Source organism: Rhinopithecus roxellana, chromosome 8, assembly GCF_007565055.1.
Source record: "Rhinopithecus roxellana isolate Shanxi Qingling chromosome 8, ASM756505v1, whole genome shotgun sequence".
NCBI classification, from domain to species: Eukaryota; Metazoa; Chordata; class Mammalia; order Primates; family Cercopithecidae; genus Rhinopithecus; species Rhinopithecus roxellana.
In genome coordinates, this window is record NC_044556.1 from 137,597,717 (window position 1) to 137,669,805 (window position 72,089).

The 72,089-nt window shown below is 36.2% G+C and overlaps 1 long non-coding RNA gene across 1 annotated transcript; it reads left to right on the forward strand.

The window, feature by feature from the left end:
- The first annotated feature begins 25,298 nt into the window (after window positions 1-25,298).
- Window positions 25,299-58,871, forward strand: LOC115899030. Its single transcript, XR_004058635.1, has 3 exons — window positions 25,299-25,397; window positions 51,621-51,741; window positions 58,670-58,871. It is a non-coding gene; the product is annotated as an uncharacterized LOC115899030 (long non-coding RNA).
- Window positions 58,872-72,089: the final 13,218 nt, after the last annotated feature.

Here is a 72,089-nt window from a genome sequence, read left to right on the forward strand (position 1 = left end):
TCAACAGCATTTCTCTTCTCCCCACCTCCCCCAACCTGTTTTGTCAGGATACAAGCTCCCATTCTTTCTCCAATCTCAGGATGGCATATAAACTTTTATACCTCATTAGGGAGTTGTGTCTTCATTCTGGAGTTTTCCATGTATACATGTTACATATATTTGTAGACTTTTCTCCAGTTAATCAGACTTTTTACAAGTTAATATTTAAGTGAACTTTGGGAGCCAAGGGCCTGGTTCCTAAAATGGCAAGGAATATTTACATTCAGATTATCTTTTGAAATTATAGCATACCTGTTATCAAATAAAAATTTCACCAAATAAATTAAACAGGCAAGGAAGACTTTATTCAAAACTATTGCAATAGGGAAAAAAGATTGAACTTAATTTCACTGAAACAAAAGGTGAGAGAATTTTTAAGCCCTGGAATGAGCTAGTGGAAAAGTACTGGAGGGTGTTATAGGGAGAGGTTGGTCAATGTGGCTAGGTCATCTGTATTTGCTAATTCAACTCCTGTCCTTCACTACAGTCTGGGGAACAGGGACACTATCTCCTTTGATGGTTACATTTCAAAAGGATGGCTCCCAATTCCTTGAGAAAGATATTCCTAAGTTGTAAAATTAGCAATTGTCTGGGAGAAGATTTATCAACATTTCAAGGGGGCAGAGAAAAAATTAACAAATTACAAGTTTTATAAAGTGAATATTCTAAGGAAAAGAAGAACAGGAGGCTATAATCAAGCAAAAACTTGCTTGAGGTTTAGTTAAGCTGAAGGGAAAGTTTTGGCCATCTTGGCCACAGTCACGGTAAGAGCACAGACTTGTCCTAAAACTGCCCAGATTGAATTCCGGCTCCTCTATTTGGTAACCTGTGACCTTAGAACAGTTGCTTAACATCTTTGTATCTTAATTTTCTCATCTGTAAAATGGGGATGATGAAGTGCCCAATCCATAGGATTATGCAGGAATTAAAATAGCATGAATGTACAGGTGTCATAACAATTGCTGGCACATAATAAATATTAACTAATTATTCTTAAAGTGAAGACAACAGATTCTCCTGAGTAGTCAGAGATCAAGTATAAGAGAAAAAGAAGAATTAAGGATAACTTCAAGGTTTTGGCTCTGAGCTACTGAAAAAATTGAGCTGTCATTTACTGAGTCAGGGAATGTTATAGATACAGGGTTTTATTATATTAGGAAATGGTAAATTCAATGAGAGTTCAAGTTTATGAGAGTTCAGAAAAAGGATTAAATTAGGTAGTGTAATTTATCTTTCTTCCTTACTAAAATATATATTATATTTTTAAAGTTCTTAATAGAGTGTTAGGAGACTTTAATATTTATTTTTTCCTTTAACATGTTCCAAACTAACCATTAGTAAGTATAGGCAGAGGGATTAGATAATAAATCAGTCAAGGATATTAGTTATTGTAAGCCTTCATTACGAGGAACAAAATGCTGTGAGAAACTATTAGAAAAACGTTTGATTGCTAACCCTAACATAAATTTATTTGTGCCATTATGTAATTACTCTTCAGAAAGCAAACCATTTTCTTTGAATAAAGAAAGGTAGAATGTTTTACCTACAAAAGCTGTGCCTTGTTTACTACCATATCCTTAGCTCTCAGAGCAATCCCTGCAACACAGAGAATACTCAACAAATATTTATGGAATGAATGAAACCACAGGATGGCACTTTATGTTTAGAGGAGTTGTGTACAAATGAATATGCCTTTGTAATACAGTGCATTATTTGATTTGAAGCATGTGCAATTTAGTTAACCTGCAATTTGCCAACTGATAGATCAATATATTAAAATCCTCAATTTGAGGTTTGCATTAGCATTTTTAGGTAAGGACATGGTCAGCAGCGTAAATTTCATCCAAACCTTTAATAGAATTACAACACAGTAATTGTACATTAATGAATGCATTAAGAACAACTGCAAAATAACAATGGGGTATTAGTTCATTTAGATCAAATAGTTTGCATGATATAAATGTGGCATGGTTTTCTGTTGGCTAAGGATTAAATAATATGCTTCTGAATAAGACTTTCTTTCCCTAGTAGTAAGCTAATCTTATCAGATTTATCTTTTTTTCTCTCTCTCCTCTCTCTTTCTTCCTTTTTTTTCTTTTCTTCATTTTCTTTTTGTCAAAAGAGAGAGGTTCGAGACCAGCCCAGCCAATATGGAAAAACCCCATCTCTACTAAAAATACAAAAATTAGCTGGGTGTGGTGGTGCATGTGTGTAGTCCTAGTTACTTGGGAGTGCTAGTTACTTGGGAGGCTGAGGCAGGAGAATCTATTGAAACCAGAAGGTGGAGGTTGCAGTATACTGAGATCGCGCCACTGTACTCCAGTCTGGGTGACAGAGCGAGACTCTATCTCAAAAAAACAAAAGAGAGAGAGAAACATTTTGATCTCTGAAATGGGAACAAAAGATATAAAGTTGGAATAGAAAAAGGTTTTTAAAGATTCATAAAGTCAGAATTTTATTGTGAATAATAACATGCTTATTTTCTTATCACCTGGATTCATAAATTCTTGGAAGAAACATTGTTAAAATATTGTTAAAATATTTCTTTGTAAAAGGAAAAGCGTGTCTATGAGTATGTTACACATGTGTTATTTATCTGAAGAATTATTGCATAGTTGCATTATGGTGGAATTATTTAATCATTTGGGATTTTGTTAAACCAACAGTTATTCTGCACTTCTTTTTTTTTTTTTTTTTTTTTTTTTTTTTTGAGACCGAATCCCACCCTGTCGCCCAGATTGAAATGAAATGTCACAGTCTCAGCTCTCTGCAACCTCTGCCTCCCAGGTTCAAGTGATTCTCCTGCCTCGGCCTCCTGAGTAGCTGGGATTACAGGCGTGTGCCACCATGCCCGGCTAATTTTTTGTATCTTTAGTAGAGACAGGATTTCTCCATGTTGGCAAGGTTAATCTTGAACTCCTGACCTTGTGATCCACCTGCCTCGGCCTCCCAAAGTGCTGGGATTACAGATGTGAGTCACCACACCCGGCCTATTCTGCACTTCTTTTAAGACAAGAAATCATAATGGAGGAGAAAAACAAGAACAAACACAAACAAAATAGAAGTCCTGCTGGGATCTAAATGTTTGTGTCCCTGCCCACTCCCTAAATTTACTTATTGAACTTCTCTTTCCGAAGGTGATAATATAAGGAGGTGGAACCTTTGGAAGGTGAATTGGGTGGGGGCAGAGCCCTCTTAGATAGTATTAGTGTCCTTAGAAAAGAAGCCAGAGAAGGATAGACTTCTTATCCCTTTTACCACATGAGGTTTCAATTAGAAGAAGGATGTCTACGAGGAAGAGAGTGCTCACCAGACACCCATTGTGCCAGCCTCTAGGTCTTCTACTTCTTCACCTCTAGAACTGTGAGAAATAAATTTCTGTTGCTTATAAGTTGCCCAGTCTTTGGTATTTTGTTATAGCAGCCCACACAGAAAACAAACAAACAAACAAACAAAACACTACAAACAATTACAATTCTGTTAGCATTTTGCTTGCTTAATAGATGTTATAAAAGTTTAATTAAAACACTATATTTCATGATTGGGAGAAGAGATTTTTTAAAGAAACAAAAATCAGATTTAATATTTTTTCTTTAATATTGGTATAATTTACTTTGTGTTTGCTTCTTATAATAGTCTGTTCTCACACTGCTGTGAAGAAATACTCAAGACTAGGTAATTTATAAAGAAAAGAGGTTTAATTGACTCACCGTTCCTCATGGCTGGTGGGGAGGCCTCAGGAAACTTACAGTCTACCAGAAGGCACTTTTTCACAGGGCAGCAGGAGAGAGAATGAGTGCTGGCAGGGAAAATGCCCAACACTTATAAAATCATCATATCTCATGAGAAGTCACACATATGAGTACGGCGTGACTTTCTATCATGAGAACAGCATGAAGGAAACCACACCCATGATTCAATTACTTCCCACCAGGTCCCTCCCGTGATACATGGGTATTATGGATTACAATTCAAGACAAGATTTGGGTGGGGACACAGCCAAACCATATCACTTCTCAACAAATTCTGTACAAATTGAAGTTTTGTGCTCTAAATTTTATTTTTTATGAGTATACTAGAGCTATTTTGGATTCATTTCTGATTTTTCTTTAGAAATAATGTATATTCAGTGTTAAGTCCAGCAGTCCTTCAGCTTCTTTACTAAGTGGTTAATGATTTGTAAACAGACTTTAAAAGTGAATTAAGGAAACCCAAAAGCCTTGTGAAAAATTATTTTCTAGTCTGTTCCAATGTTTTGAAAATTTAATCTAGGTAGGGGCCTAGGATTCATATTTTATTCTACAAGCATTTGCATAACATCTTCCAAGACAAAAACCTTAAAATTTCAGAAATATCGTATTCAATTGGGTTCTGTGGGCCTGATTAACAAGGTCTATTCCAAGTCAAAACCTGTGATTTGTGGTCAGGGAGAGCTATGATACAATTTTCTTTATATCATATACTTTAAATATAGTTTAAAGTACAAATTTCAGTTGAAGTCTGATATTGATCACCTAAGGAAAAAAATTGGAATCAATTATGTATTTCTGTTTCTTATGTGATATTAAAATATTATATAATTTTACTCATATTTGAGGTTTGATAATAAAATATTAATAATATTTATGATGTGTAAGAAAAGAATTTCTTTTTAATGCATTTGGGCTTATACAAAAGATATATTAGAAGAAACATAAGAAATCTACATATTTTTTTTTTCTGTCTCCTACTATGCTCCATTGATTATTTCTTTGTCTACCCAAAAACTGTGTGCTTTGTGAAGGTGAGGATTATGCTTATCCATCATTCCAAATTAACAATTATGTTATTTATCTTAATTCTCTAGTTAATCTTTTTGACATCTCAATGCAACCCAGGTATGGGTTAAAATATTTAGTAATTCAATTTCTATTATTTTTATAGTTGCAATCAGTTTGATTGACATTAATATTCAACATTCCTTCTTTCTCTATTATTTGTTGCATATTCTCTGATATGCAAACAGTTACAGAATTTACATTAGGCTTTACTGTATTCTCAAACAATTTGGTGAGTTGTTTGGGAATTCTCATGGGTCAACAAGGTTGTTCCAATAGTATCACTCAGCACTTAAACACTCATGAGTTGATGAGCTGTTATGGTAGTAAATACTCCACTCCCATTACTGTTCTAATTAATTTCCACGAGGATATTTAGGTGGCAGTTGGGTGGTATAGGGTTGGGAAATCCATACTCTTTATTTTATTACCTTTTTCTTTTTTAGTTATATTCAGTTGCTTTAAAACGTTACAGATTTTCTAAGCCTTTTAAAATCAAATTTGCAAAGTGGGAAATGATCCATCTCTGTAAAAACTATATCTAAATGTTTAACTGATTAATACATCATTAAGACACTTTTCAGAGTAAAATATTGTACTGTTAATGCTGTAGACATGCATTAGAGAACAAAGCAAAATGAAAATGTCTTGCCACGCAAATTTAGTTGTTTACACCTAGTGTAGTGTGTTAAGACACAAGTAATGTATTGACTTCCACGGGTATTTAGGCACCAGGGCCAAGTTTTAGCCAGTATCTTTATGTTTTCATTAAAACATGTTTCTCTTGCAAAAAAAGTGTTTTTTTAAGAGGACAATAAAACAGAAATTTAGTGACCAGACTGGTTAAAGGCCCAGGGGATTATATATGTCAGTAGCATTCATGTATTTCAGTAGCATTGATTCTGAAGAAAGAAGTGTTTTACATTCAAAATGTAGAAATATTTGTTTTAATTAATTGGTTTTTCTTTTTAATTCAACACATTCCTCCTTTAATTTATTCAACGAGGGAATGGGATTGTATTAATTAGCATACTTTATATGAAATTTGCAAATGATGTAATACAAGCTTTTCTCAATATTATTTGATTAATATGCAAGTAATCTGAAAATGGATGCATGGTCATACCTAGCTTCTCAGAATAGGAAAATCAATTAACTAAACAACCAACCAACCAGTCAATGAACCAAAAGTATTTTTAAAACTTTGGAAAGTATTTTTTTAAATTACTGATTTTAACTTGATTTATGGGGATCAATTGAAATAAAGGCAATATGAGTTTAGGTAGAGTATGTACAATAGATTATTTCAACTTTAAATCACTTATATTCCTTTTGTGGCTGAAATCTTTTGGCTACTATCTTGGATGACTAAATCTAGACACAGTGCTTTTAATAAAGCTATCAATCTAACTGGAATATAAACATGAACATTACTGATTTTCAGAGTATGCACAATAGACCTTTTGTGTCAATGGCAACTTTAATCATAACATGTTGACATGACACGTTGTCACCATATATTAAAATGGTGCAAAAGTCATGGCAAAAACCGCAGTCACTTTTGCACCAACCTAATATTTATATTTCTTCATGTGTAACTAATATTTCAGATAAGGAAAGCATAAATAAAATAGTGTGTCAGATGTGGCAAGGGTGAGAAAATACATCCCCAAAAATGTTAAATCAATTGATGACTAGTTTTCAGTAAATGGAAGGGTTACTTTTACTCTCATTAGACATAAGAAATGAACAAAAGCAATTCTTTTTTCTTTAAATCACATTTTAGAGAGGTAGAAATTAAAGGTGTGATACTGAAGAGAAAGTTTAAGTCAAATTATGTTTCTAAAAGATTATAAGAACATGAAAGTCATGATTTAAGAACATCAATGTGACGAAAATTCTTTCTACTAAGGAGTATGTTAACAACAGCAGTGTAACTCTGACAATACATGCTATAAATCCTGAGGACCCAGTGTTGGCAGCATAAATACAATGTGTTATGAAGCTTTGCATGTTATGTGTGTGTGTGTGTGTGTGTGTGTGTGTGTGTGTGTGTGTGTGTAGGGAAGGGTAATTGTGCCTATCACTCAAAAGAGTAAAAACTCATTTTTTTCATTTCAAAATCAAAGTAAAATATATGGAGATTGTTCTATACTTCACTGGTTAAAAACTGCCTGAAACTAATAACCCAGTTCAAAAATTTTTACTGAAAAGTGTTTCTACTTTTATATCTCAGTACTGACAAATATAACTGATCAGTTAACTACTGAAAAGTGCATATACACACATAAGCATACAACATGTTTATAGATGGTATTAATTCAGTGTTTTATCTTTGTTAAAGACTCCTTTTCTATTACTGAATCATTCTCTATATTTTCATACCTATTTTTCTTTATGAATGAAATTTTTGTGTGCAGTTTTTCAAGTCTGTAATAAAATTCTTGTTAAATAGAGTTCATTTTAACTTGCCTAAGGCTTGTATAGAAGGAATTATAGGTATCTATATATACCAATCCAGATATGTATGTATGTTTCATAAAATATGTTTTGGAGGCAGACATAGAACTGGGCATTATCTTTAAAACCACACTGAAAAGGATACATAGAAGGATATAGTGGCTATCAAACTCACTTTAATGCCCATTCTTTTTTTTTTTTTTTTTTTTTTTTTTGAGTCAGTGTCTCACTCTATTGCCCAGGTTGGAGTACAGTGTCATGATCTTGGATCACTGTGAACTCCCCCTCCTGGATTCAAGGGATTCTCGTGCCTCAGCCTCCCAAGTAGATAGAATTACAGGCGTGTACCACCACACCTGGCTAATTCTTGTGTTTTTAGTATAAAGAGGGTTTCACCATATTGGCCAGGCTGGCTTTGAACTCCTGACCTCAAGTGATCAGCTCTCCTTGGCCTCCCAAAGTGCTGGGATTATAAGGGTGAGCCACTGCACCAAGTTTAGTGCCCATTCTTATAAGGAAGTTTTGTTTCGGGAGATTGACTCTTAGAAGTAGCCAATAATTTCTGTGATATAATTTAGTACACAGATAGATATGATCATAGTTAGGTGTAATCTTTTTCTAACTTCAGGTTTAGTTTTCCACTGTTGATTTTTGATGGTTTATTCAAGGTTAATTTGACCGTGGAGAACAATACAATATTACTTATTCTGAAGATCAATACATTTTACATAAAATAGCAGATTTTTAGGATCTGTATTTTTGTTTCTTATGTGTGAAACTTTTGTTTCTTAAGTAACTCCCTCAGTATGTGGTGTAGATGATAGCCATCAGAAAATTAAGGCTAATTTCTATGAAAATAAGTAAAGTACTAGGAGTCCCTGGACTCTATTCCTAAGAAATCTAACCCCAAACCTCCAAACCTTTCCCTATAGGTTTGAATTATTTACTTTGCAATAATAAGATGAAGAGTTGTATGGGTTCTGACTGTCTAACTTTAGGGGATAAAATGAATTAAATAATAAGAAGTGTCAACAAGTCTATCTTGAAAGATACATTCTTAAGATTAGCCATTGCAGGAGACAATATGAAGATAAGATTCATTCATTTACATTTATTCCGCTTGAAATGCCATCTGCTTTTCTTCATTTGCTTTTCAGAATGAACATTCCTTTCACATCAGTGTACTGTCTGACCATAGTTTAAAAAGCCAAAGTGAAAACTACACTGTATTTCTGTTGAAAATGTTTTTATTGATTAGGTAGTTTGGGAATAGTGTTGACTTATAGAAAGTGTCTGCATTGTCAAGCCCAAGCTTTAATTACATGGTAACCACTTTGAAGACTAGAATAGTTTTTAATTTTCCCCAATTTCTGAAAGTTAAATTGTCCATCCCAAGAAACATAATGTGTAGTGGGTTTAAACTTTTCTTACCACAAGATTTTACTTCTGTTATTTATGAACTATTACAATTATAAACTATATCATCAATCTGGACCTTTTAATGCAGAATTAATCCTGAATTTCCTAGTAACTAGGAATTTATTAGGTTTGAAGGTCATTTTAGAGTGGATTAAGGTTATCTATGTGATTCTAACTCAGATATAGGAGGCCCCTGCTGGGCCATTAATGGAATAAGTTAAATCTTTGCTTTCTACTCAGAGTCTATGTAAACACAGAACAAACATAAGAACTAACCCCAGGCAATGACCTGATACTGTTTTAAGAAAGCATTCTTCCTTATTTTCTAGAACTCAGAAGTGATTCTCTACTGAAATGATACAGTGTGCCCCAAAGACATTGCACAAGAACAACGGTAATGGCAGGACTCTAGGCCGTTGATTTCAGAATGCTTTCTCTAGGAATGAACTATATGTGTCTTTTTTATTGAAAATGTTAGACTAGCTACGTTGAGATGCCTTTCTGTTATTTTTTTGCCATTAGTCAATTATATTAGTTTTATGCTTTTGCTTTATTTCATAAGAGAGTTTCACATTAAAGTAGGTAGAAAAAATAGTAATTGTCATTGAATTTGATCCCCTATTTAGTAATTTCCAATTTGCTTTCCCACAAAAAACCTGGCTTATTATTTTTTCAGAAATAAACTGATTATCCATAACTAATTTTTATAAAACTAGTCATGATTAGAAATTCAAAATTGGGTATAATATAGTAATTATGTCAAAAATAAAAAACTCTGTTTTTTATTCCCTCATTCAAAGAACACTTCTGACACTAAGTATTTGGGTTTTTTCTACACCAACCAGCTCCTCAACCTTTCAGACACTCACAGGATGTTTTACCAGTCCAATTCTGGCACTAACTACCTGGTGTTAGTGCAGACCCCACAGCTTAAGGTCTCAGCCCCACCAGACTGCCGCCTACTTCAGACATTGCAAATAGTGAGTTTCCATATTTCTGCCTGAGTTGGCAACAAATAGGGGATTCCTATGACTCCTTCCTCAGGTTCAGTAATTTGCTCTGATAGCTCACAGAACACAGGGAAAATTTAAATTTGGCTGCTTTATTATAAATGATGTGGATACAGATGAACAGCCAAATGAAGAGGTACATAAGCAAGGTCTGGAAGGGTCCCAAGCACAGGAGCTTCTGTCCCTATGGAGTTGAGGTGTGATATGAATTAGCTGTGTCCCCACCCAAATCTCATCTTAAATTGTAGTTCCCATAATCCTGACGTGTTGTGGGAGGGACCTGGCAGAGGTAACTGAATCATGGGGGTAGGTTTTTCCCATGCTACTCTTGTGATAGCGAATAAGTCTCACCAGATCTGACGGTTTTATAAAGGGCAGTTCTTCTGCAGACACTCTCTTGCCTGCCACCATGTAAGATGTGCCTTTGCTCTTCCTTCACTTTCCACCACGATTGTGAGGCCTCCACAGCCATGTGATACCGTGAGCCCATTAAACCTCTTTCCTTTATAAAGTACTCAGTCTTGGGTATTTCCTTAATAGCAGAGTGAGAACAGACTAACACTGGGTGTGCCACCCTCCTGGCACATGTATGTGCTAGCCAACCCAGAGTTTCTTGAAAATCCATACTTTAAGGATGTTTATGGAGGCTTCATCACATAGGAATAGTATATTATCAACTCAATCTTCAATTCTTCCTTTCATGAAGGATGGAGAGTGGTGCTGAGATTTCCAAGCTTCTAACCACGATGTGGTCTTTCAGGTGACCAGACCCCATCCTGAAGCTATCCAGAAGTTCATCTATAGTCATCTCACTAGAAAAGACACTCCTATCACCTATAAAATTACAAAATATTTAGAATTTTTGTGCCAGGATCCAAAACCAAAATACTTGAAAAAAAAGGATGCTCCCAGCATGCCTATCACATAGGAAATTATAAGAGTTTTAGGAACTTTGAGCCAGGAAACAAGGATAAAGACCAAATACATATTTCTTATATCACAACTTGTAATACAAAACAAGCTATGTTTTATTATTTGGCTTACTTTTAAGTGTGAGTAAAGCAAAGCCACATATATATGCATGTATGTGGTAGACAGCAACTGAGAAGGGTGTTATTTATTCTTCTGAAGATAATTAAATACACTGGAGAAAACATATTGACTTTCTTGAAATAAAGTGTGGTAGGAGAAATAACAGCTGCCTCCCAAATGCCCACACCTGTGAATATATGACCTTCGTGGCAAAAGGAATTTTGCAGGTGTAATTGTAGCTGAACAGTCTAGCCTGGAAACGCATTTTACAATTGTTTTTTCCTTTTTCTCTTTTTTCCATAGTCTCAAGATATAACCTTGGAATTTACTGCAGAAACATTATTTTCTTCTCCTTAGTCTTAAAATATAGCCTTGAAATGTACTTTCCTTGAAACACCACATCCCTCTCCTTCTCACCTCCCTTACACCATGCACATTTTTCTAACTCTGTGTTGGTATCTAATTATGTTCTTACTTAGAAGTTCCAGAGGCTAATCTTAAGACAAACCAAGCATAGAGAACCAACTCCAAAATCCCAGAGATTATCTTAAGGCAGCTCGTCAACATCCCGGCTATTGTTGAGGTGATACCAGCCAATGCTCTTGGTGGACCACAGCTTGATATAGCCACTAGAACAAGACACGCAGACCTTGTACTTGCCAGCCCTTTCTAATGTCTTCCATTTCACGTTTTCCTTTTAAAGTCCCTCATTCCAGCGTAAGGCTTGAAGTGGTTACTTTGGATGTGAATTTGGTCACTTCCTCGTTACTAGTTTTGGTAAATAATGCCCCTTTCTTTCTACGACACCTCACTCCTGTTATTGGGTTGAGTTGTGATTGAGTATGGACCTTCAAATAGGAAAATTATTCTGGATTATACTGGTGGATCCCATCTAATCATGTGAATCCTTAAAAGCAGAGAACCTTTCCAGTTTGGGTCAGATAGAAAGATGTGAAGATGAAAGAAGAATTAGAGAGATGCAGCATTGCAGCTTTTGAAGGGGAAAGAAAAGGGCCACAAACCAAGGAATGTGGGTGGCCTCTAAAAGCTGGTAGAAGCAAGGAAACCAATTCTTGTTTAGAGCCCTGCTGACACCCTGATTTTAGCCCTAGGAGACCCACATACGACTTCCAACATACAGAACTGTAAATGACACATTTTGTTTAGATCGTTAACTGTAAGATAATACATTTGTGTTTAGACCATTAAAGGTGTGGTGATTTGTTACAGCAGCAATGGAATATGGATGCAAAAGTATTGTTTTATTAAAAAAATGCTGCCTTTCTGATTTCTCTCCTAGTTTGGTTGAATTCTTTTATTATCAAAAGGGATTAATTTAATCAAGTTGTGCTATACTGATGTGTGTTGCAGAAAGCTTATGATATTCTAAGTAAAAAGGTGTTTTTGTGTATTTCATAAATCCTTCAAAACTTAGAGAGATATAATAACCTCTCTTTTTTCAGTAGTATCTACATTTTCTTTACTAACAGCCTTGTTCTTTTCATTAAGTGAAGAATATTATATTATCAGTGTCAGAGTCACACATCCTTTAGGTTTTCCCAGCAGTTATAAAACTCTTCTACCCATCATCTCAGACTGCTGATTCCAACCTTTTCCTTAAGCGTTATTGGTGAATACTTGAGGCTTTTTTTCCTCAATATGAGATGGACAAATAAAGGCTACCTAGCAAATTCAGTACCAATTTTTCATTTCTTCTTCTTTTTTATTTTTTCTTTCTATAATTTCCTCTACTATTTCATTTCTAGTTAGTAGAAGTAATCTATTTAGAGAGACAAAATTGATGCTGCCAGTATCCAGGACCTTCCACTCCATAGCAATACAGGAAGGAGCAGTGTAGGCACATAGCAGTGTCTAATATTCTTTAAAGAACATTCTTATGGCATCCTTAGCCACTGTCAGTTCCACTTGGATCAGTAATGAAGGCTGAGAAGCACCTCAACCCTCTCCCAGATGCAGACAGTGTTTCGTAAATGCCTAGGAATCTTTTTCTTGCCTACTTAACACTAATCTACCAAAGTCTCTAAAATGGTTTCATTTTATTTCAAATGTATAACACGAAAAAGGTGAGAATATTGTCTGAAATCCATTTTATTGCACCGAATAACACATTCATTTTTGTGTGGCTTATTCAAGCCTGTAACCTTGGACTTGTCAATGTAGGGATACCCTTTCTTCCAAAATGAATGTTAGATTTTGGTTTACTCTCTCCAGATAATTCTTTTTAAACAATTATTTCTGATCTTAGTTCTGAAATGACTATCTATGCAGATAAATAAAAATACCAGAACTTATATTTTGAATGTAGTTCAAATAATTGATCTAGTAGTGAAACATGCAAATAGTAAGAATCAATGCATGTCAAAAATTTGTGTCTAATTTCTACAAGTCTGCTGTAAAATGTTCTTATCAGAGTAGTAAAAGCTCTACTATAAAAACAAAATAAACCTAAAAGCATCATGAGTTATGAAATTGACACACATAAACACACACACACACTACACACACACACACACACACACACACAAGGTTAAAGGGGAAATGTTTCCAATTCCTTCACAAAGTAAATGTTGTATTAACAAGACTGTTCCATATGTTAAATTACTGTCATCTGTAATTATTATGTTATGAGCAACAAGGTAGCTTTTACATCACGTAGAGGATTATGCTAAAAAAAAAAAACCTAAATAAACTTACAACAATTTTTGTAGTGAGCAGAGATGTACATTGAATACAGATAGCACATTTTACAACATTTTGCTGAGATATTAGCTTAATTTTTCCTTTAGCTTTTTCCAGAATGTGTGTATTTTATCCAGAAAATAATGCATGTTTTTAATTTTGGTGACATGCTTTATTGATACAATGTTACATGATTAAGCATTTATTACTGTTATGTGCTGCAACACTTTAGGTGGTGCATAAAAGGAGCCAACTAGCTTCCAAAATCCACTGCTTCCTAATTTAGATTCCTGACATGATGCTCTGTTGCAAAATGCAAAACATATTGCACTGTCTTGTGAATTATTTTTTCTTTGTTAACAAGGTCACTCAAATGTAGTGTTTACAAATTGTGAATTGTGCTTAATATATTAAATAATGACTAAAGGCTGAGAAGTCAAAAGGTTGCTCTTTACATTAATCTACCTGCTAAAAAATTTGTGTTATTTTATTGTCATTACTTTCTATCCAACCAGGAAAATCCTGCTATATTTTTATTTTTGTTTTTATTTTCATTTTAAAGTGCTATTGCTATAAAAACAATGATAATACCACTAGTATCTTCAATAATAATAGTCATAGTTCATACATCCATGGCACTTTTTATGGTTGAGGAACTGTTCTAAGCACTTCACATATGTTAATTCAACTTTCATAAGTACTTTAAGGTCATTACTATTATTATCCCCATTTCGTAGGTGAGTCTGATATACAGAAAATAGAAAAATTTGTTTAGTTTCTGATTAATGGAGCTTGCATTTGAATCCTAGTATTCTGGATTCAGAGTCTATGCTTTTAACCCCTATAGTAAACCTGTTAAAAATAATTTATGTAAATTTTTTCATATGAAAAAGAGTGACAAAAATGCTAATAAATTTTGAAATGTTTTGGATATGTTCTAATGATTGGTTGACAATTTCCATAATAAATAGTAAATAGAATTTATGTGAAATTTTGTGAAAATATACAGAATCACCTATTCTCCTCTTATTCAATACCTATTTTTATAGACCTCTAGTATTTTTTTTTCTGCGGATGGTACTTCCTGCTACAGACTACATGTTGCTTTCCGAGGAAGGTTATGTTTGCTGAAATGTTAAATAATCTTAAGCCATAACAAAGTTTATATAAATTTCCCATGAAGCAAAATGCATTTGTCCTCTGGAGTCCCAATGTTGGATGAGAGTCACATCGACATTTGTAAGTTTTCTAAAACTCTTTCAGAACTCTAGGATGGACATCATCTAGGTTCGTTGACTCACTGTCCATAACTTCTTTACCCTATGAGAAAGATTTTAAATGAGTAAAAATAAATTGGGAAAACTGTCATAATGCAGACAGGTTTGACTCCTTTACTCAGTTTTCAGTCTAACTTAACAAACTCTGTGGTGGGCTCTTGTGTACTGTGACTTTACTGGAGTATGTTGGGGTATTGGTACCATTGAATCAGCTGTGGAACAAGAAGAGAACTGGGCCAAATGGTAACCTCCCTGGGCCAAGGAACAGGAGCTGGGATCAAACAACAGTGTTGCAAGCCCTGATCTCACCAAATGCAGCCAAGAAGTCTAATGTTCAATACAAATATTATTGAGCTTAGACATGACTTAGATATGTATCAATACTGCGAGGGCCACCCTAGTTAATGGAACACAGTGACAGAGAATCTGAACACAGACAATATTACAGGCAATTATAGGCCTGTGACTGTAGTATATACTTACAAAGCTAAAAAAAAAAAAAAAGGACATAGAAAAAGCTGAGCATAATATCAATGACCAATTAAATTTTCTGCTCCTCAGGACTAGGGTGTTGAGTGAAACATCCTGTAGGATTATCAATCAGAAATTAGAAGGGGGTGAAGCAGACAAGGTCACTCTAATGGGAAAAAAGGTAGAGGAGGGCACCTGCCCTGTTCAGATGTCTATTTACTCTGACCACCCAAATACCCTATCTTTACCTGTAATATTATCATCCTCCTAAATTCTAATATTCATAATATAAAACTCAGGAAAACAAAATTATAAAATCAAAAGAGGTCTTCCATAAATAACATCTAAAGCAATAGAACCTATTTTCACTATTAATAAGGGTCACAGGATTATATTTTCAAGCCTTTTTAAAAGATTAGTTCTCAATTGATGAAATAGCATTGTTAACATTTTTGGTCCTTAATATATTATTTTGCTAAAAATAAATAAAGCATATTTGACTTAAGATTAGATACGGGCTCAAGAAAAATGCTAAGAAATTTTTATGAATATAAAATGTATCTTTTTCCCACTGAAAATAGATTCTAGGGTATCGATTCATTTTTAGTGGGGCAATCTTGCTGGAGATTGTAGAGAAAAGGTGAGTTTTCTGCCAAATTACTTTCATTATGTTGTCCAAGAAGGTAAAAGACAGGTTAATTTAAAATTGCAATTACGTCTTTGCACCAAATATATCTGGATTAGAAATTACAAGTTTTTTTAAGTTAAAATTTTGCACAAGTGAAATTAAGGTAAATGTCTTTAAGGCTGTCTTTTATTTTAAGTAAGTATCCAATAAGAGCTTGTTTATCTGAAATTAAAATGTAATACTTTTGAAATAGCTGTAATTATAAATAACTGATTTTAATGGCAAATTACAAATTCAGTAAGAATATTTTGATTTGTATTTTTATTATGTAGATTTATTTCATGAAACATATTATTTTTTGTTAGGCAGACAATTACATTTACAATGGAAGCAATATTCTTGTTGATTACTCAGTAGAAGTTTGCATTTTATTTTACTAAATAATTTGCCTTTAAATACATTTTTCCATGATATTCCATATTAGGTCATTTTCTCCATACTAATAATAGATTTTCATGGAGAGGAGAATATTTGTGGGTTGTATTATATACTGATACCTTATATATGTGTTGTCTCAGTTATCAGAATAGAAACAGAAGTTCAGGGAAGTTTAATTTACTCAAATCACAAAAATAGTAAATGGAATTCTCAGAAAGACTTATAATTAGATCTGTCAGACTCTATATGTGCGCTCTTGGCCCCATGCCGTTCGGAGACGTTTTCTCCCAGGTCACTCCTGCTGTCCTGGGTAGCCAGGAATTCCTGTGTGCTGGCTTCGCTACTGCCTGGGCAAGGTTCTCAGCCTGTCAGAGAAGTTCCAACAAGGCTGTCACCCAGCACTTCTTCTGAAGCTAGTAAGGATGCATGAAATCCCTCTAGCCAGAAGCAGAATAGCTTGGTCTGCACTGTGGTGCACTGTTCAGTGAAGCAGTTTACTAATTTTACAACCAAGATTATCTACCTGACTACCGGGGATGGAAACCTCACCTTTCTGTGTGTGATAGCAGGACTTTGCCATTTTACCATCTTCATTAGCATCACTCACTTTACTTTTGAGGGACCCTCCTGCCCAGAAAAATGATTTGTTCATTACAGAAACTTCTCAAAGACCCATCTACCCCTCAATAGAAAGTATCACTAGACATCAAAGCATCAGAGGTCAGTTTTCTGTAAAATTACTTTTGTTACATTGTCCCTGAAAAAAAAAAAAATTACCATTTCGGTTTGAGCCCTAAAATTATTTGAATGCCTCCACCAATTTCCAAATGGTTGTATCTTAATTCTTACCTAATCTTAATCAAGCCCCCTTTTGGAAAGACCTGCCTTAAATCAAATTTCCAATTTTCAAATTTGTGACCTTGCTGTCTCTTTTTTGATACACTGGCAATGCTTTGCTTTTCTTTCTGCAATAAGCAGTAAATTCAGCTTTGCCTTTTTCAGTTAGTTGTTGGTGATATCTGGGGAGTCAGCTTTTGACAATTTCAAACACACAACCCTTTTCTTACAGGTGTATTCACATATTGCCATCTGAGAAGAGTTCTATCTCTTCTGACTTGCTGCTCATAGACCCAAGTAGAGTTGTTTGTCTCCATTGCAGAGCCAACATCTGGAAGGCTCATGTTTACTAGCCATAGCAAGCAATTACCTGGGCTACTATATTGAGAGCTATGAAACATTTCCTGGAAAAGGTCATTTTAAGGGTAGGTATTTGGGGAGAATGATCCATAAGGCAAAAGAAAATTCTGTATGAGCCGTGCAGGTTAGAGGTAATATAATTTTGGTGCCCATATTAAAGGTTGTGTTTGTGAAGTCAGAGACTGCTGAAACAGACATTTGGAATTTGTATTAGGCATCATTTAGCTTGTGTAACTATAGTTGTGTAAAACAAACTGTGAAATTCCCCTTCTGACGCAGTGTCTGATTCTTATACTCTTTTTGCTGTCTGTCACATACCTTGAGATCTCTCTGTGTGTGATACAATATTTAAGCCCTTCCTCTTTCTTTCTTAGCTCAGAAACATTTCCTAAACCGTGTGCCACAGAACACTCATATATTCTGGGTAATCTTAATTGATATTAAGAAAAATATACAATATTATATGCCTCTTTTTGAGATTCAAATGGAAAATTTTGTCTCAATTTGAGATTGAGAAATTCTGTCTCAATTTGAGAAAATTCTGTCTCAAATTTTGAGATTCAAATTAAAAAATCTGTCTCAATTTGAATTACAAAAATAAAAATGAATTTTGTGTAAACTAGCATGTTTTAGAAGTATTTGAAATGCCTTAAATTTTTGTTTTTCCTAGTGATATCTTGCTGAACTCTTGCGTCTCAAGTGAAGCAGTTTGGAAGTGCTCCCCTAGTCTGTAAGGACAACATCAACAAACCTATCTCTTGTCTCTCTTTCCACATTATAACCTATTAATATTCCCCTAAACTGAAATGCCTTTTCAAACTTCCACCTGCTCTGCCACAAACAAAATGCCAAACCAAAAAACAAACAAAAAACCTAAGGCAAGGTTCTCTTCTTTTCGTGTTTTTGCCACCATTTTGTCTTTAACATTTTTAAATTTTTTGTTTATTTAATCCACCTCTTAGAAAATTGCTGTTGTAATCTTAATGAGGTCACTTCCCTAAAACCAACCGATATTCTTTTGATGATTCTCCTATGGCCAGTAGTTCTCATTTAAATATTGCCCCAAAGATTTGAAATGGTTAAAAACAGTATAATAATTGAAGGCTACTTTGTACTCAAATCCAAAAGTTTACTAACTGCTCTGTTTCCTATCATTCATTATATCCAAACACATTGCCCAATACAGCCAATCAAAGATTCTGTAAATAAATCAAATGACAATATTGAAATTCACTATTAGAGGCCAACATAGACATTTCCAAAATTTGAATATAAATTTTCTATTATGAAGGAACCACGAAAAATATAAACCTAAAAATTATGTCTCTTATCAATTTATAGAAGTTTATAGGCTTCAAAATTAAAAGGAATCAAAATTCAAAATTAAATTATTTTTATCTTTTGTGAGCCGGATGAAGCTAAACATTATCTTGTCTTATTATTTGCAATCATAGCTAAAGAGGTTCTGAATATTTACATAGAGATGAGAGTTCCTTTAGCAACTTTGTACCTGGGCTGTCTTTCATGGAAATAACCACAATTCCTTCAAGACATCAGAAGGTATAGATCAAGGTGGAATCTTTGATGTGTTTCATTTCCAAGAACAGCCAAAGAATTAGAAGGACATACAGGATTATCAAAATAGTCACAAGCCTGACCACTCAACAAATTTAGGCTACAAACTTTCTGGAGACTGATTCTTAGTTCCTGGAGAAAATTCCCAATCAAAATTATATTCAAAAGCCTCCTACACAGTTTTACCAATGATCACGGCAGACATGTAATGATAGTTACGGGAGAAAGAGGACTGAGATGTCCCTGGTATCAGCTGATAGTCAGATATAGAGAGATCACAACATGTAAATCTGAAATCAATTAGTAGAAATCTCCATAAACAGTTAAATTTGACACCGCCTGGGGAAAATTAATTATACATGGGTGGGGGCAGCAAACAATATTGCTGATATTCTGTCAGATAATAGCACTAAAATAGTGTTGTCTTATTGGAAAGCATAGATATTCAGAGTGGTCCCTGCTGTTGTCAACAGACATGTTTCTTTACCATCCCACTATTTAAAATCTTGTAATCTATCTTTCTCCATGGACTTCTGTGACACTTGTACTACAGGACTGGGACATGGAATCTATCAAGTGACATAACCCTCATAAAATAATATTTTAGGGCTCAGTATTTTTCTGTAGTGCAGCACATAGGTATAGCCAGTGCCTGCTAGGATGGAATTTCAGTTTTCTTTTAGTTATGCTTCTTCGGTCAGCTAATGTTTTTGAGATTTATTAATGCGGGTGCATATACCATTGCTTTGTTCCTTTTTATTGTTGAAAAATATTCCATCATATGGATATACTAAATTTTGTTTATTCACTTACCAGTTGATAGACATTTGGATTGTTTTCAATTTGGGGCTATTATTAATAACACTGCACTGATTATTCAAATACAAATCTTTGTGTGGACATGTTTTCCTAACCCACCAAAGAGTAAAACTACTGGGTCTTATAACTTTTAAAAAATTGAAAAACTGCTTTTCCAAAGTGGCTATACCATGTTACATCCTATTAACGTATAAAGTTTCTACTTTTTCTACATTGTCATCAGCATCTATTTCAAAGTATTTTCTGTTTGAACAATGTAGTAGGCGCGTAGTAGTTATCATGCTGTAGTTGGAACTGTTGTTTCTGGAATGTTTAGGACCTCTTCATGTGCGTATTTGCCATTTCTATATCTTATGTGATTAAATGTTCATCCAAATATTTTTGTCCATTTTTTAATTAGATTGTCCTCTTATGGTTGGGTTGTAAGAATGTATTATATATTCTGGATGAAAGTCTTTTATCAGAAATATGTTTTTCAAGTACTTTTTGCTTCTCTGTGGCTTATCTTTTCATTTCCTTAATAGTATCTTGAATAACAAGAGACTTAAATTCTTATGAGGTCTGGTTTATTATTTTTATTTATTTTAAGTATTATGCTTTTTGTCTTATATTCAAGAAATTTTTTCTTAATCCAAAGTCACAAGGGTTATCTTCAATGATTTATCTAAGAGGTAGTATAGTTTTGCACTTAAATTTAAGGCTATGATCTATTACAAGTCATTTTTCTTTGTGGTGTGAGGTAAGGGTTCATGCTTATTCTTTCCTTTTCCCTGCAACGTGAATCTCCAATTGCTCTAGAACCATTTTTTATACTATCCTTTCCCCCATTTAATTATGTCAGCACTTGTGTTGCAAATCAATTAATCTTATATATGTGTTTATTTCTGTTCTTTTCCATTGATCTGTGCGTCTACCTTTATGCCAGTACCACACTCTTGATTACAGCTTTCAAGGAAGCTGTGGAATCAGGTCATGTGTCTTCTAAATTTATTCTACTTTCTTCAAAATTGTTATTCTAGGTTCTTTATATTTCTAGCTGGTCAATTTCTATTAAAAAAAGATATATTTGGAAATAATTACACTCAATGATATTTAGTATTCTAATTCAACATACCTTTGTGTTTATTTAGGTCTTTAACTTTTCTTGTCAATGATTTGTAGTTTTCAAGACATGGATCCTTCACTTTTTAATTAAAATGTATCCCTAAGTAGTTTATTTATTGCTATCAAGGTTTTAATATCTGTAAACTAATTGATGTCACATGTAATATTAAAGAATAAAGAATAAAAATATGTGATATGAAGGTTTTAATATCTGAAAATGAATTAATGTCATATGTCTTATTAATAAAATAAAGAATAAAATATATCATCACCTCAATAATCTCAATAGAAGCCAAAAAAATTGTAAAAATTAAAACACACATATATTCATGACAACAACTCATTTTATATTTTATTTTTTGTATACTATTGTGAGTGAAAATGTTTTCTTAAACAAAATTAGTTTTTTATAGTTTTGGATTTTTCGTTACTAATACATACAAACATAATTTTGTAAAATTTTGTTTTCATTTTTAATTTAATTTTTGATTTTTGTATGCTTATCTTGCTACCCACAACCTTGCTACTCACTTCTTTGCTCTAGTATTTTTTTCTTTTTCTTTTTTAGAAGTGTTAGGGGGTAAATTATTTGGGGTTTTCTATATGTAAGAACACTTTTACTGTGAATAAATGCACTATTACATCAGGGTTTTTAAATCTGAATGGCTTTAATTACTTAGAGTTTCAATTGGCTAGAAACTTCAGTACCAGTGCAGAATAGAAGTTGGAAGAAATGGTGCTGACTTATCCCTGCTCTTATGGGGAAAACATTTAGTCATTTACCATTTGTATGATATGTGCTACAGTTTAGTTTTTTTTTTTTTTTTCAAGATGACTTTTACAAGCTTGGGTAAGTTCCCTTCTATTTCTAGTTTCTTGGATTTGTTGAGTTTTTGTCATTAATAGATGTGTGTTTTAATTTTTTTTTTTTTTTTTTTTTTTTTTTTTTTTTGAGACAGGCTCTTGCTCTGTCGCCCAGGCTGGAGTGCAGGGGTGCGATCTCGGCTCACTTCAAGCTCCACCTCCTGGGTTCACGCCATTCTCCTGCCTCAGCCTCCTGAGTAGCTGGGACTACAGGTGCCCACAACCACGCCCGGCTAATTTTTTTTGTATTTTCAGTAGAGACGGGGATTCCCCATGTTAGCCAGGATGGTCTCGATCTCCTGACCTCGTGATCCGCCTGCCTGGGCCTCCCAAGTATGTTTTAATTTTTTTAATTTCTTGGCATCTATTGAGATTATTGAGATGACCATGTTTTTATTATTTATTCTATTACTATGACATTTAACATTAATTGGATTTCAGATATTAAACTGACATTGCATTCCTGGGGCAAAATTCACTTGACCATGTGGTATAATCCTTTCCACAAGTTGCTAGTTTCAATTTTCTAAGATTTGTTAAGAGGTTTCGTATTTATGTTTATGAAGTATATTCGACTGTAGTTTTCTTGTGATATCTTTGTCTTGCTTTGGTGTCAGGTTAACAAAATGACCTCACAAAATGAGTTGACCTCATAAAAGTCATTGTTTCCTTCTCTATTTTTTTGAAAATGTTTGTGTAAAATTGGTATTTTTTTTTCTTAAATGTTTTCCAGAATTTACTAGTGAATCCATCTGACTCTGAACTTTCTTTGCAGAAAAATTTTTAAGAATTAATTTCTTTACTTGGTATAGATTTATCTCATTTTTTTTCTTTTGCTTGAGTCAGTTTTGTTATTTTTTTCTTTCTTGAAGTTTGTGTTTTTTATCTAACTATTCAAATTCTCAGCATAAAGTTTTTCAGAATGTTCACTTAAGCTACTTTTAACTTCTGTAGGGATTGTTGTGAAGACTTCTCTTTTGTTCCTGATTTCGGTAATCTGTATTTTTGCTTGTCTTACTAAATCCTTATTTAGATTTTGTCTTATGAGGGTCTCCTGTGGGATTATAATAAAATCATTATGTCTGTGTCTGCCAATAGCATCCATTCATTGTTCAAATAACTCTTACTCATCTTCATGCAGGTAATATGCTTTTCTCAGGCCAATATCCAATAAGGGCTGCTTATATTCAGTCTATTACTGTTCTGCTGGCTCCCCTTTCAATATTTCTACTGTTAGTTATGTTTTACCCTGGAGTCTTAAGTATACAGTATTTGCAGTCTTCTAATATCAACAAACAGGACACCTGCAGGCTCATCTATAAAAACTGTATCACCTTGAAACTCATCCAGTGAACATTTTAATATGTTAGGACTCTTGGGCTTGGGGCCAACTCACAAAACTGTTTTCTCCTTGATCTGCAAAACAAAATTTAGAGCAACTGACTCATTACTATTTACTTAGGCCTGATACTAACAATTTATATCCAGATTTACTGGGATATTCCAGTATACTTATAACTCAGCTGTCTTGGGTTGAAAAGTAGCAAATTATATTTTTTCCTACAAAAGCATATGAAGATCCATTCTCATGTAAACTCATTTATAATGCCAGGCTACACTGCCTCCTGAAGATCAAGGTCAAACTGTATCAGCCCTAGATGTAAGGCCTGTGTGTTTCCTGAAGTCTGGGTTCAGCAAGGAAGATCTCAGCCTTTACAGAGAACTGGTAGTGTTTTCTGAAATGCCTACTCATTAGCTCAAGAATAGGTTAAATATACCACAGGACAATTACCTTAAGACAAGGTGACTGATATGGTTTGGATCTGTGTCCCCACCCAAATCTCAGTTTTGAAGGTGGGGCCTGGTGGGAGGTGATTGGATAGTGGGGGTGAAGTTTCATGAATGTTTTAGCATCACCCATCCTCAGTCCTGCACAGTGAGTGAGTTCCCACAAGATCTCGTTGTTTAAAAGTGTGTGGCACCTCATCCCTAACTCTCTTGTTCCTGCTCCTCCCATGCAAGACTTGCTGACTCCCCCTCGTCACCTTCTGCCACAATTGTAAACTTCTTGAGGCCTCCCTAAAAGCCAAGATAGCAGACTCATGCTTCCTGTATAGTCTACAGAACCATAAGCCAATGAAGCCTCTTTTCTTTATAAATTACTCAGTTTCAGATATTTCTTTACAGTAGTACAAGAACAGACTAATATAGTGATGTTCCATGTGCCTGAAAATTCAACGAAGACCCAGCTGTTAAACTCATAACTACAAAAATACAGTCACATCATAGAATTACAGGCATATGCAAACTTCCCACATAGCCTGCATTGATGAAGTATCTCCAACATTTAAGGCCTTTTGATCAAGCCTCTGCCTGATCTCTTCTTCTCATTTTATTACTCTCCAAATATCCATCTTATGATTTCCATTTTCAGTGTGCCAAATCTTAACACTTTTTAAAATGTAAACTACTACTCTCACAAACTTTAGAACCTCTTTCCTCCTGTCTTCACTTTTCCAAAGGGGGAAATAATGCCTTCTTAAGTTTCACAGCATGAAGGAGCAAACAGAAAGCATGCTCTCCCTGTAGGCAGGTCGTCATGTATCTCACTGAAAAAGAGAGAATGGGGCTGGATGAGAATCGTATTAATTTAGTCCTTTCTCTCTGAAGAGGAGGAATTGAGCAAAGGAAGCCAAGGAATGTTTGCTGAGAAAAGTCTCCCTATATGGAAGAAGACGTTAGGATTGGGAAAGAAACATTCTTTCCTAATATAATTTGTGGTCTCAAATTCTCTCAAATAATTGTACTCTTCCCTTTTTGAAAGGTTTCCAGTCTTCAATTCTGGGTAAATCCCACTGTTGACATTTTATGTTCTTGTTTTTAGCCTGGAAAAAAAATCTGTTGGGAAAAAAGAACTAATAAATATACTGAATCATTAACTATGTTTTTGGGTTTTGTTTCTGTGATAATGTTTCATTCTCTAAAAGATGTCTATACTGTGATTATTATTATTTGCCTACTGCACTTCAACTGTATTCTTTCCTATTGTGGCTGATTTCCTCAGTAGTAATCAGTATTTACATTATTCATCTCCAGTTTTAGTTTGCTACAGAAATCATTTGAAACATGTTTCATTTTCCTCAGATACCCAGGTACTGAAATACACACCTCAGATGACTTTCATTTCCTCAAAAGTTTTCACAGTTGCCCTTTTCCTCCTTTCTCAGAGAAGGGGGTTATTTTCCTGTTGTAAAGTCAACCCCTTCATGAATGGCTATATCCCCTTTTATCTTATTTTGGTCCTTCCACTTCCCTCTAAAAAGACAACCATTCTAATGTGCTAAATTTGCATCTCTCTCTTTTTTTTTTTTTTTTTTTTGCTTAGTGAATTTTTGACATATGGCATTTTATTGCGTAATCTCACTCTTTCTTATTATTTTCCTTTTAGTGCTGCTTGTTGCTGATGTTTCTGCCCAAATATCATGAAATGTGGAGAAGAAAGAACACTCACATGTGCCCTGGAGACTTTGCTTTTATTTTTAAACATGTACATCCTGAAATTATGTTAGAGTACATTTCAACATATTCAAAATCATGTCATAAAATGAATGTTGTGAGAATTATTGACAATTCTGAAAAAGCTTGGGTTGTTACTCAGTTAAGATGTAAAAGAACCCACAGGTTATTTTCCTTTTCTTCTTCTCTGCCTCACTGTAGGTTCGTTGTTACCAGCCCTGTAAAAACAAAACAAAAAAACAAAAAAACTGTTTTTGATAATCAGGTTCAACCATCTCTCCCTACTGCAATGGTTTGTTAAAAACATGCTTCTGGCAATGTGTGAACCTAAATACAATGCTGAGTTTTCATTATCCTGCAATAAGAGCAACTGCCTGAAAATAAAGCCTGCACAATGGAGGGCAAAGCCAAATTGTGGAGAGAAAATGAACGTGAAAGCAGCACAGAGCCAGAGGGACACAGGCAGCCTCTGGGCTGTGTGTGACTAGTGGGCCTGAAGCCGGATTCCTTTCTTTATCTTTTTAGTTACATGAGTTAATGAATTTGCTATATTTGCTAAAACTGGCTTGACTTGACTTTTAACATTTGAAAATAAAGTGTGCTGGAAAACAGAATAATGGGTAGTAAGAGGGAATGTCTGGAATTTGAAGACCCAAATGTGGAATCAATTGAGTCAAAATACGGTGGGCAACAGGGAAAGTATCTTTTCCTCAAATTGGAAATTCTTAACAATCTTTTTGTAAGAAGCAAAGTGTTGATTAGACCAATAATTATTGTGTTCTTGAAAACAGATACTTGATTGAGTAATAGTAGGAAGCAGGATGTGTTTTCTAATGCTTAAATCTTATAATATGGTATTAGAGGAAAGAATATCTAAGCTTTGGTTTCAACTGTCCTAACTAAAAGAAGAGAGGAAACAGAATGGTACAGTTTGCTATGGCCAGCAATCCATGATGACCAAGAGTTAGATAATCGTGCATAGTGGGAGATTGTACTAGGTGAATTTTTTAAGTTATTCTTTCCCTTCCTCCCTCTTTTTCCCTTTCTTTCTTTCTTTCTTTTCTTTCGGGAGTCTTTTAGTGAGGGAGGGCGGGGTCGGGAGGGAGGTGTGAGTGGGAGGTCGTAGTGAGGGAGGGTTGGGGGGAGGGAGGGAGGGAGGGAGGGAGGCTTCTTTCGTTCTGGCTTAGTTTCTTCTTTCTTTCTTCCATCCATCCTTCCTTCCTTCTTCTCTTTCCTTTTTTCTTTCTTTCATCTCTTTCTCTTTCTTTCTTTCTTTCTTTCTTTCTTTCTTTCTTTCTTTCTTTCTTTCTCTTTGTTGTTTTATTTTATTTTACATTCAGAGGACACTTGTGCATGTTTGTTACATGAATAGATTTGTAATGGCGAGATTTAGGCTTCTAGTGACCCAATCACTCAAATAGTGAACATTTACCTAATGGGTAATTTTTCAGCCCTCACCCTCTCCAACTTCCCCCATTTTGAAGTCCCAAATGTCTATTATTTCTATTTTTATATTCATGTGTACCCATTATATAGCTCCTAACTGTAGGTGAGAATGTGCAGTTTTGATTTTCTGTTTCTGAGTCATTTCACTTAGGATAAAGGCCCTCAGTTCCAGCTATGATGCTTCAGAGGACATGATTTCATTCTTCTCTACAGCTGTACTAGCTAGATGTTTTGCCTCAGGCAGAGAGTGAGGAGCAAGAAACACAATCATAGATGCCACTGGGAACAGAGGAAGCTTGTTTCCCTAGCTCTGTGTGAAAGTTTCCTGTACTATGTTATCTTCTGGACCAAATGAATTGCCACTCACTCTTTAGTCACCCACTATGATTTAGTCTTGTAGCAAAATACAAAATATACTTACGTCATTATCTAAGCTCATTAATTTGGAAGCAGAGGCCTAGAAGGAGGCTATTAAAGACCAAAGTGGGGAAGAACACCAAAGTCTGTAGCTAAAACACAAGGATGCAGGATCCAGATTAATCAGCTCTAACAAATTTGCTATCTTTAGTTACTTGGTTGGAGAGTTGAGAGAATGCAAATTTGCCAGCATCCTACTGTGATTTTAAAAAGTACTTTATTACCAGAAGAATCCCAAGCTAGGTAAGTAAGAAAGGATTCACATGATTATTCACTCCTAAAGTTTGAAACTTGAAACTACCTACACAGGAAGTGAGTTGGTAAAGCAGCATAGCTGCTCAATGTCTCTTCCACATAAGAGTAGGAAGAGTGATGGAAGGGTGAATTTTCCAGTGAAGAGAATCAGTAGAACTGACTTTGGTTGATCAAGAAACATTTCACTTCCTTGGCAGGGAATCCTTGCAAACCATGTCTAGGAAGTATCATAGATGCCTTATACATTGTTTCTCCTTCTTCCCCTTTGTAAATCAGAGCTTTTGTGATAATTATCCTGTTTTTACTTCATTAGTGTATATTCAGTGTGTGGAGGTGGTTAAATATATTATTTATCTATGGCCTTTTGCACCTTGAGGTCATATCTAAACAGACTAGTCTGCAGATTGCCCAGAAAACCTTGACTTAGAGAACAATGTATGAACTAAGATTCAGCTAGTCACCCTCTGGAGGAAAGGATAAGTGAGATTTTGCTTATGAATGAATGAGACACTTGCATATTGCTGGGCTGAGAATTTTTGAAATTTTATGAATTGCAGAAAGGGCATTTATGACTACCAGGAAGTAAAAGGATAGAATTACTGAAAGCATCTGCTTTTTTTTTTTTTTTTTTAAAGACAGAGTCTCTCTGTGTTACCCAGACTGCAGTTCAATGGTGCAATCTCAGCTCACTTGAACCTCTGCCTCCTGGGTTCAAGCAATTCTCCTGCCTCAGCCTCCCGAGTAGCTGGGACTACAAGCACTCATCACCACGCCCGGATAATTTTTGTATTTTTAATAGAGACAGGGTTTTTGCCATGTTGGCCAGGCTGGTCTCGAACTCCTGGCTTCAAGAGATGTTCTCAGCTTGGCCTCCCAAAAATGCTAGGATTACAGGCATAAGCCATAGCACCCAGCCCGAAAGCATCTACAATTTTTTTTCGCTCTGCCCACCACCATCTATTTTCAGAAAAAGTGTCTCTTCTGCTTCATATGATTTTGATAAACTTGTTAATCAAGATAGTTTGACATTTCTAAATGAGATAAAGGGATATGATCTGATCATTTTGTTAGAGCAAGACATTTACTATGATGTTTATAAGGTAACATAGTGTCCTTGTGCAGTGGATAATCTTTATAATTAAACACTATGACAGCGGTTGTGATATACAGCATTAAGGAGCCACAGGAACACCAAAATGAAGAAATCATCCTGGATTGAAGCATAGTATTCTGAGAACACTAAATAGTTTGGTGCAACAGAGGTAAATTATATAGAAAAACTTGTGACATCCTCTTTTCCACATAACTGAGGTAATGGCGTTGAACATCTTGTGGCTGTAATCAGAAGGTTTGACTTTACACTGTAAGCAGTGTTGGGCCACTAAAGAGACAGAGTCTCACTCTGTCGCCGAGGCTGGAGTGCAGTGGCACCATGTCAGCTCACTACAACCTCTGTCTCCTGGGTTCAAGGAATTCTCCTGCCTCAGCCTCGCAAGGAACTGGGATTACATGTGTTCACCACCATGCCTGGCTAGTTTTTATATTTTTAGTAGCAACGGGGTTTCACCATGTTGACCAGGCTGGTTTGGAGCTGCTGACCTCAGGTGATCTGCCCACCTCAACCTCCCAAACTGCTAGGATTATAGACATGAGCCACCACACCCAGCCTCCTTTCTTTCAATAGTATTTCAGAAGTATGTTGAATGAATGGACTAAAATGAGTTTTATCGTTACAGCAATCTGATAATAAGTATGGAAAAGTCTGTGAAAGACCAAGTGATCTGGGAAATAAGATGGCTTTCCTGGATGAGAATGAAGTGCAAGTTTTTCCAGTCCTCAAAGAACCAATAGAAGGAATGCCAAAGATTTGGCCCTTCTCTTACTCTTTAGCATATTGACTACAGCTTGATTGACTGTGCTGCAGGTATTAGGCAATTTTAGAATCATTACATAAATCAGCATGCTTCTCATATTAAAAAAAGTTTTCTTTTACATTGATGAATACTTGTCTTCCTTCTTAAGACAAATAAATAAATATCTACATCCTAGCAAACCTATGGTGTGTTTTAAAACTGCTAGCAAATAACCTACATAATTGGACAGCCCATTATCTTTATTATTATTATTATTACTTAACACAGATATAGCACTTGCTTCAAACGGCATTCACTCAGAGTAACTGACAAGCATTAATTACTTAATGTGTTCATGTTCTTTATGGAGAAGTTAAATATAGTTGAGTATATATCTGAGGACACACACATATACACACACTCTCAGGATTAATAGAGAATCCAAGGAAATGTCTGTTGATTGCTGAATGTGTATATAATTATGTCTATATAATTCCCAACAAATGGATATCAGTCTTCATTTCAGAAATATACTTTCAGTAACGATGTTTATAATCACTTTTAGCTACAGTTTTAGTATAAAAATTATTTTAGTCAGAAAGTTCTTTACAGTAAAATTTTTGTGATAATTTTAATCCATTTATTCTTCTGGAAAATAACGTAGTATGCTTTATGTTGTCTTCCGTGAACAATGCATTAAGTTCCCCATATTGGTATCCTTGGTGTCAGAGCAAATAAATTGAACAAATAAATAAAAGACAGAAATCTCTTTTCCACTTCCTAGATATACATTCATAAGAGACTAAAGGGCCAGTGTTATCAATTATTTTCTTCTTCCCCTCAATGCATTAGCATATTCTCTAGAATGATGTGCATGTGCTGGTGAACAAAGTCAGCCTCCTCCTCTGGGTTAGTTGCAGTGTGTACCCAATTAGTATCTCAGGTATTTTTCCTATCCACATGGCAGAGCGCCCAAATATACCTGGATTTAATTGCCCTTACCTTCATTTGTCGATATTTTCTCTAACTTAGGTGGAAGTTGTTATTCTGAGCCACTGGAGGACCCGTCAGGATGTGTAGAGTGAAAATAGTAATAGTTGGTAGTAATTTATTCCTTGCTCATTAGGATCTCTAGATCCAAAGTCTCTAACTTCAAACTTACAACATAGGTATTGTACATCTAAGCTATTTCTGTCTGAATGTACCATGTAGACCTTTCTATGTCACATACATATTTATGACACTTTGACTGAATTATTGCTATCTTATAAGTGATCAACATTGCAGTTTACAAAAGATAATAGAAAAGATGGAACTTTCCCTCCTGAGTCTCATCTATTACACAAACCCGAACTAGATAGGCAATAAATACTATAGGCTGCCAGAAGGGTGGGAAGTAAAATTATGGTAGTGCAATAAACCAGGGTGGTATGGTCAGTCCCAGAGGAGAGGCTTCTATAACATTGAGAGATGAGGTTTATATAGAAACTAAAGTGTTCCATAATTTATTCTAATATCGTGTCTATTTTATTCTGGTGTTCTTTCAGGTAGCTTTTACTTTGTGCTGAATTCTTTTTAATTAAATTCTAGTTATAATTTGAAGCCATCTAGGCTTCTTATTTTCTCTGAAAATCTGATGAAAGACATCGTTCTTCTACACAGATAGTGCACACATAAAAATAAGTACAGAATTTTAGATATTTATGTATAATGCCTATCCAAAGACTTCATAAATGGTTCACAAAACATATGTTAAAAACCCCTACACTTTAGGGGTTTAGAAAAAAGAAATGTACTATTTCATCTAATGCTGATCAAAGACTAGAAGATTTCTACATGAAATCAATTATTCTTTTATGATTTAGTTTATGTATAATACCTCTCATTCTCCTAAAGTGTTAAGGATCTAAAACTTTAATCCATGTGTAGTATTCTATAGTTTTATCTATTTTATACTGTTATTCATTTATCTGCTTATAAAAACTCTGGTAAAAGTTTTGTGTTAGAAATATTGCTGACTTCTAAAATGCACTCTAATACTTTGGACCAAGAGAACCATTTTTGTATTTCACTTTTAATGTTTTTCACATTCTGAAAGTATTGTTAAGATTCTTTGTTTTTAAAATAGACGTGATTGAGAGCAACTAAAATCTATGCATGTGAGACTACAAATGCAATAGCAACTCTTGTGAGAACATACGTGTGTATGAGCTTTGTAGCTGTTACTTTAATTTGTAGAGTCTGTGATTGCTCTACTTTGCCTCTTACGTGTTTGGATTTCTTGAATTCTTTATTTGAAAGAACTACTCCATAAATGATGGATATTCGTTCCTCTGAACTACGTGATTGTACAAAAATATACCTACTGAAAAAATGGGAATAAAAATGCAAGGGTTATAAAAGGTGTTGGTTAATGTATGATTTTATAATAGTGAGGTGCTATTAGAGTGGAGAGAAGTATTAATAGCTATTCCATTTATCTATTGCTGTTAAACAAGCCACCCCAAAACTCAGTAGCTTCAAACCACAACTCATTACCTCTCATGGTTTTGTGGTATGCCTGCTTTTAGCTAGGTAGTTTCACCTGGGATCTCTCAAGTGTTTGTAGATAGATAGCAGCTGGGACTGAAGTCGTGTGAAGGACCGGCTGGGCTGACCATGGACACTCCCTATTGGCTCATTGCTTAGCTGGAGTTGCCAATGAGAACCTGTGTGTTCTCTCTCTCTGTGTGACAAGGGAATCCTCACATCATAGTAGTTGGAGTTCTTACGTGGGGTCCTAGGGCTCAAAGATAAAAGGTGGAAGCATCCAAGCCCCTTATAAAAGCATGCCCATAACTAGAATAGCTTCGTTTTGCTATAGATAAAGCAAGCTATAGGCAAATAAGGCCAACCCAGATTCCAGGAAAGGTAAATAAGACTTCACCTTTTAGTGGAAGGAATTTTTGAAAATGTGCTTTAATCTCTTATAGAAGCCTTTAAATAATTCACAGAGATGAGCAGCATTGACAAGCTGTTAGAACAGGGATTTCTAATATTACATTTTAGATTTCCAACCTTGCTGTGATGTGCTAAGTTACCTCTAACTCCCATAATTTTTCTTAGGTTGCCACACACACATATATAAAAGTTGTGGATAATTAAGGGTGAAAGAAAAGGACGCATAGCTTGTCTCACATTCACCACTTTGTATCTGAAAATAGAATGGTGTCTTATCAAGAAGACTGCGTCCAGGGCATTCAAAGCATGAAAAGCAGCGGAATGAACAATGAGATATGATGAGGCACATAAAGAAGTCCATATAAATCTTCATCATATAGAATCCTAAACACAATATAAAATATTTGAGAGTTTCTGAAGTAAAGATCCCAGGTAAATCTTGTTCATACCAGTTGTTCCCATACTAATTTGGCATGGATTGGTCACACATTTTCTGCCTCTCTTTTTTTCTCTCTCATTTAATTTTTTCCTAACAACTATCAATATCTAACAGTTTCCTAAAGACGCTTTGAAAAATGCTGCATAGTAAAATATAACAGAGAGTGTTGATTTAATAAAGAAGAATATCTTTGAATTACAGCTTATGAGAGATTTAATGAAGGAAGTAGGAAGCTAGCAGAATCATTAATAAACTTGTTTTAGAAAAGAGGAGGAGAAATGTTGCTAGATGGGATAGAAGAGATTCATCTAGTCCTAGAGTTTTCTTCAGCAGGCCCTAAGATTTTCCTGAAGATATGTCAGAGAGGACCAGGAAGAAAGTGGACAGAAAAGCAAGCAGGACTCTAGACGCTAATATCTTAGCAAACATCCAAAAATAAAACTCAGTTTATACATCTTCACTGTGAAGAGTTAAATAATAGATTTCATTTGAAATGGTAATGGTGATAAAAGGATGAAGAAGAAAGGAAGGACATGAGTGGGAGGAGGAGGAGGAGAAAGTTTATTCAAAAATTCAGTGGCACAATCAGAAATAGAACAAATCCTCTGTCTTTGAGACCAGGCTATTCTAGTCTTCTACATGATCTCTGAGGAGGGGAAATTCTGAGATTAAGAGAAAGTTAGGTTGTGGCGAGACTGTTATCAATCTTACATTTTATGATAAGAATTTTTGTCATTACTCACAAAGATTGAAAAAATTTTACAAATATATCTTAGCAGGAACAGGATTTAATTTTTAAAGGAAGATAAAGTGCTAGTAGTTTAAAATAAAATTAAAGATAAAAATATTGCAATTCAGAAGAAAAATTTTTAAATAAATAGACTGGTTTATGTAAACAATTCCGGCAAGAGGTAGTGAATGACAGGTCTCTGTTAATTCCAAGCTGATTGAAAGGTAAGCAAAAAAAGCAATACATTTTCTGCCTTGAAGTTCTTCTGAAACTTTCTTAATGTCAGTGTGTTTGATCATTCTATATTAAAAATATTCAACAACTTAATTTTAAGTCATGATTGTAGAAATTTGGTTCAGTTGCTGGTATTTATGTATAAGTATTATATCTCTAAATTAATAATATTTACTGCTCTTTCTTTTTTAAAAAATTTTTTGTTAAGATAAATTATGGCATCTTCTTAAATGCTTTTATTAGTTAATTGTTTATATTTATAATTGACACATAATAATTGCTCATATTTATATACAGTATGATGTTTCAGTGGATGTATACATTGTATAATAATCAAATCGGGGTAATAACCACATCCATCACTTTAAACATTTATTATTTCTTTGTAGTGATAACATTCAAAACCTCTTCTAGCTATCTTGAAATATACACTACATTGGTATATGCGTAGTCACCCTCCTGTGTTATAGAACAGCAGAACCTTTTCTTCCTGTCTGTCTAAATTTGCACCCGTTGACCAACATCTCCCAATCTTCCATCATCCCTATCCTCCTGAGTCTCCAATAACCGCTGTTCTACTCTCTATTTCTATGAAACTACTCTTTTAGATTCCACATATAAGTGAAATCATACAATGTTTGTATTTATTTCTGTGCCTGGTTTACTTCATGTAACATAATGTTTTTCACGTTCACCCATGTTGCCACAGACGATAGGATTTAAATAATTTTGAGGTAGAATCAGCCAGTGTTATTGGGTAATTTACTGAAAAAATAAATTAACTATAGTTAGTACATTTAATTGTGTAGACAGTGTCGGAAACACAACACTTAAAATGTCAATGCCAGCTTTTGTAATGAAGCCAATTCTCTAAGCTTGAGTAGGATGGAGATGTGTCTGTTTTAGTTGGTATAATTTTCTCAGTGTCTGACACTTGGTAGACACTCCAAGTTATTTGTAGAATGAATATATGTTAATGCATGAAGTTGCTCATTTTCATGTTATTAAACATTGTGTAATACATTATTACATTTTGAAAGTTTGTATAATTTCATCATCCTCAATAATATAGGTTCTGTGAATGAATATGATTGGATAAAACACACAGAAATGTATATAGGATTGATCATATTATAATTGAAAATTACTTAGAAACTCTTCAAAGTAAATAAGTAGGTACACGTCATGCTGTACAAGGTCATTTCTCCTTTTCTGAAAGCACATTCCTGTTCAGTCTAAATTAGTTCTTCCAATCAAGCAACTGATGAGGTACTTTTTACAACACTTGAATTTTCTGCAGTACTATAGAGAATAGCACATCATTAGAAAGCCTGGAAGAACATTTGCTAAGCCATAGCTGTTTTTTAAATGATTTTTGTTCATTCTTACTCCACGTAACTGGAAAAAAAATATTGTCATGGTGAATTTGTGAATTTAATGCTTGAAATAATATAATCATTTATTATAAAGTATGACTTTATCTCTCTAAATAATTTTTTGAAATTGAGTGTAATTTGAATTTTTTGAATAAATACACCTCTAATATTAGACTATTACAATCAATACAGTTGTTTCTTGTAAGAAAAACCTGTATCTGGGCCTAGTGCAATTTCTTGTAATTTTGGCTATGCGGAATCTGATTGCAAATACCCTATCAGAAATTCTGATTAGCAGTTGTAGATGTTTTTGCTTAATAAGTGATAAAGTCATCATTAGTTAATAAATGTCATTTATGTCACAGAACATTTCTCTTTCAAACACAGGACTCATGAGGAGCAGAGGTGTCTGTCTCTTGAGTGCCAAAAATATTGGGGCACAATGAACTCAATATGGTTTAGGAATGATTAGTTCTTTGATAGAGAGTTCTCTGAGGTAATTAATGTGCTTTTTCTTCAGAGTTTTAAATATCCAGCAAGCTCTTTTGTCCACTTGATTAACCAGTAAATTAAATTTTTATGTAAGTCTTCTGACCTAGTCAATTTGCCAGGAGTATACATTAATGGAGGGTAACAGATGAGGTTCTTCCTGACCCTCTGTACAAATCGCTGCACCTCATCTACTTCTACCAGAAGGAGCCTCTGCTTTTACTGACAAATGGGCTGTTGTAGAAACAAGCAAAAAACTAATCATTAAAACTGAGAAATTTTAAGAGAGTCTGTGAGGTTCCACAGTAAGAGAAGGCAAGACACTGAAAAGAGAAGGAATATGTTAGCTAAACTAACATTAGGTAGTGTCTTTCAAGGCAAGAAGCACTTAGATGTTTATTGAATAAATGAAGTGAATGAATAAATAAATGGCTTATGGGCTGCACCAACTTATTATCTGGATATTTTCTTCTATACAAAAAAAAAGTTTTATTATTCTTTTCTTAAACTTCCAAAGATTTTAAAGTCACTGTGATCGTTTTAAAGTCACTGATTCTAAGAATTTAGTAGGACTTATCTTTTAAAATTGCATGACCTTAGGATTTAGGAAGAAATCTTCGAGTGAGCATTGGATAGTGCTGATTAGAGCAGGTCAGTTACTTAGATACTTGAGAAAATGGACCAAGGGGTTAGAAAAAAGGCAGGAATAGAAATCAAAAGTAACTTTAAAAATGTTTCTTAAGGTAACGATGACATTTAGAAACAGGAATGCACTTCTCCTCCACCCCATTCTTTATCTCCTTTCTTTTCCCTCTCAGCTTTTCTTTTTCTCCTCCTCCTCTTTCCCCTGTTTGAAAATTGAGATCCCTATTTCCCAGGCTACAAACTCAGGCTGAAATTACTTATTCTATACTTCAAATATGTTAGTTACACTTACATAGTTCAGGGACTTCAGATCCTAATCATAATAGTTTCTTTCGAAAATGTTGCTTAGTTACAAAACTTGTCTTTTTATAACAAATACAGCAACATTCCTAAGTTGGAGGTGTATGTGAAACCAATCGGTGGAATATCTACATACTTTACCTTTTCTCCTCATTAAAATAAAAATCAAGATGTTCTAGTAAATTCTTTTCACTTATTACACCATTGATGATTGTATTCTCAAATACCTGGGGAAAATTAATGAGCTTTTGCAGAGTACTAAAACCGTGCATATCTTTGGAAACTAATGTTGTATTTAGCTTCAGCCATGATGGATTGATCCAGTCCACTATTATACTGGAAAATGATTTATAAGAAGAAAAACAGGTGTCATTTTCTTTATGATTTATGGGTTTTTATCTTTAATCCTGAATTTTCATATCATTAGTCTTGAGAAGGGGATATTATAAGACGGGTGCAATGAGATTTCAAATAATTTCATATGTGTAAATCAGTTTACTATCTATTTTTTGGTCATGGGTTTTATGATGGAACACATAATCATGATGAAGCACATGATTCTTAACCCTAGCATAATTTCTCAAATCCATATATGTGCCAAATTGCATAACCATATGTCAGGTTCACGACTATGCCAATTGTGATGCTTGGGGTTAGGTTCCAGCCCATCCTGAGGTCTGGAGGAAGTGGGTGAATGTTCAGAAAGAACACTCTAGGGGCCGTAGGCAGTGAAAGATGATTTTATTCAGCAGCAGCTCTCATCAACAGCTTTTTCTCACATTGTTCACCCTGTCCTGGCTGTTTAATCCGGCGGCTCCCATACACAGCTGTGTGTCTGGTTCTCTCTTGCCTTCAGGGTCAGCAGCTTAGCTCTCTCTCTCTAGGCACGAGTGAGCTGAGCTGTGTCCTGGCTCCCTTCTGTCTGTCTGCAAAGACAGACACCTCTGACTCTCTTTCTGTGGGCACCAGCATACCTACACAATGTTAAAATGGCAATTATACCTTTTACAGACAATACTGGTGTATAGCCTTCCCATGTTATGGCTTCATGGCTGTGATAACAAGTGGAGTTATATGCCTGTGCTCTAAAGTCGCTGACGTAAACATCCTACCTCGGCAATCCTTGACCAAAGCACAGCCATGTTCCTTGTACCATATGTATATTCATATAGATATATATGTGCATCTAAAAAATCAATTTAAGTATAAATGAAGACAGCAATAGAGAAATAGTTTATTTAAAAGAATTTTATTATTGGATACAAATAGTCCCTTTTAATATGGGAGTTCACCTATGCTTTATAAAATGAAAAGGTGTTTAGGAATGTATTGACCTAGGTTCAGGAGAATTACCTTTCTTCTTCCCAGGGCCCGATAGGTTACTTTTTATCTATGAGTGAGTAAAATGTGCAGAACTCTATAGAGACATTAGTCAGAAAGAATTTTCAAAAAAGTTCTCTAGTTTTCTACTCAAGATAACTTTAAAAATTATTATACATTATCTAGGCTATTTTTTCAGCTTTTTTTCTAGTGTTCTTTCTCCTTGAATAGTTTCAAAGATTAAAGCTAAGCTTGAAGCACGATTTGAGGAGGTAGAATATGGCTTATTTTAATTATGTCAAGGCCCATAGAAACCACCTGATTGTGGCTTCTTTACATTGAAGTGTCTGGCCTCTTCCTCTACAACCAAGATGACGGGGAGTTGTTAGCGTTCAACCAGAGAAGCAGAATCAGTAGGAGATACACATTAAAATATTTTTGCAAAGAATTGGCTTAATCATTTGTGGGAGTTGGAGATGCAAGTTTGAAATTCATAGGGCAGGCTAGAACACTTGGCCGTGGTGGTGTGGCGGGGGAAAGTCCTGCTCACATTTCTTCTCCTTTGGGAAAACCTTAGCAATGCTTTTAAGGCCTTACACCTGACTGAGTAAGGTCCATTCACATTATCAAGAATGGTCTCCCTTAAAGTCAATTGATTATGAACTTTAATCACAGCTACCAAAAAACCTTTCTGCAACACCTGGATTTGTATTTGATTGATTATTGCAATCTATAGTTTAGCTATATTCACACTTCCAAAGACCATCACATCACAGTGATGATACACCATTATAGCTTTTCCTTTCTCACTTGGGGCACTGAAAGGCAAATGATCTATGAAAAGACTGAGAAAACCTTATGCCTTATGTTTTTTTCCCATTTTAGTTGTCTTACCATGAGCACTGTCTTACCATGCAACCCTAATTACAATTACAATTCCACTTATTCACAATTAAAAGAAACATGCTCAAACTTCTGGCACTGGTACATAAAGATTCGTATTGAAAATTTGACTTTTCAATTATTTTGGTAATTTGGTAATTGCGTTGATTGAAATATATTTTGGGGATTGGGATGTTTTATAATCTATGTAGCAATCATTAAGGAGATTAATAGAGTTTGAATGTGTCTCCACCCAAAATCTCATCTTGAATTGTAACCCCCATAATCCCCACGTGTCAAGGGAGAGACCAGGTGGAGGTAATTAAACATGGGGGCGGTCTTCCCCATGCTGTCCTCTTGATAGTGAGTGAATTCTCACGAGATCTGAAGGTTTTATAAGGGCCTCTTTCGCTTCACTAAGCACTTCTTCTTCCTGCCTCCTTGGGAGGAAGATGTCTTGCTTTCCCTTTGCCTTCTGCCATGATTGTAAGTCTCCTGTGACCTCTCCAGCCATGCGGAACTGTGAGTCAATTTAACCTCTATCCTTTATATATCACCCAATCTCAGACAGTTTTTTATAACAATATGAAGATGAAATAACACAGAGATGAACTATTTATTTATAAAACATTTTTAAATCATAAAAGTTTGTGCTTTTTCAGAGGATATTTATATTTATTTAACACTTTTACATGGATAGGGTAGATGTTAATTAACTACTGTTTTCACCAAATATTCTGCCAAATCATAATATCCTTTACTTTTGAATATAAGGAAATAGTCTATCTATAAAGAAAGTAAATGTTTTGATAAAAAGGTATGTTTTGGGAAAAATTTAGTATAAAAATTTTGACACTTTAATCACACGCTTGGGATCATTATATATTAAAATGCTTATCCTCATGTCACTTGAAACAAAAGTCAGTTTGAATTAGCCTAGTTAAGAAATGAAACTTGCCTGGGCACAATGGCTTCCATCTGCAATTCTAGCACTTTGGGGGGCCAAGGCAGGGGGATCACTTGAGACTAGAATTTGAGACTAGCCTGGGCAACATAACGAGACCCTGTCTCTGTGAAAAGTAAAAACAAATAGTTGGGTGTGGTAGCACCTACTGGTAGCTCCAGCTACTTGGGAGGCTGAGATGGGAGGGTTGCTTGAACCCAGGAGGCTGAGGCTGTGGTGAGCCATGATCATGCCACTGCATGCCAGCCTGGGTGACAGAGAGAAATCTTGTCTCACAAAAAAAAAAAAAAAAAGAAGAAGAAGAAGAAGAAAAAAATAAACGTAAATTAGGAGAGAAAATCTCATCATTTTTGTCAGAGCAAAGGTAGTACCAAAACAATGGTAGGTTTCTCTAGAAATAGATTTTTCTTCAGAAGCACAGAATACTTGTTTATTCTGTTTTTCACACCATGCCCAATCCCTTTTATTTGTTGCATGGCTACTGCATTAATTAGCAGCTTTGTTTGTTTGTGAATATCTGCAGTAAATTGTAAAGCAATTTGGTCTTTTAAATTATCCTTTCTAAGATCAGTGTCCACACCCAAGGCAAATAATTCAAAATTTTAGATTCGTCTCCTATATAGAATTAATTGGTTCTTGTTGTCTTTTCCTTTCTATGCGTTCTATAGCAAAGTGGGAGCATGAAGATACCTAATAACTGTTCAGTAAATATTTGTTGATTGATAACAGAGGCTAGTTAGAAGAGTTTTAATGACTCATTAGTACTTTAATAAATCATGACAACAATATTTATGATGGCTTAGCTATTTTTAGACTCTGCATTCATATACACCAATAATCTATTGGTGGCTTTGAGTTCATTGCTTTACCTAGATAATTAAATATAATATTCCAAATTGATTAGAGATAATAAACTCCTTCAGTAAATATTCAAAATTTATGCTTACATATATCTTCCTGTATGCTCATCAAAATATTACATTGGTTCAGGAAAATCTTCAGTCCACTACCCCATGACACATGCACATTTGAATATAACTAATTTTTTACCTAGTAAGCATCACTTCCCCTATAACCACCACAAACTGTTTATCACATAAAAGGAAGTGTTACAAGAGGTGTTTTTCTTTTGAAGGAACTGTTTGCCTCCTAACTGACCAGCAATTTTGCTTCATCAGCATTTCCAAGTCCTAGATGGGTTTCCCTTACCTGTTTATAATGCATAAAAACTGAACCGGAAAAAACTTGTTTTTTTTCCTCAGAAACCATCTAATACTTTTATTATATTGTTTGCACTTTCTTAAAAAGTGGACTTGTTCCGTCTTTTCCATAACCAAAAATCCAGCCAATGATGCTTTAATCACACTTTGCTACTTGCTGATGATTGAAGACGGGGTTATTTTATGAGTAAATATCACTGTGATGAGCCAAATAATGTTTGAAACTTTTTCTGAAGCTGGGCTTTAAATGGCTTTTGGCACTCTGCTGAGAATAGTGATTTAAGCTGCTGAATAATCATAGGCTTGCCCTATTTTCCCTGTGGTTAGTTTCTACAAGGACAGGCAACTGTGCATGGAAGAACAATTGGGCAGGTCCAGAGGGTAGTAGGGCCGAAAACCATGGACTCCTGATTAATTAGATGTAATATATTTCTCTTTTGTGCTTTATGATGGCGTTGAGAAAAATATGGTGCTTTGGAAATAACAATCTTGTGAAATAGGCAGACATTAAACAAGTACTTGTAAAAAAGATAATAGAGTTATAGAACAATGAGACAGCATTAAAAATGAAAGAATGAAATGTGAAGAGCAGAGTCTAGGTCCTAATCCTAAGAAACCTCAATGTTTAAAGTAACAGAAATCTACGTAGGAGACTGAGAAAGCCACAGTGGAATTTCAGGAAAACAAGGAAAATCATTTCATGAAGAAAACAATAAAAGGAAGGTAGTGTTTTGAGAAGAAGTACGTGGGCAACTGAGCCAAATACTGTTGAAGGTCAGGGAAAATCAAGACTGGATCACCATATCATCTCCTAAACTACTGCTTTTCTGCACCATGTGCTGCCATTGATTGAACTGTGATGTTTGGTGCTGGTGCCTTGATATCACTCTGTCTATCCCCCACAAGTTGCCAGTGTTGACAGCAATGCCAGTAGAGTGATATGTCATGAGTTCAGATTAAAACACATTGGGAGGACAAATAGCAGAGTCCCAAAGGGCATGCTGTGAGTTGTTCTGCTTTTGTTTGAGAACCTACTCTGCTGCTGAGTGAATGGGCATGGCTCTGCAGTTCAGTGATGAGATTAAAGACTCTTAATCTCTGGGTCGGAGGAGCTAGTGGACAAATGCTTTCAGCATGCCATTCTTCAGGCACACAATTCTGAAAGGTAGTCTCTTTTCTTTCAGAAGGTCCCACCGTGATGACCACGATACAGTGCTCCTATGTTGACCTTTTTTCCTTTTCTCTTTATTCATTGCAGCTTTCTGAAATCACCTCCCAAATCAGCTTTCTGCAATTGTGCAAGTCTCCCCTTTCAGCAGAGCTCTTAAAATTAGTATTGATTGGTAGTTGAAAGGAGATTTAGAGTTTCAAGAGTTTTGTTCATTTATTTGATTGTTTTAAGACGGAAGTATTATAAACATGTATAAAATCTAACCAGAAAGATCCAGGAGTAATGGAAGGAATGAATACAAATGAGATAAAGGGTATAATCAATAGAGTGAGTTATCTCAGAGGGAGATAGTGATGGGATTCACCACACTGTATGATTACCTTAGATGAGAAAAGGGATACACAAATACACATACTCTGAGAGGAAAAAAAAAGGGTGTGGATAAGTGTATTTTTTGCAGATTTTATGATGGGAAATACAAAGAGTTTCTTTCGGTGGCTTCTGTATTTTTCATGAAGTTCGTTTATTTATTCAGTGTATACTTACTGACTGCTCACTACAAGGCAGAGACTATGCTGAGCACTTGGTCTAGCAAATAAGATAGTAACCACTCTCCAGGGAAAACTCACAGTCCTCAAGGAAGTCAGTTGCTGTGTATAAAGCGAAGGCTGATTACATATTAAATTTACCAACATTGAGAGCAACAGGTCACTAGAACATAAAACAGGAAAAAGAATCTGGATAAATTCGGCAAAACTTTCAGGAGAAAGTGATGTGGAAGCTGAGATCTGAATAATTGGAAGATCTTGAGAGTTGAAGGATAAATGTGTACAGATCTCAAGGAGAGTGCAAAATATAAGACCAGAGGCCAGAGGATGCAGAGGCCAGAACACAAAGATGATCAACGTTCCTCAATTATTGAAAGTGAGGGACAGTGTCCTGCAAGTTTCAGAGAGAGGAAGATGCCTGATAGTGCAGAATTTAAATTGACATGATTAGGGCTTTGGATTTTATTCAAAAGGGACTAGGAAAGTACTGTTTATATGGGACAATGGCATAATCAGATCTGCAATTGTTAAAGATTATTCTCGTAGCATTTTTGGAAATTTAAAGAACAGATTAGAAAGTGCAAAGCAGAAGCATAGTAGTCAGGACAGTGTTTTTCTAGTCTGTTGTTAATGCTACCCTCATAAATAACAACAGTCGTTGCAACAAACCGCATGTAGCACATAGCACACTTGCAGCTAAAACAAAATTTTTATAAAAATGCTTAACAATTTATACAATATTCTCTCCTCTTTGCTATTCTTCTCTTGTATATTATTCCATTCTACTTTATTTTATTTTTGAAATGCTGATCCATGAAATTGATCTTGTGACACATCATGAGGATTAGGAGATGGTTTTGGTTGTGAGCATAAAAACTATCTTTGGTTTCAACAAGGCAGATGCAGACAGGTGGCCAAATTGAAGATTTATTTGTGACATAGAATCAACAGGACTTGGTGATAGGATAAATTTGAAGATGAGATGGAGACAACAGATATAACCTGCTGATTTTTTGATTAAGCAACTGGGTGGATGACTATATCATTTGGCAATATAAAGGACATCAGGGATGGAGCTTATTAGAAGGGGGCCAATGACATTATTTCAGTTTGCATATTGTGATGCAGTACCTAAATAGCATTTTAGTGTATATGTTGAGTAGACAGTTGGGTATTTGCAAATGAGGTTAGAGAATTATGTCAGGAATATAAATATGTGAATTTCCAACCTAATTATGATAATTAAAGTGATGGAGACAGATACTGTAATCTCGGCAGCAGTATAGGGTGAGAGAAGAGTCTGTGACTGGTCATTTAATTTTTGCCCATTTGAAGTTTAGACAAAAAAAAGGTTAAGCTGGCACATAAGACTAAAAAGTGCCTAACACCAAAGTATGAGAAAATCATAAGTGTGGTGTCATGGAAACTTAATGAAATCCATGTTTCAAGAAGAGACAGATCAAGTGATAGTACTGAAAAAGTGTTCGTGGGATTTAGTGACGCTGAAGTCATTCATGACCATACAAGGGTAGAACAAGTGAGAAGTCAGATTTAAGCAGGTCCAGAAGCTGGACGCAGATGATAAAATACAGACATGGTGTAGGACAATTCTCTGGAGAACTTTTTCTGTGAAGGAAGAGAGTGGAAAAAAAATAATGGAATAGAGAAATGTCCTTTATTGAAAAAAAAAATCCTTTTAGAGTTTTAAGAAGACAGAACCTGGACAGAAATCTGCTTATTGTTTCTTTGAGTTTTATTCAATAGATGTACAGCAAACAAAGTAGGAGATTCATTTTGGAAGTTTACATTACGGAAACTGTATAGATTATTCAAGAAAATTAGGAAAATGCAAAAAAGTAAATTTTAGGGAAATTCCACCCATACTCTTACTACTAAAAGATAATCATTAGTTACATTTCTTTAATGTTCTTCCAGCTTTTCCATGTATACGTTTTAATATAGCCATAATGATATTATTCATATGCATATGTAAAATATTTTATTCACTTACCATTATAACTATTTTTCTATGTAATTTCACAATATTTTTAAAAAATTGATTTAGAAAGCACAAGTGCAGTTTTGTGGTCTGGATGTTTTGCATAGTGGTGTGGTCTGGATGTTTTCCATAGTGGCAAAGTCTGTGCTTTAATGTAACCACCACCCTGATAGTGTACACTGTACCCACTAGGTAATTTCTTATTTCCTACTCTCCTCTAATCCTCCCACCTTCCCAAGTATTCCATGTCTATTCCACTCTCTCTGTCCATGTGCATGCTATTTAGCTCCCACTTATAAGTGAGAATTTGGTATTTGATTTTCTGTTTCTCAGTTATTTTCATTAAGATAATGGCCTCTAGTTCCATCCATGTTCCTGCAAAAGACATAACTGTAGCATACTTTCAAATTTTTTATGGCTCAGTAGTATTCCATGGTGGCTATGAGATTCTTCTGTTTGGTTTAGTGAATTGTTAAAGCTTTTTACTATATTTTTTAATTCCCTCAATGAACTTTTTATTTCCAGAAGTTGTCTTTTTAAAAAATATCTATCACTTTGGCAAATTTTTGACCATTTTCCTGAACTAATTTTCTGATATCTTCGTATTTTTTTATTAGCTTACTCTTGAATCTTATTGAGCTTCTTTAAAATCAATATTTTGAATTATTTATCTGATATTTCAAATATTTGATTTTCATTAGGATTTTTTGCTAATGAATTAGTGTGATCCTTCAGGGGTGTCATAACACTCTGTTTTTTTCATACTTCCAGAATTGTTTTCTCTGGTTCCTTCTCATAGGGAGAAATTATTTCTCCTTCTTATTTTTGAATTTTTTATTTGGATGGAACTTTTTTCTTCCCTTGAGGATGTGACTATAATGTATGTTACATAGGGTCACTTGGCTTTGGTTCTGAGTGCTTTCTGTGGTAAAGATTCTGTATGTAGAGTCTTGGTTGTAGATATCCTTAATGTGGTGAATTTCTCAAATGCTGGTTGTAGTAGCAATGTACTGGGGCATGTGAGCAGGCTTATGGCCTCCTGCAAGGTCAGAATGGTGGAGGTCTCCAGAAGCTTCTTATCTTGTTCCCATGCACTGTGTACTTGTGTCAGGAGATTTAGTATTGGGTTGTGTAGTTTAACCTCCAAGTCAGTAGGTGGTTCTTTCATGTAAGAACCAAGTGCAGTGGTAGTGGAAGGATTGATGCTCGTTCTTTGTTCACATGGAGAAGCTCTTGTTGGCTCAGGCAATGGGTTGGTCTGTGGAATGCTCAGTGGTCTGGGCTCCCCACTCAGCTCCACAGAAGGGGACGAAGCTAGTTGGAGCTGGACTGGGCAAGCTCACCCTTGGATCCCCCAGTGGCAAGCACAAGCACCAGCCCTGACAGAGGTGCTAGGGAAGCTTACGGTGAAATGTGCTGGGATATCCCCAGAGTATGGGAGTGGGGTTGCTCCAGCTCTATTGCCTGGACAGGCAGGAACATGACCCATTTCCCTATCACACCCTTGTCCTGGTACTCAGGACACACAGTTCTGTCAGACACTCCTGTCCATATCTGGTCTGCAATGTTGCCAAGGGCCATAAAAGACACCTGCCTTGTAAACTTATTGTCAAAATGGCTGTGGTGCAGAAACTGCCCCCTCAGCCCCAGACACAAAAACCTCTAGGTCTCCACTACAGGAATGCTGGTGCTCTGTGTAAAGAGTGAACAGTTCCCCACCTTTCACATAACTCTGGGCCTAGTGTGAACACTGCCGGTGGGAATGCAGTCACCCCTAATTACCTCAGAAAGGCTGTCCCCCAGCATGCTTGTGCCAGCTTCCTATGGGAGTGGCCACAGCTGTGTTTGTAGCAGTGAGCAGAGGAAGAGTAGAAGTACTCCTCTCTATGCCTAGGCCTGAGCACGGAGGCTGCTTGGCCACTGGAATGGAACTACAGTCCTCCCTTGCAGAGCCAACCACAGCACCTGTATCTCTGCTGGAAGCAGGACCATCGTTACAGCTCACAAATGGGAAACACTTGGGCACTGAAAAGCACATGATCTGGTTTTCTTTGTACCAAGAAGTGCTACCTTCATGAGCTGCACTCTCCCTTCTTTTAGGAGCAACACTTCCTCCCCAGGGATAGACTCCCTACCTAGGAGATAGACCCCTGGAAATTCTGCAGCTCCCCTAGGTCCAGCCAGTCCTTTGCAGCTGACAGAATCTGAGCAGGCACTGGGGAGTGTCTGCAGGGGTTCCCGTGATATGGAGACACAGGGGCTGATATTCCCTGGGTAAGACACAGTTATCTGATAGCTTCACCACAAGTATGGTGCCGGGTCACCACTGCTCAAGTTAGAGGAAGGGTGAGTAACCTGTAGTGAGTTGGTAGTCTGATAATGCCCTCAAAAAGTCACCAATTTGCTGTCTATACCAGCCTATACCAGTGTTTGGGCTCACAAAGATAGAAGAGCTATCTGAGAGTTCAGATATCAGAGGTCTGCCACAGGGATGAGGGAAACCAAAACATTTCCACTGATCTTTCTGATGAAATACGAGTTGCTTGGGGTTCCCAGCTGATTTCTACCAGTCTTTTGCTTTTCTCTTTTTCTATGCCCCAGCTTCTTCCTGGGAGTTCTCCACTAGGTTCTAATACTTTCCCTTCAATAATCTATTTGAGTTATGATTATAAGTAAGTAATCTTGGTTCCTCTTATGATAACTGGTATCTGATGTCTCTAGTCAGCCTTCTTGAACTAGAACCTCATGTCATAATGTTTACAAAATAATTTTACTTTGTATAATATTTGGAATGAAAATATACTATAACACACTTAACCATTTTTTTCTTCTTTACATCTAGATTTTCTGCATACTGTTTTTAATATCATTTGAATGTCATTCTCATTCCTGAATATATCTAGATTCACATGCTCAAAATCTAAAATATTGATAAAGATAAACCTTGGAAAGTCTCTCTCCCTCTCAGATACCAGCCGTGACCTACATTCTATTTAAATTAGTCTCTAGTCTTCCAGCCCTCACCAGTGCACAAGTGAGTTGGCAACATCTCTTACCCTTATTCCTCCTCCTGTGGCATGATACAGGCTTTCCGACATCAGGGCCCTGGAAAGACTGCCTTCAGGAGTCACTAGTGTTGATCTCAACTCTATACTTTAATGCTCCTACTATTGTCCTTCTTACTATAGGTAACATTGCTAAAGGGTAACCTTGAGGAGACCTTGGTTTTAGCTGTTACATCAGCATCATGCCTGTTACCATGGGTATTCTAGTGGGTGTTGTTGCTGCTCTCATGTAAGTGCCCAATGGGTTCTTGCCTACTGTCCAGATAGAGTCAATTTATCATGGCAGGGGAATTGCAATGAAGTGTTTAATTTGCAGAGGTAGCTGAAAAGGAGACCAGAGTTTTATTTTCAATCAGATTAGTCTCCCAGAGAATATGAGGGCTAGGATTTTTCCAAGGTATTTTGGGGGAAGGGGTTTGGGGGTTTAGGCAATGTGTGCTTGCTGCTGATTGATTGGAGGCATATCCATGTGGGAAATGGACCTCTTGCATGCTGAATCACTTCTCTGTGAGGCTACAGGAGGAATTGGTGGGTCCAGGTGGAGCCATTGGTGTTCCAACATGCAACAAAAACCTGAAAAGATATCTCAAAAGGCTAATTTTACGTTCCACAATGGTGGTGTTATCTGCAGGAATAATTGGGGAAGTTGCGTATCTTGTGACCTCTTGTATATAATGGCTGGCAACTGTTCATGTCTACACCTTAGCAGAATTCAGGCTTCTCCATCCACCTAGCCTGGTGGTGTCTCATTAACTTTACAAACGTGGTTGAGTTTTGGGGAAGGGTTATTATCATTTAAACTACAAACTAAATGTCTCCCAAAGTTACCTTGGCCTAAGCCCAAGAATAATTAAAGGCAACTTGAAGGTCAAAGGAAAGATGGGGTTTAACCAGATCAGATCTCCTTCACTGCCATTATTTTGCCATTATTGTAATTTTTGCAAAGGTAGTTACACTAGCAAAGACTATGTCTTAAGTGACCATGGAATATCATCTAAAATGACACACTTTTGAGCCAAAGTCAATGCCATCAATATTTATACTAAGGGAGACCACCCCTCATATCGTCTTATGCCCAATTTCTGCCTCCAAAGAAAGAAGAAGTAAAAACTAAAAGGCAGAAATGAAATCCACAGACAGACAGTCAGGTGCCACGCCCTGGGCCTACTAGTTAAAGATCAACCCCTGACCTAACCGGTTATGTTATCTATAGATTCCAGACATTGTATGGAAAAGCACTGTGAAAATCCCTCTCCTGTTCTGTTCCATTCTAGTTACCAGTGCTTGCAGCTCCCAGTCACATACCGACTGCTTGCCCAATCGATCACTGACCCTCTCACGCAGACCCCCTTAGAGTTGTAAGCCCTTAAGAGGGACAGGAATTGATCACTGGGGGAGCTCGGTTTTTGAGACTTGAGTCTTGCCAATGCTCCTAGTCAAATAAAGCCCTTCCTTCTTTAACTCGGTGTCTGAAGGGTTTTGTCTGTGGCTGGTCCTGTTACAATACTGGGCAAACAGGTATAAACTGAGCAAGCTGACACCTATGGTCACCTTAATTGTAGCAGGAACTTTCTGTGCACCAACATTAGATTTAATTTCCTTGATTTCTTACAGCCTGCTTTCTTTTTTTTTTTTTTTTTTTTTTTTTTTTGAGACGGAGTCTCGCTCTGTTACCCAGGCTGAAGTGCAGTGGCCAGATCTCAGCTCACTGCAAGCTCCACCTCCCGGATTTACACCATTCTTCTGCCTCAGCCTATTGAGTAGCTGGGATTACAGGCACCTGCCACCTCACCTGGCTAGTTTTTTGCATTTTTCAGTAGAGACGGGGTTTCACTGTGTTAGCCAGGATGGACTCGATCTCCTGACCTCGTGATCCACCGGTCTCGGCCTCCCAAAGTGCTGGGATTGCAGGCTTGAGCCACCTGCGCCCAGCCACAGCCTGCTTTCTTAAAGACTTCAGAAGAAGTTCATCTGAGTTAATGGGAGAAAATAGGATACTATCAAGGCTAAATTCATCCAAGTCATATTTTTATCCTCACAAAACCGGAACACCTATTGTACAACCTGAGTGGTTGGGAATTAGTGTTTGTTTTCACTCTTGCCTATAGTTCTGTGGTGTTTGGGGTTGTCAATTGTTCTAAATTCCCTTTCTCTTGTCTACTAAGAAATTCATTAAGTTTGTGAAGGTGAAACAGTAGGCTGCAAAGAATAGCCCAAGGAGTGGCTTCCAAGAGCCCAAGACTGAAGCTTCTTTCATGTTCTGTCAAAGAAATCCTGCACTTAAGGGAAGGTGTGGTGCCAGACCTTTCCTTTATAGCTTTAGCTGTATGTTGTAATTGTCTTTTTTATGGTTTAGTTTTATATTTCGGGATCATAGGAGGAATTTGATTTTGGAGAGCTTTTGATTTTATTAACATTTTATAATAAATGAAGAGTGTGAAAAGAAAATAAATCTTTGTGCCCCCAAATCACTAAGCTAAAGGAAGAAGTCAAGCTGGGAACTGCTTAGGGCAAACCTGCCTCCCATTCAGGCAATTCTCTGGCCTCAGCCTCCTGAGTAGCCAGAATTACTGGCACCCACCACCATGCCCAGCTAATTTTTTGTATTTTTAGTAGAGACAGGGTTTCACCATGTTGGCCAGGCTGTTCTTGAACTCCTGACCTCATGGTCTGCCCACCTTGGCCTCCCAGAGTGCTGGGATTATAGGTATGAGCCCCCGCGCCTGGCCTCCTGCCTCCCATTCTATTCAAAGTCATCCCTCTTCTCACTGAGATAAATGCATATCTGATTGCCATCTTTGGAAAAGCTAAACAGAAACTCAAAAGAATGCAACTATTTGTCTCTCACCTGGAAGCCCCCTCCCTGCTTCGAGTTGTCCTGCTTTTCTGGACAGAACCAATGTACATCTTACATATTTTGATTGATGTCTCAAATCTTCCTAAAAAGCATAAAACCAAGCTGTGCTCTGACCATCTTGGGCACATGGCATCAGGACCTCCCGAGGCTGTGTCATGGGCACGTGTCAGCAACCTTGGAAAAATAGACTTTTTTTTGGTTATTTATTTGTTTTTGTCTTACTTGGTTTCATTTTATTTATTTATTTTATACATTAAGTTCTAGGGTACGTGTGCACAACGTGCAGGTTTGTTAGATTTGTATACATGTGCCATGTTGGTGTGCTGCACCCATTAACTCGTCATTTACATTAGGTATATCTCCTAATGCTATCCCTTCCCCCTTACCCCCCACCCCATGACAGGCCCAAGTGTGTGATGTTCCCCGCCCTGTGTCCAAGTGTTCTCATTGTTCAGTTCCCACCTGTGAGTGAGAACATGCGGTATTTGGTTTTCTGTCCTTGCAATAGTTTGCTCAGAATGATCTAAATTAACTGAGAGCTGTCTCAGATATTCGAGGTTCACATTTGGTAACCATGAACGGATTCTGAGTGGAGATGTCCCTGACCTTTGACAAATCTCCTATCAATATTTGGTACTAGCCTGAGCTATCTTTACGGCTAACACCAATAGGACAATTTGCTGAGTCCTGGAAGCACCCCCTCCAGAGAATCCATGATCTCCTAAAATGTGATTACGATCTAAAGTTTATTTTGCTGTACAACTCCTTTTTTGGGGAGTTTTACTTGCTTCCAACACAAAGAAGGCAAGTTTTTCCTACTTCCATGATGTTGGAAGGCAAGTAACTCCTTTATGGAGTTTGAGCTGGCGTTCAACAGGGAAAATGAGCTTGAGTTTTTTCCTGCATCTAGGACGGTAGAGAGCAGTCTTCAGCCTGAGATCCAGTCCTAGGTAAGTAACTGAATTGGTGTTTGTCTTGCTAAAGTTAAGCTTAACAACCAGCTGGTCTTAATTTCTCCTTACCGTTAGAGCACTCCATAATTGTGGAAGTTGTGCAATTGTTTTGCTTAACTTTGGTTTGTTTCTGTTTTTGTTACTGTTTCAGTGTTTTTTCTATTGGGTTTGACCAACTCTATATCCAACTTGATCAGCTCTGAAGGAAAGCTTCCAATTATGGAGAAGGAGTCCTCTGAAGTGGCTAAATTCACACATAGACAAAAGAAAAGGTAGTGTGGTGGGGGGAGAAAACCAACAAAAGGGAAAAAAAGGAAAGATTTCTGATTTTGACTACTTAAGGGGTTTTATTTACATATCAAGGCCACCTGTTTTGTTGCCAGGCCAAACTGAAAGAGCAATGGCTGTCTTCCCATTCTGCTGTTCCACAGCTAAGGTTCTGCTTTCTTTTATTCACCACAACAGTCTGGATTTGGTTCTTAAATCAAGCCTTTCCTGGTTTGATACTTGGTACTTCTGAAATAGCAGCAATTTATCCTAGCTGAAATATGGTAATGAGATTTAAAAAGCTTTAATTTAAAGGACCTCAATGGCTAAAAGTCAACTTCATTAAAAGCTAATATCCAAGATGTGCGTGTGTCTGCACGCGTGCACGTGCATGTGTGTTTGTATTTAAAAGGCTTTCATGGTTTTGTTGTTGTTGTTGTTGTTGTTTTCCTAAGAATTGGTTAGAAACAATGAAATTTTCTTAAAAGATTGATTGACTCTTAATAAATTATAAGAGATTTTAATTGTTTCAACCCAAAGTTTAACTTTTATTGCATCTCGCCATTTTCAGTTTTCTCTCCTTTTAAAAGGCACTAAATGGTTACTGTCTACTTCAACTCTGCTTCGAGTTGTCCCACCTTGCCGGATGGAACCAATGTACATCTTATATACATTGATTGATGTCTCATGTCTCCCTAAAAATGTGTAAAACCAAATTGTGCCCCAACCACCTTGGGCACATGTTGTCAGGACCTCCTGGGGCTGTGTCTCAGGCACAGGTCCTCAACCTTGGCCATATCAACTTTCTAAATTAACTGAGACCTGTTTCAGATATTCGAGTTTACAAGGGTAACAAAAATTAACTCGATAAAATAAATTAAAGGCTACTTCTGCCAATATTTTGAGACCAGTATATTTTAACAAAATTTTTATTTAATGATTTCTGTCTTTCTTGTATAGTCATACAGAATTCACAAAAAGGACAGGACATAATGTTTGAAGGCTCTACCTGACCCGATTTAGACATCTGAAAATCATTGCTTGAAAGACATGGATCAACCAAATCCAAATATTTTAAGTATCTAAAAAGTTAAATTGGAAACTGAAAAGACATGCTTGTCTTATGCTTCACAAAGATGCCTAAGCATTGGATTTTTTAATGTGGAATTATTCTACATAGCTCTTCTGAGCTCTCAACATTAGGCAGCCTACCACGTCGAAATGGTATAATCAATCCATAGATGAACAGTCCTAAAGAAAACGAATGTTCCCAAATTCCATAAAGATTGATGATGTCTCTGAAAGGATGGCATATACTTTGTGACAGAGTAAGATTTCTTCTCTGTCTTGGGAGCCATTGACTGCAGTCATATTGCTATTCAAGTAGTGGTAGTTAATGATTTAATCTTTATTGATATAAGAAAAGATTCCATTTGTTTAATATGCAGGTTATTTGTGATGCTAAATGCAATGTAATTGATGTAATTTAAAAGTTTCAGAGATAATGTCATGATTAATTCATCTGTAAACAGTCTGGCATCTTTCATTTTATTGAGGCAGGCAAAATTTTTAACTAGCTGAAATGTGAGTAAGAACATTTATGACAACAATTATCATTTAAAAATACAATGCGGTATGAAAGATGAATGTCCTACAGGGCATTGTGCATTTGCTGTAAGGTCTTAAGAGCTGTAATTCGGCATGATTCATTGTCTCTGTATGAAAGAAACACGAGGGCAGCATAAGTAGCGTTGTGTCTTTGGACTCAATAAGGTTTTAGAATTTCATGAAGGAGGTCACTGAGTATATTTCAAGGGTCAATTTCTTGAGAGTTTTGCTGCCGCTATGCAACTATTCATTCATTGAATCATTTATTCATCCATTTAATAAATATCATGGAGTGCCTTTTAAAAGACAAATGCTTTGGAAGAACTGGGGATATGTATATATAGATTGTTTCTGCCATCAAAGAACACCTAAAGTATTAAAGAGTATAGTTTAAGATTCAATTAATATCCCACAAAATACACAAAATGGATACCAAGGGAGCAATGAAAGAAGGCATTTAACCTAGGCTTGGGGACAGGCTGATCAGAAGCTGCTGGAGGAATTGACATGTGAAAACTGTATCTTATTAAAGGATGCAGATAAAGTCACTGAAAAGTTATTCCAGGCATAGAAGATGACATACAAAAGCAAGAGGTTTAAAAATAAAGCCAAACAAAACAATATGTGTTATTTATGAGCCATACCACATATTTGGTGATGTTAGAGAGGAATGTGCAAGGCAAGAAATGTTGCAGAGCAAAATCGAGGGGTAGAAAGATTCTAGAATGTGGAGGGTCATGAGGACTCTATTATACAATTTAGAAATTTTTCTATAGATTATATAGACCCATGAAAGCACTATTAGTTTAGGTAGATGACTTTAGGGTTTTGAAAGGGATGAGACTAGAGGTGTAGAGAAACCATTTAGTGTTGTGATGATGTAATCTGGGGAAGAGATGATACAGGCATAATTACCACTGGGCTATGGCCGTAATTTGGGAGTGAATGAGAAAATTGAACCTAAATTCGCAGTTTCAAAAGCATAGAGATTAAAGGCAGAATAAATAGGGGCATTTCAACATATAGTGAAGTAAGGGTTTAAGTAGGGGGCACAGAAAGAAAAGCCCATAAAGATGACAAAAAAAAAAGATGAGAAAAACACTCCAACAATTAAGAGAGTGTTATAAAACCTCAGGAACAAGGAACTAACACTAATGATGTGGTAAAAAATAAGAAAGATAGCTTTAACTATTAGACTATCCATCAATAACTTCAGAAAAACAGTTTCGGTGGAATACTATGGGTAGAATACAAACTTCTGTGGGTAGTGTAACAGATAGAGTTGAGAGTTGAAGACATGGAAATGGAGTGTTAATAGTTGTGTCCCTGAGAGAACATAGCCTGGACACTGAGATGTCCTGGATCCTCAACTTACCACTGGCCATGGGCAACGTTGCAGTGGGATATATACACAAAGGACAGAAAGTAGCCAAATGGTTACTCATTATTATTGGCTAAAACTTTTACCCCAAACTCCAATGTATTCCTCTACTGAAATCAACCGAATTGATGATGCAACTCCTCAAATGCAGACCTACCTGTAAAAAGAGTTGGGTCAGTGAATTGCGGTGAGAAAGTGGGTATTGACTTCAGGGGTGTCACCTGTGATGAAAGAATAAGTATGGAATAAAGTCATATACCAACAGATTAAGACCAAGCAGGTAGGCTTTCTTTTTGTGGAAGGTGAGTTAGGGATGTTTGTTTTACAAATGTAGTATTTTCTAAGCTATTTACAAATGTTAACTATTTAAGCTTTTTTTTTTTATTTGATGAGGTACAAATTATTGCTGTAGATGAGTAAATAGAAACACAGAAAGAGTAAGCAAATTGCCCAAAGTCACTCACATTTTTGAGTAGAAGTGTCAGGATTTGAACTCAGGCCGTCTGGCTTCAGAGTCTCTGCTCTTCCATGCTCTAAATACACTATATTGTATAGGTTGGGTTTATATATATATATTTATATTTATTTACTTATTTATATTTTCTAATAAGGACATAGAGTAGTGAATTAAAGTTATCACTTGGAATCTCCGAAATCCCGTTTTGCTTAATAATAATTAAAGAATTCCTTTAATTAAGAACTTTAGGCCAGGTACAGTGTTTTATTCCTGTAATCCCAGTACTTTGGGAGGCCTAGGTGGGAGGATCACTTGAGGTCAGGAGTTCAAGACCAGACTTGCTAACATGGTGAAACCTTGTCTCTACTAAAAATGTAAAAATTAGCTGGGTGTAGTAGTGCATGCCTGTAATCCCAGCTACTCTACTCAGGAGGCTGAGGCAGGAGAATTGCTTGAACCCAGGAGGCAGAGGTTGCAGTGAGCCGAGATCGTGCCACTGCACTCCAGCCTGGGCGACAGAGCGAGACTCTGTCTCAAAAAAAATAAAAAATAAAATAAAAGAACTTTAGACACACAACCACAGTTTAATTATAAAAAACTAAACTCACGTCATATAATGAGTTCCTATATCAAGTTACCTATAATGTCAAGAATAACACACAGGTGCACTATACTATTTATTCATTAGTATACCTAGCGCTGAGTTTATAAAATAGATTACCTTCAAGAATAAGGAATCCAGGACTGGAAGAGAATGCAAACATTTTAGAATGAGCATTTAGAAAAATGAGACTGTGTGATGAGGATTTAACTAGAGAGTAGTAAAAGGCATGTTAATCAGCTATGAAGTCTGACTGAGTCTGACTTGCATACATTGGCAGTGGACCAAGTGACCTGGCTTTATGACTCGACTTTCACTAGCAACAGTCAATAGAGCAGGAAGATGTGTGCATATGTATCCGTGTGTCTGTGTGTCAAGGATTGAGGAAGCAAATGATCCTTTCTACAATCAGGGTTGCTGAAGGGAAAGGCAGTAAGGCAGATGGATAAGGGAGCAATTGGAATTTTAGGAATATATATTTACATAGTTTTGTACAGTTCAGTAATAATCCAGATAAATTGCTTAGGCCAGATGGTTGGTTTATCCAGCCATGCAGTGTGCCTTTTGTATGCAAATGAAATGACTACATATCAAGAGAGCCTTGGGCAGAATCCAAAATGAAGCAGCCAATTTTCCCTAAAAGGTGATAAATTTAGGACCTGGAGAGGAGAATACCGGAGGCTGACAATATTGTTTCCTAATACGTCCTAGTGATTTAATTTTAATAAATTGATGTGAACTCACTGGTCATCTAATTGTTCTCTAATAGATGTGTTGTAGAGAGTTTTTTTTTTCTTTCTTTTTTTTTTTTTTGCATAAGTATGGCACAGAGGAGGCTAATAAAACTAACATTTTCTGCAATTTTTGGTTTATTCAAACCATTTCAATTTCAATTTCTCAAAAACTCATCATTGGAAGAAAATTAGCAAGCCCCTAAATGATCACGAAATTGCAAATTCTCACAATAGCCTCAAAGAAATGCCTATCAGATCAAAGTTGGGGAAGAAAGCATAGTTGAGTAGAATGAGATAGAGTCCTGAAGATCATGATTAACACAATGACGGCTATTTCACCTGAAATCTCTGCCACCCTCAATAAATGTGTGCTTTATCAAGTAATTCTTTCTCCTTTGACTAGAGTGGGATAGGGAAAAGGTGGCTCTCAAGTTGGCCACTGCCTAGCTTCAAAAGAAGAGCTGGCAATTCAAATATTTTCTTGATACTTTAGGATTGGGAAGTCGTGTTGCTGAGTTTCTATGATTAGACACTAAAGGAAAGTTTGAAAGCGAGACAAAGTATAAAATGGCATAAATTATGGGTAAACAAAAAATTCCTTCTGGAAGAGAGAAGAGGATGGGGTAGAAATTCCATGAGTGACAGATCAATCAGCCCCTGAAGTTGTTTTAGAAAAAGACATTAGTGATCTTGGTGAATTGGGTTATCTGATCATTTTGGTAGACTCTTCTGTTCCCTCCCTTCTGAACCCTTGCCACAAAAACTAAACACATGACCCAAACCTCACCAAGTATATTACTTCATTTGCCTGGCAACAATGATTGGTCCAAGGCATAAGCATGTGACCCAAGCAGGGCCAATCAGATTTTTTTCCCTGGGGTTGCTATTTGGTCGTTGATAGGAGGAAATACTTTTACCCCTGACGATTGCTAGACTGAGATGCTGGTAGTAATAGTAATCTTTCCTAGTCACTGGAAGTAGCCTGTGTGCAGTAGGAGAGAAAGAGATCTGTCCCGCTGAAAGAGAAACAAAAGCCAAAATAAGAAACAAATGGAGAGCGGGTCTTCATTCCCATCTAAGAAGGTTTGGCTGTGTAGCCTCAATTCTGTAAGCTGCACTTGAAATCAGGTATTCTGACTTGGTTACTGACATCTTTCAGGTGCCAGTTTTAAGTCCTATACTCACCTAAACAAAATTCGCCACCTAAAAATAGTGTCACTCCCCACCTCCCCAGTCACCCAAGAGTGTGTTCTTTGTAAAAAGAGCATCACTAAGTAAAATGGGAGCTTAAGAAATCAAGTAATAGAAGGCTGTGGTCAGGAAGAAGAATTTCTGAATTGAAGAGCTTGATCATGCAGCAATTCTGAGAGATGGCGAGATCTAACAGAAGCAATGACGTTGTTAGATATTATCAATGCATACTTTCTGGGGGTCATGAGAATGATGTATCAGAGACACGGGTAGAAAATGTCTTGTTGTTTCATTTAGAAAATCATTCAGAAGGAAAGGAAATTAGATTTTAATAGGTCCTAGCAATGAGGATTTTTAGACAATGGTATCTGAAATCAGAAGGGAAAAGCTGTTGAACTACAATGGAGGAGTAAAATACCCGATGAAGCAGCGATACTGTAATGAAATCTACCAAACATATTGAGTGTCAGGTACAGGCAGAACATTAGGTTATTTCTGTTTTAAATTTTATAGCGCAAGTGAAAAGTTTTTTTTTTTTTTTTTTTGGTTTTTCATTTTTGCTATTTGGGGTAACAAAGAAAACATTTATGAAGAAGAGAAAGACATTCCACTAGGAATACAGTCTGCAGAAATAGTACAATTTACATCCAGAGAGAACTTTGCTTGTGAGGGCTGCCTACTTGATGCGAATGTTGTTCGATAGTTATCACTTTGATTTCCACAGGTACCGTAGAGATATTCCAAGACCAAAGGTGTGACTAAATATAAAGTAATGGGGTCTCTAAGTTAATGTCCACTAGGTGGCAGTAGACTGTGGTTTTTATTAATAACACTAGTCTTTAAATGTATTTGTAGTATATTTAATTTCCACTGAAGTCTTAAAGATTTTGCTATGCAAACTGTTATTTCCAATATGTACATATCTTAGAGAATCATTTATTGTAATTTTCTTCTTTTCTAGATGAGTTTATGCCCAGGACCACCAGATAATTGAGTCCTATACAAAAGCTTCTAATCCATGTGCTGTGGCTCAGGACTATACACAGAAAAAACACACAGTTTTTAAATTGATTGTTTAAAAGGAAACATATTTATGACATTTGTTCCATGATGTGTATCTCTCACCTTGTTAGCTCAGGCAGAATTAAAATGCTAGACAATAATGTTCCATGCCACTGTGCTTACTCAGGTCTCTCACACCGGTGTGCTTCTGGCACCAAGTCACATGACATTTGAGTAATAGCTGTCTCCTGTGTGGACTTTACACCACATGATGTCAGGGGCCATTCATTCTATTCCAATTATATAAATCATAGATTAGAACAGGTCTTGGCAAGGACTGGGTACTATATGAATATTTTGGAGTAAATGTATAAGCACAAAATATTTTATGTGGTTATATATCTAGTAAAACACGCAAGGCTAACATATCCTCTTTCATTAGACTTCAAGAATACTCCGGTAAATATTTATCAGAAAAAGGAACCAGGAAAAATGAAAGAAGAAATAAAATTAAAATCTTGGACAGACCAAAATAAATGATACAGAGCATTTAGGTAGTCAGAAGCTATGCTAACTGGTTTCCAAACAAGGTAAAGAACAGCCTGCTAGGAACACACTGTATCTCAAAGGGCAAAACAATAACGTCAAACCTTTCTCTTCTGCATTGCAAATACCATTTGCATTTCAATGACACTACACTCTAAAGAATATGCTCTAAGTTTGTTAGATAAGCCACATGTGCTCTGTTTCAAATCACATAGTAATAAAAGTGTTCCAGTTCTTTGATAGATTTACATAATTCCCTGCTGGACTACCATTGATTCCCCTTAAGAAATGTATGTAGACTCTCTACGAAAAATAGAGTTTCTTAAATCCAACTTCCTATGTGGAATGTATTATTACTTTATAGGAAAATAATTTCCAGCTGTTTTCCTGTTGTTCCCAAGAGTCTTTCCAATTTCTTTATATATCTATCCTAGAATGTTCAATTTTCTCAAGCCCCTTAAAAAACCATTCTTGCTTTTCTACTCATTTTCACTTGTTAATCTTGACCCAGTTTTCTCTTGGTTTCATATTTTATCATTCTACTTTTATTCCACTCTCTGCCCTCTCCAACTCCCCTAAATAAATTAGTTTTTTTGGTTACCATACCCCTATTTGTTTGGAACATTATCGAATGTTGGAAAACATAAGTTTGTCTTAGGACACAAAGTTTCTAACAAAGATTGATTCTTCTTATATTAAATAACTGATTCTTTATACTTTTCATGGCATTTTAGAATGCAGGGTAGGATTGCAATCCCTGAAATGTACCAATTCTGAGTTAAATTTATGTATTTATTTTCTCAGCACACCACAGAGGTTGTGCCATCACTTTTTTGTATCATGCTGCCCCTGATTTTCTTCCTGGTGGGACTGAGACATCCATCTTTCCACGACTGTGGTCAGGAGATTAGGACTGTTATAAATGAGGCACAAAGAGAATTACTATTCCAAGTAGAATTTTGCAGTCAGTAAGATGTTAAAGATTATCTAAAGAATATCAAGTCAAATCCAGAAGTCTCAGCTAAAGGTGTTTCTTCTTTAATATACAGATTTTATACTGCCCATCAATGAGGGGTAGGCCTTGGGACAGATTTATTCTAAGAAATGAGGACAGAGTAGAGAAAGAAAAAGTTTGATACTCTTTTTATGGCGCTGTGGAGCTGGGAGACTTTCAGAAATATGAGAAAGGACAAAAGAGAGGCAGATGACACATGAGTTTTCATGTTTTCTCTCCAAACAGATAGGCAGTCTGGAAAAGCCAGGGATGTGGCTTTTGACTAGAATAATGTTTGGGACTCTGAAAGGGGTTTGCCTCAGATGACTGTCCTGCACAGCTTGAGGGTAGCCACATTGGGGGAAACAGTGGCACAGTGTGGTGACAGAGGGCTGATGTTCAATATCTAAGTCATTCTTCCTGTCTGGCATGAATAGAGCTGTATGTTCTAAGGAGGGACTTTGGAGGTGACTAAATGGAGAGTTGGATAGTCTGCCATGTGGCCAATTTTGTTGGTGATTCTGCAGATGAACTACCTGCACTGGGAATCTGAGGGAGGATACTACAGAAATGCAGAGAGGTCTGCAGTACAAGTAAGAGTTAAAATGAGGTCAACTCTGAGCCTGGCGTGGTGACTCGGGCCTGTAATCCCAGAATTTTGGGAGTCTAAGGCGGGAGGATTGCTTGAGCTCAGGAGTTTGATATCAGCCTGGGCAACATAGCCAAACTCTGTCTCTACAAAAAATAGAAGAATTATGTGGGTGTGGTGGCGAGCACCTGTAGATCCAGCTACTTGGGAGGCTGAGGTGGGAAGAGTGCTTGAGCCTGGGAGGTCAAGGCTGCAGTGAGCCATGATTGTATCACTGCACTCCAGCCTGAGTGACAGAGCAAAACCCTGTCTCAAAAAATAACTAACTAACTAAATAAATAAATAAGAAAAAAAAAAAAGTGAGGTCAACTCAACCACTGACTACTGCTAGACCCTGACCAAGTTAGAGAAGACAACCCAGTGGATTAAACCTTTCTTCAAATTAAGCCACACTGCTAGCATGTCAGTGATGATCAAGAAGTCAAAGTAGTGAGTGAGGGCTAAAGAAGTGAGAGGACACTTAATCCCAGAAGTATTTCAATTCATGGGCAAAAGGATATTCTTACTAAGGTAAGAGGAGGAAGTTTGCAGAAATCTGAAACATTGAAACAATTCTCTTAAAGACACTGGGAAAGACTTAACTGTCCAAACGGTTTTAAACCAAATGAGTCTGCTTTTATTTTTATTTTTTCTCCAACCCGAGAACATTTAAAATTGTTTTGGTTGGGACAGAGGGTGAAGGACACTTGAAGAACATTAGATCAGCTACATCAAATGACCAATTTGATAGATTGATTGATTGACTAACTTTGTAAAAACATTTAAGTTACTATGGGAGTAAATTCATAACTCTGCTACAAATGTTGTGGGAAAGTGGACAAGTCATTTCACTACTGTGAACACTAATTCACGTTTCCATTTAGAAAGATAAAGGGGTTGGGCTGCATAATTCTTAAGGTCTTCTTTAGTTGAGAGAACCTATATGTATTTATAGTCTGTCCTTTCTACGTAGAGAACACCAGTGTCTAATTGTTTACATTTATTTTTATGATAGAATTAAACTGATGTATTGAGCTGGACTTTTCAGACATGCTTGCAACCAGAGTCATCGATTTTGAAGACAGCAACCAAGCCAAGCAATGTGAGGGTACAGCTATAAAACAGAACAGAGATGTCTAGACTGTAGACACAGCCTGCCATTTTGTGCTGATTGGTTAAGTGTTTCAGCCAACTGGAAGCAAATGTTTCTCAGAAGCAGTTTCCTGCTCTCCTCCTCTCCTTGCCATGCCCACTGTGCCCAACATGGCTCCAGCTGGGTCACAGAAGACTTCGTCCTGGAATACAGCATTTCCCTATTTAAATCTCTAGCATTGTATGTACTCTTTTCAATAAAAGAGTATTTTTCATTACCTTTCTGACCATACTCCCTTCTTTGCCGGTCCCACAGCTAGGGTTTCTGCACCTGTTCCATAACTTCTGGGATCTGTCTCTGTTGCTGCAAGTATGCATTCCGTAAGTATTAATAGGTCCATTCACTCTATCTGGGCAGCTTAAATCATATTACATTCTAACGTATTTTCACTACAATCAGTTCTACCCTCGATTCTGTGTGCAAACACAAGCACTTGTCCGTAAGTTCCTTGAGGTCAGAAATAGTCCCAGAGTCAGCCTTCTGCCTTCTCTAGTTCCTGGTCCATCAAGGTGCAGAGTACATATTCCATAGATAGATAACTATCATTCAATGCTCTGATCTTTCCATCTTTCCTTTATCTTGTTTTCCTGGATATTCCTCTTCCACAGCTCTTTTCTATTTAATTGACCCATGTACTCCTCTAATTCCATCCACTTACTTTCAACAAATTCTTTTCATTGCTTATAAATGGATGTTTAGACAGTTTGTAGACATGATCAGCAATATGAGTCAACATTTTGTCACTGCAAGGTGATGTTAGAAAATTACATCTTAAATTACTTTGTGATCAAGCTTTTAAAAAATTTGCCCTTAGATAGTTATACAGAAATCCATATTGTTTTCTTATTCAAAGTAGTAAAACTTAATAATTTTACCATATTTATAACTATACTATGCTGTAATTTTACATTTTAAATAGGAAAAGGCAGGAAGATACACAAATCTTGAATGTGCAGAATCTTCCTTCCATAACTGAACCAGGGATAGAACATAAGTCAGTTTTATTCCTCACTCGAGAAAGCTAATATCACTTCCTCTGTATCCACTTTTGTTATATTCAGTAGAATAAATAATAAGAAAGTGACTCTATTTGTAAAGGAGAATGGTCCAGAAAACCTTGAATAGAAATTTGAAATAACATGGTAGTTACAAGCTGAGTGACTTATTTGTCATAGAATCAATAAAGCTATGTGTGAGAGGTGATGGCAGAAAACCTAGACAAAAATTGTATAATATTGCAATAGAAGTACACCTGGAAATGCTAAGAAATGAATTTGAAACCTATTTCATTGCCTGAATGGAGTCTGTGTTCTGAATGATAAGGCGATCCATTGGGGATTTTCCATCTGAATGATCTTTTGTAACTTAAGCCACGAGAACATCATGTGAAACTGCACAGTGGCGATTATGCTGTGCTCCATGTGTATTCCAAAGCAGACCACAGACTTGGAATTAGTGAAGTAATTGATGAATATAAAACTTCAGCATGACACATAATTTCATTTTCAAAGGTTGAAACAAAACCTTAGCTTTTCGGAGACGTGCTGCTACCTTAACCGGCATTCCTTCTTGTATCACGGTGCAATTGCAGATTGAGAGGCGGTTATTTTCCTTCAAATTAAATAACTTCCTGAAGCTGGTTTCTAAAAGATTCTGTTTTCTGCCAAAGTCATTCTGTGAATGGCCACTTTAGGAATGAGCATCGTAATGGTGTCCCAAATCCTGTAGACAGCTGATTTTCTTTCCAATTTATTTAGAGCAATAGTTTTGTATTCAACCCCTGATGTCGAATCAAAATTTCTACATGTGAAGAAGATTCAACAAATTTGTAATGAGTAAAGGCACTTGAACATTTTTATAACTAGTCAGAAATAGACAAATTTCACTACTTTGTATTGTAACTTTTCACACTTCTTAGCTTTTAAAATGCAAATAGGCAAACCTGTCTCTATCCACATTGTCTCTTTATGTCCCTCTTTAAGAAAGAAGTCTGACAGCATTCTCTGCCTCTCTACTATATACATATATATAGTACTATATAGTATAGTATGCACATCCACACACATAGATGTCACTCTTTGTATATATTATGCATATAAACACACACATGCATGACACATACCTATAGGTGTATGTATATCTGTCACCCTCCGTATATTATATAAACACACACAAGCACACACACATGCATATTGGTGTATGTATATGTCACTTATATGTAGGTGTGTGTGTGTGTGTGTGCGTGGGCACATATATAATGGTTTCTGAGAGTTGGAAAACCACAGCAGTCAAACCATTTAGAAATAGTAAAGGAAAGATATAACAAAGACATTACTGAATATTCTATTCCTTTATAGTCAATTAGAAATTATTTCTGCTAATTCAGTGTGTGACAATACATTTGAATATATAAATTTCTTCATTCTATTTTATATCATTCTTTAATATAGTAATAAAATGCAGAGTCTTAAACCATATTGTAAACATACTTGAAAAATAACATTTTATATGAAATTATTGACAAATTTTCAAGAACACAAATCTCTGTAATGTGTGAGGGAAACATTACAAGTCTCATTAAAGATGCTTAGCTTAAATGATGGTTCTGACAATAAGTATGTGACAAATTAAAGTTAGCAATGAGTATGTGAGGCTAATTCCAGTATTGCTAGGTATAATTCATATTTAGTTTCTTTATTAATGCAATTAATCCCATCTTTAAAATCAAGAAGAAAACCTATCAAACCACTTGTAAACTGGAAATGGATTTTGTAAATTTCAACATCCATTCCTTATTTTTTTTAAAAAAGTTGGTTAAATAGAAATAAAAAGACATTTCTTTAACTTGACAAGCCAACAGTTAGATCTTTCCCTCCGTAGAAACAACTTCTTGACTATATTCCATCAGTTGCACATACTGTGGGTACCAACTACTGAAACCCTCCCAAACCCCTCCATCTCCACTGCTGCTGCTTAGTTTTGCCTTTTTTTTTTTTTTTTTTTTTTTCTTTGAGACAGAGTCTCGCTCTGTTGCCCAGGCTGGAGTGCAGTGGTGCAGTCTCACCTTACTGCAACCTCTGCCTCCTGGGTTGGTTCAAGCGATTCTCCTGTCTCAGCCTCCTGAGTAGCTGGGATTACAGTCACATGCCACCACGCCTGGCTAATTTTTGTATTTTCAGTAGAGATGGAGTTTTGCCATGCTGCCCAGGCTGGTCTCAAACTCAGTGACCTCATGATCCACCCGCCTCGGCCTCCCAAAGTGCCGGGATTATAGTCGTGAGCCACTGCGCCCGGCCTAGTTTTGCCTTCTATTATCACTCAATTAGATGATACTCACCTTAATTCTTTTCTACCATTTTTTCTTACTCCCTTACCATGTTACTGTCAGAACAATCTTTCTAAAATGGAAATCTTACTTTATTTCTTATTTTAAAAAATTCAATGGCTTCTCAGAACCTATAGAATACATTTCTGATTTCCAAAAACAACATGCTAGACCTGCCGTGTTTTGGTGCAACCAGCCATCAAGCTTTACCTTTGTCGTTTCTCACATTTTCAATGAAAGTTTCAACTTTGATGAACTAATTTAATTTTCTGAATGTTAGTTCTCTCATAACTTGTGGCACTTTCATGAGTTGCAGTTGTTGCTTGAAATGCTTTACTTGCCATATTCATCTGGGTAAAAAATAAGGATCTAATGCAAGCATTGACTACTTGGAGTATTCTATTCAGATCTCCAAAGGTCGGAGACTTTTCCCAATGATTTCACAGTATCCTGTTTTGGTCAATAATACATCACTTTCCATTGCATGATGAATGGTGGTTTACATCAACTTCAGGGAATGATGTCTTATTCAGTTTTGTATTCTGAGGACCTGTTCTGATCTGAGAAATAATAGTTGCTTGTCCAGTGTATGTAGAAATAATCAAATATTTTCATTGAATCTTAATTCTGCAAGGCTCCTTGAAAATAGTAGTATCATCTAAGAATAAAATATATTTGGAGCTCTAACTTGCAGATTTTTTTTTTCCAGGTGCCTGCAATCTGTCTGGAATTCAGACAATTACCCTTCTGGATTCACTAAAAGTATACTCTTAATCTGTACTGGGAAGTTCTATACTGTTGCTTTAATCCTTGGTGCTGTTTATTTCAACCAAGATACACCTTGAAGACATTCTGCCTGCAATATTCATCATCCCTGAATGGATAGCACCCAGTAAAAGAGAGAACACCATCGCCAATTTTCTCTTCTATCCAAGTCCTCCTCTGTCTTTATACCTTATTTGACCTGAATATCTTATCTTTCCATGTTAAATGCTCTTCTTCTCTTGACTCTAGATCACCATACTCTTCTAGTTTCTGCCTCTGTTTCCCTGATATTTTCTGCTTTAAATTGTCCTCATCTATCCATGCCTCAATTGATGCCCCCTTTTTAAAAACTCTGTCCTTAGCCATCATTACTCTCTAAGTTCTACTTAATAATAACCTTAGATATTTTTGTGATTTTATCTTTTATTTCTATGCATATTTTTTACCAAATGCATACTTCTAGATGTGATAACCCTCATATTTTTCAGAACATATCTAGTTCATTGACATTATTTTCAAAGATATATCAACAGCACCCCAAACTAAACATGTGCAAAAATATTTGTCTTCTCCACAAATATGCTCCCATTTGAATATGTCCTGCTATTGTTGTTGGAGGATACCTCTAAAGAAATACCTGGAAGAAAATATCAATGTTAGTCACAATGTCTTATATTTTGCACCCCTATTGTCAAGAAGTAAATCACCATATCATAAAGAATTGTGAAGGATCTGAGATTTTATCATCTTACAAGCTAACAGGTTAGCTGGCTACAATTTCGCAGATGCTGCAGAAGACACAGGACTCCAGGATCAGACACAAAGAACTTTGCTACTCATGGCACAGCAGGCAGCATGAACTTCATGTTCACACCAGTTTCCTTTGACTCCTCAGTCACATTGGTGTGGTGCAGAGAAAACCCAGGTGGATGCTGGACACACAGCGAGTTTGTTTCATAGTCAAAGAATTCTGATCTTAGAAAACCCAAATCTTTTATAAGGTATATGCGACCAAAAGCACCAAGCCTTTGCCCTGATGGGAGACACCATCTCTATCTTCCAAGGAGATAGAAGATGCAAACATTTTTGAAAGATAGGAACAAAGCGAATAAGTATCTCTGTTCTAAAACATGTAGGAATACAAGAAATATGTAAAGAATATTCTCCTGGTGCCGCTCTATCTTCTGTTCCTCATTTCTTAATAGCTATGTGAAATTGGACAATTTACCTTCATTGTGCCACAATTTTTTATGTCTTAATGGGAATAATAATAGTACCTAAAACATAGAGTTATTATGATTTTTCAAAGAGTTAATATGTCTAAAGTTTCTGTGGTAAAGCCTGGCACATTATTAAATGCTTTTTAAGTCATTATTAAATAACTGAATAGGCCGGGCGCGGTGGCTCAAGCCTGTAATCCCAGCACTTTGGGAGGTCGAGACGGGCGGATCACGAGGTCAGGAGTTCGAGACCATCCTGGCTAACACGGTGAAACCCCGTCTCTACTAAAAAATACAAAAAGCTAGCCGGGCGAGGTGGCTGGCGCCTGTAGTCCCAGCTACTTGGGAGGCTGAGGCAGGAGAATGGCATAAACCCGGGAGGCGGAGCTTGCAGTGAGCTGAGATCCGGCCACTGCACTCCAGCCTGGGCGACAGAGCCATACTCCCTCTCAAAAAAAATAAAAAATAAAAAATAACTGAATAGTAATAAGTACTTATTACCATTATCATCATCATCGTCATATTTACTGTTCCTTTTCCATTTTGTTTGCACTGGCACTTAACTTCTCTCTTGTCCACTGTAGTGTAACCTTACTATGATTCGGCACCCAGACTCTCACCTCCCCATTTACTCTTTGTGCAGTTTCCAAAGCTTATTTCCTAAAATCAGTATCAGTGATGTCCACTTGACTCTTCCTGACATTTTTGATGATTCCAGGTTGCAGACAGAAACTGGCCTGCAGTATGGAATTCAGGATCCTTCTCAACATGACTTTTTGCTAGTCTCTTTCCCCTTTAGACTTCAGTAGTTTAGACTTTTTGTATTTTATGAAGAGATTAGGCACATTTAGGTATCCACACCTTTGATCCTGCTGTTTCCTCAGTCAGAAACCCTTTTATCTTTACCTGTGAAAATTCTTGTAATGTTTCTGAGATCAGCTCATGCGATTGCTTCCCCAAACTTCTTGCAAGCACACACTCTGTCTGGCTTATCTTTCAATAATCTCTTGGTTGTAAAATCATTTTTAGCAACACAGTTTCGTATTCATCATCCATCCATTGTCCTTATATTCTTCCCTTTTAACTTTGTACCCATCTAGTTCCCTTGTCTTTGCTTGTCAACATATCCTGATCATTCTCTTCATTCATCTGAACTGATTTAGTAGGCTCATTTTCCTACAGCTTTAGGTTCTGTATGCATGGCTTCCTTTTGGACATCTGATTTGGACTGATCCAGGATGAACACTGCCCTATACTGCTTCCCCTCTAATATGGCTGAGTTCTGTCTCTGAGGTTGAGGCCTTACAAGTCCAGAAAGAAATCGTCAATGCCTCATAGTCCTACCCTTCACCTTTTTTGATCTAACACACATTTTTGTGTAGGTGGCTTATTGTCTTGATAATCAAACAAAAAGCCCAGAATCAAAAAGTCACCTGTGGTTAAAGCTGCAAATACCAAGGAAATGTTTTGTTGAGCATGAATAAAAACAGGCATGTTACTTTCTCCATTTAGCCTGTGTCAATTAAGACTGTGTAGGAGGAGATTTACTGCAATTAAATAATTTAAAATATTATGTATAATTATAGTTAATTGAGCAAAAATGTAACAGTATTCAAGAGAAAAGAGCAAAGGAAAAACTAATGTAAAATTTATAAATATATACATTCTATATGTTGATCTGGGTTTATAAAGGGATTTAAATTGCAGTTCTAAATTTATTTAGTTTTATATCTCAATTGCACATCTGTTTCTTGTTTTCATGAAACATGTTTCAATCTCAGAGTAAAAGATTTCTTGAAAATCATAGGATTTATGTTTACTGTGTTCCTTATAAAACCAAACTCATGACAAGTGATGATCAATAAGTAGTCTTTGTTGCGTTAAATGAAAATAACCTGTGAATTTTGAATGTTACTGCTTATTAATGCACAAAGCTGAATACACAAAGACAATGAAATATTGATAAAATGTAAATTTAGCATAGTCCACTAACATTAAGATAGAGGTTATTGAAAATCAAAATTAAGATATATATGATCAAATTAAATATTTGATGTAGGAAGAAAATAGGTAACACACAAAGCAAATAGAGAACATAGTCAGTAAACACATGAGAATAATATACTACAAAGTCTCTAAAATTTTCCTCATACCTATTTAATACAGCTAATAAAAAGTCCTTTTGAACAGATGCAACGGTGTGCCTACCGTGTATTGAGCCTTAGTAACCAGAGGAATTACCTTAGTTCCAGCCAAGACAATAATGGGAGGGTGTACTAGTTCATTTTCATGCTGCTGATAAAGACATACCTGAGACTGGGTAATTTATAAAGACAAAGAGGTTTAATGAACTTACAGTTCCATGTGGCTGGGGAGGCCTCACAATCATGGTGGAAGGAGAAAGGCATGTCTCACATGGCAGAAGACAACAGAGAATGAGAGTCAAGTGAAAGTGGAAACCCTTTTAAAATCATCACATCTCATGAGATTGATTCACTACCATGAGAATAGTAAGCGGGAGACTCTCCCACGGGCCCCTCCCACAACACATGGGAATTGTAGGAGCTACAATTCAAGTTGAGACTTGGGTGAGGACACAGCCAAAGATAAGGTGCAGTGATGCCGTTTTCTCCTGACCACTCCAGCACTTGCATTAGGTGTGTTACTACTGCTTATGAAGGCTATAAGCAGGTAATAGGGGCAGTAGATGATTCTAGATTGCCCTGATAGCCAATAGCTCATCTCAGTTTTTAATGACTAAAAAAGGTTCCATTTCATGTGTTTGGCTGACCAATGACTAAGTGGTCAGGGATGGTGTGAGTGTGCTCCATTAACCCCTTTCTTTCCCAGATCTCCTCAGCCATCCTTATCCTCAAGCACAGTTTTTCAGAAATTATGAAACTAGATCATGCAATGGAGCTGTTTGAAGTAACCAGGATCACAAAAGAGATCTACTTGGTATCATATCAACTGAACACCTGGCTCCTATTTTCTTTTGTTTGCTACAATCATTTTAAGAATTAACTAGTCTATTCTTCCTCCAGTCTAAGTTGTTATCTTTCCTTCCTCTCAGAAGCTTTTCTCATAATAATTCATTAAAAAAAAAAAATCAGATCAGGCCGAATGTGGTGGCTCAATCCTGTAATCCCAGCACTTTGGGAGACGGAGGAAGGTGGATCACTTGAGGTCAGGAATTCAAGATCAGCCTGGCCAACATGGTGAAACTCCATTTCCAGTGAAAAATACAAAAATTAGCTGGCCATGGTGGTAAGCGCCTGAAATCCCAGCTACTCAGGAGGCTGAGGCAGGAGAATTGCTTGAGCCTGGGAGACAAAGGCTACAGTGTGCCAAGATCCCACCACTGCACTTCAGCCTAGGTGACAGTGTGAGATCCTGTCTCAAAAAAAAAAAAAAAAAAAAAAAAATCAGATCAGTGGTCTACTAAATTCCTTTAATATTTTGAGCCCTGGAATATTTTTAGTACTGTGAAGCCTAGGCAGGAATAAGTCACACATGTTCAAAGGAAATGACATACTCAAATTTTAATGAGAGAAAAAGCAGTGTTTCAGTTTACAAAGAGAACGTTAGACAGGATGTTATGCATAATATTATTTTACTAATATTAATTTGTAATTACCATTTGTAAAAATAAGACAAACACAGTGAGAAAATTCAGTATGTCAACCCTGTTGTCAATAGATAGAGATGATTGATTTTATTTCTAAATCAAGATAGCCATATCTCAGAATAAAAATTTGTTATCTGGCCTAAAATAGTCATTGAAAGAAAGTCTTTAATAGAAACATTTCAGTCCTCTCTTCATTTTTCTTCATGGAACTTGATTATGTACATTTAATGGGCCATTTTGATATTTTTCTGAGATTAATGGATGTCTGGGAAACTTTTCCTCCAGTTAAGCTTTATTTATTCATTATATTGATTATCTTTTAAAATCATTTTGATAGTTGATTCTGAAAACTGTAGATACACTTTGGTTGGAATATTCAGTTTCTAAATGCTAAACCAAACTGCCGATGCAATTGAATTACTGTCCATGTAATAATAGACCATTTATAAATTGATGAATGAATTGAGTGAATTAAACTAATCTTAACTCTATTTATGAATCTTTTCCCAAGCCAATCTTTACATTCCTTGTAACAGAATTTAGGCAGATTGCTCAACAGCTCCATAGATAGATGGATACACAAATAGAGTTTCCCATGCATTGTTCCTGCATAAACTGTCCTATGCAACTGATTAAATGCTCAATTTAAAAATAGTATATCGAGAATACAACATTATTCTTGTGATTATGAAAGAAATTATGACTTAATATTCTTTATGTTTTAATTGCTGAAGCTCTATCTAGCAGTTTGGAAAAATATTGCATTTTCTATGAAATGTATCAAGATTTTAGATTACCATGTGCATCATTTTATTGCTGGTCTAAATGGCTACCCAGACTTTCCCAAGGGAGAAACCATATTTTTCAGAGTATGCTTTTCTTTATTGGAAGACTTATTTTAAAATAATGTGCAGTGACAGCACAGAGTTCTTAAAGGTTATAACCAGACTTCTCCTACACTGAAGATTCTGAGGAAAAAACAAAACAAACAAACAAAAAAACTTGAAAGTTGTCATTTGCCAAAGCATTGCCTAGGAGAATATATTCAATGATGATATATTGCACATCCCCAAGTACAGGTTCTGTACTTGACTCTGGGGATACAGAAAATAGTAAACCA